This window comes from Trachurus japonicus, chromosome 6 (assembly GCF_045865225.1).
Source record: "Trachurus japonicus isolate A0001 chromosome 6, Traja_1.0".
NCBI lineage: Eukaryota > Metazoa > Chordata > Actinopteri > Carangiformes > Carangidae > Trachurus > Trachurus japonicus.
This window is the reverse complement of record NC_140912.1, coordinates 15,288,324-15,360,412: the sequence shown is the minus strand read 5'-3', so window position 1 is coordinate 15,360,412 and position 72,089 is coordinate 15,288,324. Positions and strand designations below refer to the sequence as shown.

Below are 72,089 nucleotides of genomic sequence, written 5' to 3'. Positions count from 1 at the left end.
GCTATTATTATTATTGTTATTATTATTATTAGTTACTTTTTTATGAGGAAAAACCTTGTGATATAAATGAATAGTGATACTTTAGGGGAAAAGTAAGCAAAATGCTCTCCTGACATATGTGACCACATTCACCGCTAAAGTTGTTCAAGTGAAACTGTATGAAATTACAAAAAAAAACCTACATGGGGGTTGTGAATGAGGGTGACAAGTTCACTAACCTTGCAATAACATGTATTCATTGCTGTGATTTTTTTCCCACATAAACAAGAACATAGGATAATAATCATTAGGTACATGATGTGAGGGGACTGGTCATAAACTTGTTTTAATGTAATAGTCACTTTCTGAGACTTCATATTGAATGCAGTGGTCTATATTTACCTTTGAGCAGCATATGCAGAGAAGCTTGTAGCCTTTGCATCTATCACAGCAAATTTGGATATGAAAGGCAACAATTCAAATGGCTGAATAAGCATAAAATATGTCCAAACCTGAGGCTTTGAGTATACCTAATAACACAAACATGACATGTAATATATCATATCACCCATTACCAGTTAGCCGTATAAAACAAGATGAAAATATGCAGGCTGTTGACAGATCAGAAAAGGTATTTGCATTACCCTGTGGTATTTTCTATTCTGTACCTCTTGCAGCATTTCTAACAGTGATATTCAATCCTAGTTTATTTCTGTGTATTTTAGTATATACCTCAGAGAACAGTTGTCTATGTGGAAATCTTCTGCCATAAAACTATATATTTTTTTGCTTTAAAAGTGGAGAATTTCTTTTCCTCAGGAATATTCATATTTGTCAATTTATTGCAACAAATTCCAAACGTGACATTTTTAAAAGCACGGCTTTAACAACTATATTTAAAGCTTGTACCTTTAAGTTCAAAGAGTAAACCCTGGGGGGCGAATGCTATAAATTATTTGCAAGGAAAAGGCATGATGCATCTTTTAACATGTGCAGTCATTTCAGAGTGCAAAACCTACAAATGTCATGTCCTCTTAAGATCAGAAGTAATTGGTCAGGCTGCACAACAAGGCACAGGGGTAACGAGGCAGTTTGCCACTGTAACAGACTCAAATGACATACTGCGTAGCATGTCGGTGAGCTAATAGACCCCATCGCACAAGGAGAGACCACAGTTTCATTCTGTCTTATCAAATTAAGCTAAAGAGGTGCACTGCTTTTTTCACCCAGAAGCAACGTTATTCCCCTGTTCATGATTCCTCATAATGACCTGAGTAGGTATTTAAAACAGTAAACACTACATTATATCACCAAATACTAACATTTGTGCAGATTTGTGAATAAATGTTACATACTCGTGTCCCATTTTCATCTCCTAACATGCTATTAAATGAATACTTAAACCCTTATGCATTATGTTCGAAAAGTAAGGAGATGTGAACATGCCATGGGACAATTCATGGACCTAAGGAGACAAGTCACTGTCTTCTAGTGTTGTAGGTGAGCCCAGGAGTGACACTGAAGTGTAAAGCCATTAAGAGGGCAAAGAGGGGGATGGTGTGCATTAGGGTTGACTCATGGAGCCATGACCAGACCCTGTGGTGCCTCACAGCTGCAAGGAAGAGGATGACGACAAGGGAAGCAGGTGATGTGCTCCAAGTGGCTCTCCACCACTTTGCAGCCTGCAGTGTGCTTCTTCATACCCGTAAGAGATCGGTTGTCAGATCTGATGAATATGGCTCAGATCACAATGCAAATGTTATTCCAGTTTAAATTCAGGTCCATATCAATTTTAGTAGGAGAGATGAAAAATATAATCCAAACCTACAGCAGTCACGTGACTTTTTGTACATGTTGTGGAACTACTTAAAAAACGCAAAAGCTGAAATATTACAACAGCTAGAAATTGATACAAGAGAGCTCTAGGTTGGGGTTACACTTTTTTTCTTTTACTTCTGTGAACCCGAAGTGGACACTATGTAGCTGGATTAGCAGAAGTTAAATATCCACAACCACCATTTACAGATTAATTAACAAGTAGTCGTAATTAGAATACATGTGCTTTTTATGACGTGTTCTCAAACTTGAAGAGTTGAAAACTTTTATTGTACTGCACTTCTCATGTTTAAGATAACTACAACTAGTTAAAACTGCCTAGAAGAAAGGGATGCCAAGTGTTTCCTTAGTCTCACCAGAGGAGAAAAAAGTAGATATTTTTGACCAGCCTGGGGAGAGGAACACTTTTGACAATGTGGGTCAAGCTTATAGTGAAATATAAAAAAAACACATCTAATACAACTATAATTTACCTCGGGATGAGCAAATCCAAGAGTGACTCACATAGTAAACGAATGAATTTGAAGCCATGTTTTCCATTTTTAGCACAAGAGAAAATGTGCAGACAACTTAAATGACATCCCTGTGTCAAACACATCATAAGAATTCACTTGATCTGATGGGACTAGAATTAACATTGCACACAGTGGAACTGTTGTTTGAAGGTGAAGTTGATGCTGCTTCATAAGAACATGACTGTCACACTCCCATCAGTTTGTAAGTGGGTCACAGGACTGTACATGACCCAGACATGGGTCTCACCCCTCAGGGTCATGGGCCAGTCAGGCATGAGGTGCCAACTGAGCGCCTCTGATTTGACTCCCAGTTAGGTGGCCTGAGCTGAGCCCCTGAGTTCAGCCCCTAGCTCGTTCTCCTGACACAAGGCACGGTCTGTAAGGAACCCCAGGGTTCACACAGTCACAGTCACATGTCTTCAGCAGGACACTGCTATAGTGTGCTGGGACTGAGACCACTACTCTCAGTTCCTCTCTCCCCCTCCGTCTTACATACAGTACATCTGATTTATGTGCATGTTTTAATAAACTTTCCACTCCATGTCCCTGACTTTCACTATCAAGTGTCCCATGCAATCAAAAAAAATGTTTTCTTGCCTTTTAAGACTTGTTAGAAAGATCATTGAGAGATCAGTAATCGTGTACTCTACATTCTGAGGAGAGAGGACAAATGTGGCATGTTGTCACTGAACAAAAACAGTTCTGTTTTGTAATATTTTGTGTATATGCGTGGGTTAAGTTTAACATGCCATGTCCCTGCATCCATCAAAACTAAGGCACCTTCTTTCTTGTGTACGTCTTCAATCTTTTCTGATATTTGTTGAGAGAAATACTGTTTTCCCAGCCTTTGTAGACTGACTTTATAAGGAGAAGACGAGAGAGGGAAAAGGGAGCATCCAACTTCATAGGCCTCCTCTCAGCCCATGTATGAAGCTGGCAACTAAGAACAGGATTTTATTTAGTATTGAGCACTATTGTGTTGCTCCAGAAATGGTCTTTTAGCCAAGAAAAGGAAAAAAAAAAAAGCAATTCAGTTTTACCTGCCCGTGGTCTGCTGATTGAAATCACAGTATTACAAAAAGGGCAGACATCAGTCTGTCACTGGGGACCCCTGCAGTGACGGAAAAGCTTTTTCCAGAACTGGATGATGGACATGATTTATAAAGCTGTTCCAAGAAAAGAAAGCAAGTGGGTCAAAATGGACAAGAGGACATAAATACCACCCACAATTCAATAGTAAACCCCTTAAAAATACAGAACAATATGAATGATTTTTGCAGTACCTGGATACACTGTATGTGGAGAAACACGTGACTGACAGATTAATTTCTGTAACGAAGCTCCTCAACAGCAAATACAATGAGAGTCATAGGCTAGATGTATCGAGTAACCAGCAAAGGCTGACTGGTCACAAAGTTTGAGTGGGGGATATCAGAATGCAATACTAATTAATGCAACTGGCCTGTGTGACCCTCAGACAATTCCTACTCCAGACTGTAATATCTTTATTGATCTCAGGAATGCTTCAGTGGACTCCCTGCGCTTATCTCACCATTTAAAGCATTGCTTGTGATGAACCACGATTTAATTAGATGACAATCACTGTTAACAGTGCACAGCTACCATCACAAAATTTGCACATTAAGGCTGGCAGTGATAAATTTCAGTATTCCAGCAGAGACAATTCACATCGTTTACTAATGCAATCTTAGAAGGAAGAGTTGTTTTATACCTTCATGACAAAAGTACTGATATGGGAAGTTAAGAACAACAACAATGGCAAACTGTCTGTACACGTTTTTTATTTTTGCCGCAAAACTGAAACTGACTTCACAGTGAAATGACCCTGTCAATGGTAATGGGAATGGAAAATGCAAAACAAACAGTGAGGAGTTTGTCCTAGGTTACCCCCTATACTAGCACACCATACTCAGCCATGCAGTCTAACACTGAGCAATGTATGTAAACAACCACTGGAGGGCAGCATACAATTTCAACACCATGAACATGTGTTTTACACTCTTTGATATTATACAAAGAGGAAATGTGGATTTAAGAAGTTTCTAGTGTTTAATGACACTCTAAAAAGAGAAGTGTAACAAAAACATACATCCATGTCAGGTATATTATGTCTCTGGGAAATGAATGACACTGGCACCAACTCCATTACACTGAATCTTAGAGACAAAACTATAAAACTTATGTAATTCGGAGCACACACACACACAACTACTGCTACACCAATGTTTATTATTCTATGTTCTCAAACGTATGATTTGTGTCACTTCACAATCAAGAAGAAAGAATATTTGACCTACAGAGCTGACACTTCATAGAAAGGGTCATTAAGATAACAATAAGACGACACAGTATTTTTGGCAAGGGGCATAAGGTGGAGGCCAGGGGCTAATAGCAATGAGGGATTTGTCAGTCATCCCAGTATTTAATAATCCCTAGCTCTCCATTTTCTGCTGTTTGTTTATATTAACCTTTGGTTGAACCCTCTTTAGTGGCAGCCTCTTTTGCCAGAAAGTTCAGTGAACATTCAGCACGGAAGCGGAGAGCATGTCATCTCGAATCTATTAGCCCACAGGGGAGATTGCAGCATCCAGCAGTCTATGTGCCTCTCTCGCTCTCTCTCTCTCTCTCTCAACCTCTCTCTCTCTCCCACACACTCATTCTTTGGCTCTTAAACATACACAGTCCCACACTCTTGCAAACACACACACACACACACACACAATCACACATGCGAGGTGAGCTTCTAACCCACATATTTTCCATACTGATGGTGCATGTAACTGAGATTATTGCATACAGTGCCCTGGTTCTGACCTCGCCTTTTCACTCATGCCTAATAATCTCATCATACCATGCACTATATCACTCTGCTACAGAGCTCATCCAAGCTAGGAGAGTAAAGCTTAGGAAACACAACATAGCTGATCGAGTTATAATTATTGATTTTGTTAATGTGGATTTTATTTGGGAGATGGAATTTAAAAATGCAAAATATACTGTTGCAAAAATAAGTATCACCAGCTATATGGACTTTTTATTGATCTTTTTGGTACAAGTTGAACTATAGTGTACTGTTGAAGTTGACTACAACCAACTATACTTTTCACTATATAACAACACACCATATTATATGTACATAACTGTCACACAGAATATGTAAAATATACTTCATTTTGCTTTGAAATAGAAAACATTGTATACATTTCTACAATAGCAGAAAATAGATAAGAAACAGATCAAAATACTCAAAATCACAAGTAAATGGGTACTGTACTTGCATTAATATACTTCAGATATAATTGATATATGATGTAATTTATCAAAGTTTTGTAGCTTTTTATTTTCTCCAGCACCTGCTCTGTATTTAGGGTTATTGGTAAATAATTATGTGGCAATTAGATAGAAACCGTCAGTTTGGCCAATTCACATGAGATTGACAATCATGTCATGGCAGTCAGTATTGGTTTCAGTCTGAACACAAAGTTTTATATTAAACACATCTGGTTGGAAAGCACTGAGTTTATCAGCCTGTTGCCCAGTCCACCTCTGCCACATCACAGGGCCAGCAGCTTGTGGGTACATCAGATGTTGGCCTGCACAGTATGAGGAAAATTTGCAATGTGCACAAACGCTGTTCAATATTGTCATGACGATATGACCTGCGATAAATAAATTTATGTTGAAGTATGATTATACAGTTTTGCTGAATAAAGCTAAGTGAAAAGTCCAACACCAAACCATGGTACTTTTTATTTCCAGATTCATTTGACTTGCACTGAAAACCCGATGTGACTGCATTTTGTGTTAATAAAGATATTTTTTTCTAATTCATCACATGGTTAACCATTACAACTTGACTAGTGGTATGGTTTTGACTGTATAGTCAGCTTGTATTAAACTTCTTGTGCCCTCTAGTAGTTTAAAGTGAAAATATTAAGCACTCAACATTGTTCTGCTCTTTCTGTAACCTTTTTCCTTTAAGCAACACCCCTGGAAATCACACATACCTTTTTACCTGAAGATGCGAAAGAAGTTCTTATAATTACTTTCTTTAGCCTTGGAGGCTATATCTCAATCCATGTTAAACTACTGTAGCCTGCTCCACCCTCATGAATCTTAATGCTGTTCTTATAAAAGGTTCTGTATTAAATCTCTTCTGTCCCAGAGTGTGACTCTCTAAGCAGTTGGTGGGATAGTAATCTGAACATGCCTCTGGAAATTAAGAGAGAGAACCGACTATTTAAATATGATCAAGAATGGTGATGCTGTGGGTATATGCTGGAGGTTATCTCATGTTGAGAAGCTGGTCCAGGTTAAGCAGAATGTTTTTGAGGAAATGGGCCAGCAAGATAAATGGGGACACTGAAATGTATTTAATGAGGATGAAACCAACTTCTCCCATAAGGATGTACTCATGCTTAATGAGTTTTACCCCCAACCCTAAAAGGAGATGTGCAGAAATCATCTTGCCAAGTTGTGAATTTATAAGAAATGGATTGTCAGGTGTTTCTGTTTAGTGTTTACTATGCAATGATTGTGGGGCATAATAGGAGTCAGTATTTCAACAGTAATATTGATGCAGGGAAAGGGAAATATACAATATTAAACTAATGACTGTGAAACCAAATCTATTTAAAGTCCTATTACTATCAAAATTATGACATACCACAGACTTAGGTAGCCATTTTTCAATGGATATGCCAGATGCCACACATATCCTACCATTGTGAAATAAAATAAGTATTAAATGTATCATGTCTTGAAAATACTTTTTCTGTGTTTAAAAAAAGAAGCCACTCTGCTGTTTTTTAACCTCTTGTGGGGTTTGAAACCAGTTTTAGGCAGGTTAAGTGTGTTTATTTTCTACCATAATTTGTTAAGAAATGTCTCACCATTTCTTTCTCTGTGTAACAAGTGTGGCCAGAAATGGGCTGCTCACGATCAGTTTTGGGTCTCAGTTTCCAACTGAGTTTACTGAGGTTAAGTCTTAATGGGGGTATTCCATTGTATTGTACGCCAATAGCATTGCAGTTCAATTAAATTTGATCCAGCAGAAACAGGGAGGGCATTATTGTGTTTCATGCATTCCTCAAAAAATGGTGTTCATATTACCTATAATGCAAACACCACCAAGTTTGGTTTGAACCAGCAGTTGGTTCGGTTGCTAATTGTTAAACAAAATGTCAAATGAAGTTTGCAGACAACCTTGTGTAACCTGTTCAAGAGTCACCGTCTCATGTCTGTAGAAATTTTATTAGAAATATTTTGGGATGAGTTACCTGGGTAAAGCCCAAGGGTGATGTGACATATTTTGATGCCAGTATTTCCCCTGCACTTATGAGAGGTTAAGTGAAGGTAGTAAAGGTTTGTTTGCTTCCATATTGCTCTCTGTCGTCACCAATAAGCAGCTACAATGTGTCTTGAAAGTCAACTTATAAAAGTTTTATGGAACTCAGAGAGCTTAAGTGATCTTCCCCAGCTCTGCAGTAGCCTGCAGCGTGCAGGATGTCTGCTTATATTAATTTCATGGAGTTTAAGAGGTCACCAAACTCATTTGGAGATTCTAACTCATTTATGAACTCTGCAACCCTTCTATTCTGCAGTGCTCTAAGCTACTGGTCTTGAGATGCTTAAATTTACATGGAATATTATATGGCTAGGTGGCAAAAAGTATAGTGCATCTGGAGTTTAAAGAATATAGGGCTGAATGAAATGCACTTTGAAGTGACATTTACCTGTGTTTTAATGAAAAGTAAGGTGAGCAAGATGGTGTTTTATCTGCCTTGTGTGTTGGGAATTGGGCGTCTGGAACGGGAAGGCTGGGTTAGGGATGGGGGCTTTGGGGAAATTGGTTTATCCAATATTCTGAAGATTTCCAATAAGACAATGGAACTCTCAAAAAGCAGCTTAGCTACCGAGCAGTGAAGCCCTGAGAGTGAAACTGAGTAAATGAGCCCACAAGCTGGTCTTAACTCTCAGAGAGGCCACAGTGACCATACAACAGAAAATGCAGAGCATCCCTTTCAATTAAAAATGTTAAGATACTAAAGCAGTACTATAAGAGGGAAGTAGTTAAGGCTCAGCTTAAAGGTTAATCTGATGGTGCTCTGTCACACTGACCTTCCCCCTGAGCAGCTCTATAGCTCTCTATTTGTGGGGACAGCTTCACTGTCCACAGAAGTCCTTTGATAAAGCCAGTTTGTGGCAGTCTTACGTCTGCAGCAGATCTCCCAGTGAGAGTGTTTAAAACCAATGAGGCCTCACATCTGTGCGGGGACTGAGCTTGGTCAGGGGGGTAGCGGGTGATTAATTGATGGTCACATCTCACTGACTGCTGCCCACACCGCTTTGATGAAGAGGGATTAGGTTGTGCACCACAGGCTCAGCTGATAATAGGAGAACGGAGAGGAAATGCTCATGTCACGCTCCATGGCAAGGATTTCAATCAAAGAACCACTTCATTCAGAGAGCCAAGACTTTTTAAAACAAGTAAAACCCTTAGCTTCCTGCTGATTTTTTATATATATAAAGCAATTGAGTCACAATGAAAAGGTGGGTTCTCTCTAATTGGCTGAATGATTTAGAGGAACTCATAAGAAAAGAAAACATGCTGCACATGCACAGAAGTAAATGTGAGCAACTAATACACTCTTTGAAATATTTATATAAAACCTATGTGAGCCTCTCTGCTCTCTTCAGGTTACTGTATTCTTCTCAAATGGCACTGAATTTTTCTCACTACAAATAAAAGTATACAGTAGTAATAATAAAAACTGCAATAAAATGGAACAATGTTAATGCATTAGCAGATTAATCTATCAGACATAAGTTTTCCAAGCTTTGATAAGTAGATATATTTATGAGTTGGGGCAGACAGACAAAGAGTATCCCTGAGTGTTTAATTTAACATTCAATTTAACATCCCCCTGTCTTCAGATATCATGATAAGACCAAAAACATAGTTAATCTCACCTAGAAAAATGGGAATTATAGAAAATTTAAGCATCCCAACGAGATGCTTAAATAACCTGCTTGGACATTAGGATGAAAAAATAAATAAATTGACCACATTAAATGAATAAAAACATCCACACTCATGCAAAAGGACTATTTTTCTGCAACAATATTGTACGTATGATGAACATGGACGTCATCGAAGGTGGAGGGAAATGATGGCCTTGGTGTTGTAAGGTTTAGGTATGGTTTCATCTATCTGAGCCTTTATTTAGCCCCCTATCCTGTCTCTGTACAAGCTGAACTGAGATCAGTCTGCAGTTTTCCCTAGAGACAACACTAATGTCACATACTCACTTGGCACACCAATATTTCACATCCAAACCAAACCTATTAGGGATGACTACTTACCATAGACAAGATATGTCCTTCACAGCAGCAACCTTCACATTCAGTGTATTTTCAATCTGCACACGCCCACACAGACAAACATGTGCACACAGACACACATAAATTGCTGTGCATATTTCTTTATGTTATATTTCATCCAGTGGCACATGTGATGGTGTTGTCCTTCCTACAAACACCCTTACCTTACCCTTGAAATCTCTAAAAACCATGCACTGTACTTGGATCAGTTTTTTTACAACAATGAAAATGTAGTCAGTGTGAATGTAAGTTACAGGAGCTAAAATGATGCTGACATAAGATTTTTCTTGTGTAAAACTCCAACTACAGTACCAGAGGAAATATGCAACATTGCAGCAACTGGTTGAGTTCTTCTAAATAAATTAATTCATTAATCCATTCATTTTCCAAAATTAATAACAGTTATGACGGACAAATTATTACTTATGCACTCACTTAATCTATTCATGCTATATTGATAATCTGCTATACCTGGTACTGGTGGCAAACAACATTTCTCTCTGACTTAGGTGATGATATCAAAACAGAGATCAGCATCTTGTAATCTGTTACCAATCGATATAAATACTGTACAGTAATAGCTATAGTGGTTTTAAAAGGTGGAGTTGCAGCTAAGCAATGACTAAGTACAATTTTATAATATGTTATAATGACTGAAGTTAGAAAATAATATGTTTAAGTCCATATTTGCCCTTTGAGGAGGTTACAGCGAGAAGAGTTTTAGGAGCCATTTCATACCAAAATCTACCAATATGGTGTAAATGCATTCACTCAACTAGGTAATAACAAAAGAAAGTATAAGACCAGAAAAAGAGATTATCACTTCAATACCAATACTGCATTGTGAAAAGTTACATTAGTTCAAATGTAAAAATTAAATCCACTCTTCGAGTTCATAACTGATTGTTTTTCTCTTTTTGACTGCTTAAGCGAGTGGTGTAGCTTCCTAACGTTAACCAAACCCTAAGTCACCTAACCTTACACATGCAATAATTGTAAACAACACTGACATATTACCACTTAGCCAATTTACACAGCTGAGGAGTCTGTCACTTTGGAGCATTAGCATTACTTTGGACTGGAGCTCTGACAACTGTCCACTTGGTGAAGTTAAGTGTCACTTTCTTTTTAGCTCCCCTCATCACCAGCTAGTAACTTCATCATCAGTCTGTGGCATAGTAGTGGTAATGTACAGAAGCTTTTCAGAGTATTAGCAGTTGAAACAGCTGTGATGCTGCAGGCAAAAAAAAACTAACACGTGCAAACATGAGTATTATCATAAAAATATCAATAGACGGACAATTAGGGATTCTTGTTATTTTATGATTGAGATATTAAAGACTACAGGACATCTGCTTCCTGTGGCAAAGAACACAAGAGTTTGATTTATGTTCTCTCCGATTCTATTGAACTATACAAAGGAACTCTCCACCTTGACCGCTCTATTAAAGAAAGGAGCCAATGTTATCAATCGAGGTGGTGAGAGGAAGGCAAGTCTTCTCAACAAGCCATGCTTCTACAGCCTAATGGATCATGCTCTGCTGCAGAGAGCAAAAGAGAGAGAGGGGGGGGAGAGAGAGAGGGACAGAGAGCGAGTGAGTGAGACAGGGGGAGCAAGATGTTGCTTCTACTGTACGGTTTTGACTGATTATGCATTTTTTTCTTAAGCTATTCATAGAAGATAGATTCATCATTCCAATTTGTCAAGCTAGCAAAGATTTCAATTAATTATGTGCAGCGAAAGACTGGGTGTATTAGGCCTCTCTGTCAGCACTAGTCTGAGTCCCCATTTACCGGACTCAAAATAAAGAGGTATCAGAGAGGTGCTTGGATCCAGCAGTAATTAATTTGATGAATGCCTTAGCAGCAAAAATAGTGGCAGCCGTGCATCTTTTCATCAGACACCAGCAGCAGTCTCTGTGCTCGGTGCTAATTTGAAGGGGGCAGCTCATCTGTATAGTGGATGTGTTTGTGGCTGGGTCTATTCTTCAACCCATGTGCTCACGGCCTCCCGCTGTCCAAACAGTGTGTGGGGGCCTTATGTTTTCTGTCAACTTTGTCCTTGTGCCAAGCAACTTGCTCCACTTAGTGCCCAGTTTTTTGACTTTGTGGCCTGAACTTGATAATCGGAGGCATACTGGATTAATGGACAGTCCAGTCATGTTGTCTCCCGGCTGCTGCTCTTGTGGTTTCCCAGACACAGCATTGTAGCAATGCCCATCATATCATGTATGGTACTATGGCAGGTGTGAAACTGATAAACGTTGTGATGAAAACTCCAGTCCACCCGATGAACTACCAATAATCCATTAGAGAAAAATGTCTGATAACAATCTTTAGGGATAAGGGTGCATCTACACAATGATAGATGAAGTAGGCAACATGGTGGGAGGTGTGATTGGGCCAATCTAAAATGATGGATCATATTATTGTTATTAGGTGAAAGCTTCAATGGCAGCTATTTGTGATGCACACTGTCAAAGTTGACAGGAGCCTCAGCCGAACAAAGAAATAATTGGACCAGTGCCACATAATTCAGGTTCATATTTTCACAAGTGGGGGAAACTCATTATAAATCAGGTCAGCCACTGATACAAGACCATAAATCAAAGATAGACATAGCTTGAACAATTAGATAATTACTAGACCACGGTGTCAGTGCTGCTGAGATGTTTTGCTCTGCCACTGAGAGGGAGTGGAGAAAGTAACAAACAAGAACCTACAATCAGTTTGAGCATCAAGTGAGACAGCAGAGTAGTCCATTTAAGAGACAAAAGGCAGAAACTGAAAATAGTGAAATATTAGTAATGCTCTGAATGATTGACCTTTTGCAGCAGTTGCCTTTGTGGTTAAAAAAAGAAAAGAAAAAAGTCATTACAAGACCACAAATAAAATTGAGACAAATTCCTGATTGCTCCAGAAGTGTTGTTTGAATGCATCAAATATCACCTCTGGCCAGTGACTACAACTTCTGTCCTCTGATCAAAGCTAAAAGTGATGATGTACATGGTGAGAAGTGGTCCCCGGCCTCACTACATGATTGCATGGACTGCCACTGACCCCTAGTGTTGCTCAAATGTTCAGCTGCACTGCTTGAACTACAGTATGAAAGCCTGTTACTCTAATTATATCTACGGCTCTTGATTACCCCTAGGCAGAGGAGCTGCCTCAAATCCAGAGGCAGGCGTCCAATTGACCCCAATTGAAAGTGTCATTTCACAGGATTGCCAAGTTGGAGATGCTCTTGCAGCCCAGGATACACGGATGTTAATTCAATGTTCCTCCTCAGCTTCATTGTTTGATATTCGAGCAGCTCTTCCACTCTGCCCCCCCTCTGCTCGGCTGGGCGGGTGTAGTGCTGCCTGTACTGTTCTTGTGTCAAACCGGAGTGCAAGGAAGCTCCAACAGCAGTCAAAAATTGAGGTCACAGCACAAGAGTGAACCAACTGGAACAGATTGTTGTGGAACCTCCAGGCTTCTGCAGACACGTGTTGATCCCAGCACAGCATGTCCTCACTTTTACCTTCACTACGCAGTCTTCACAACTCTCTTGACAGTAGCTTATGGATAGGGAGAATGTCCAGGCTTCCATCCTCACATCCACCAGTTGACTACATGTAAGCTATATGCCAGCCATCCTAGTGATCATGTACTAGAATTTGAATGCTGGGTAGATGATTTTTTTATGTTCTGAAATTGTATTTGGTACTTGGTTATTATAACATTATTAATAGAACTATTGCAAAAATGTGATTCCAAAACTTCCACTTGGCGCTACGCTAACTAATAATATGGCACATAATCAGAAATATTCAGCATTTTCTTCCAATTTTCTCTTAACGTAGACACTTATTGAGCACATATGCATATGTGTATTATAGAAACCAAGGTCATCTTTTACCAGGAAAAAGTATGATTTCTGGGCATGTAGGACCTAGTATCCTGGTGAGCATCATTATAGCCTTGGGTATTTTCCTTTGGAAATTGGAAAAACACAGGGGGAAAAAATATCCTCACTCTTATCTAAATGTTACCTCATACCATACATGAGTATCAGTTAAATTTAAGGACATCTATGCTAGCAATATCAGATGTTGACAGTTGCTTTGGTATAAGCTTTTTCAACCCAGCTGAACAAAATGTAAATGTCTCATTAGATCATTGTCTCCAAAGCACTTTAAATAGATATTAAAGCCGCTCTGCATAAGCCCCATCTGCTCTACTACATATCCCCATGGACAAGAGGCAGTGTTTTAAGGCACAATTGATCCCTTAATAATGTCATGACCATTGTATGACCCATAGCAGGGGGTGTGTTTGTTCTAGAGGTGGTGGTGGGGGGGGGGTGTTTGTTTGTTTTAGTGTTGGGGAGGGCTTGAATCCACATACACACGCATCGTGTTGAGAGGAGAGTAAAGTCTGTTCAAGTCCGGTGTTGGATGATGAAAGGGAGACAGGTACGACGTCTCTGTTCAACTACACTGAGATTCAAAGTGTCGTCTTGTGTTAACTGACTACATTTGGTAACATTTCTGACATTGTGTCATTATTGTCACTTTACATGAGGGCTGGGACAGCAAAGAGGGAGCACTGACAGCAGATTGACCCCAGATGCTGTTCATTTGATTGATATCTCTACAGACAATGATCTTTTTCTGCACTGCAGTGGCGGTTACATGGGGAGGCGTTGGGAGGGGGCAAATACAGGAGAAATGTCACACCAGGGAAGTCAGCGAGGCGTAAAACCCTGCCTGACGAGCACAGGGTCAGTGGCTCCTCTCTGCCCCCTTTGTGCCCCGGGTAAAATGATCTAAGTGATTCTGGACCTCTGCCACCGATCTGCTGGAGTGCAGGAGTCAACCGCGTAGGCATGGCAGAGTGAAGGCTGGCAATGGATTTGCTGGTAAAACTGCATGTAGTGTGTTATCGCCTTGAGGACCTCCTCCTTCCTTTTGGTGCTTTCATTACACATTTTTCCAAAACTAGGACATATTTCAAGCGTACACAAACTATTTACATGCCTGTGACAAAAGGTTACACCCAAAAGAAACAGGTTAAACATAATAATGGGTTTCACTAAATGATAAAACTGACATTTCTTTTTTTTTTCCAGATTGAACCGTGTTGGCTTTTAATGCTCCATTTCACACCTTACACAGAAATCCTTCTGTGGCTGACGGTATTTCTTTATTTATAGCTGGATAGTTGAGCCTCCCAGATGATGAATAAAGGTGAGAGGTTAAGATTGCATTGTTCTGGTAAATTACTTGCACAGAATGGCTGCAAGGCATACGCCATATCAGCAGAGACATCCTTACAGACCACAGCAGAGAACGTACAATACATCTGAGCAATAGCTGCTGGTTGTAAAATGTTTGTGTTTGATGATTGTGATCAAGCTTAATTAAATGTGCTAATACTGTCTTTGTCTCAGTTCATTCATGGAGCTGGTGACTGCAGCAAGCACACACACACACACACACACACACACACAGCTTGTCTTTTTCAGTCCACACAGACATATTTGAAAAATATACAAACATTTGCTTCCCCAGGATTTAAATCAACACAGTTATTATATAATATATAATTCTATTACTGGAGGCCATTACTTGCGCCTAGAATTAATTTTGAAGGTACAATCAACACAAAATTCACAAATGTCTAAAGAGTTTTATGGACGTTAACAATTAACAAGTAAAGTATCTGTATCTGGATGTGTTTGTGTGTTAAAGAGTCACAGGGAGCAAGTTATGTGGCAAGCTCGTCACTGTGCAGGGTAATAAGGTCAGTGCAAAAAATAACCCAGGGGCACATTTCCCAGCAAATGTGCAGAAACACACACACACACACACACACACACACACACACACAACCACACACACACAAATAAACACACACACACAGACACTACTGTCCCGGCCTTATGTTGCAGAATCCAAACCAATCGAGTCAATTGCCAGAAAACATGACATGACCTTTCAGATTCACTGAGCATCAACCATGAGTGGGACTGGCGTGCTTTCCGTTTCAGCGCACCCTCTGCCCCTCCCGCCAACTCCGTCACCCTCAGGGCCCTAAACCCTCCACAAATAATTACTCTCGGTGGAGTCTGCACTCCACAAGACAGAGCCAAAAAAACTTGACTCTGATCTTGACCCATACTTAGGGTACTCTCGCTATTAAATCATCCCTCACAGGGGTTTTAATATTTGAACAATTCAGTCACCATAAATTGAAAATGAACAAGGTCAAGTTCATGTTTAGACATATTCTATTCAAAATATATGGTATGGGCAATAGCATCCACAGAAAAAATAAAACGATTCTCCCTCTGAAAGATAAAATTTAGAAATTTCCCTCTGAACACAATGTTCCAACTAAAGGTGAAATGCTGTATGGGCCACCTGCTCCTCTGTTGGCCTAATGCACACCCTCCAGTTATTACAAAAGAGAAAGACACTGATCTCCTAGAGAGCTCAAAATAATCTGCAACAACAATGCACTCATAGTTTTAGTTGTAAGTTGTTGTTTTCAAGACTAGGTTTATGTTATTATGCTTTTTTACAGAAACCCACAAATGTATCAGTATTTTTTAAAAAGCCAGAAAGGAAAAAGTGACAGGTGGCATTTTGTCAGATATGAATTTCCCTAGTTAACAGTGGCTAATGTTAGCTAATTTAGGTAAACACTGTTAGTTTGATTCACTTCACTGACAATATCTCTTTACCACTTGTTGTACTTGATTCTGTCATGTACACTTTGCAGCAGTAGCCCCCGCTGTAGAATTATTGGAGCTGCCTAATTCAATGTTGGTTTACATCTAAGTGGGGATTTCTGTCAAATGTTTTGGTGTCTGAATTTTTAAGGACAATGTCGAAATGTCAGGGCCAGGGGTCAAGCAGCCAGGTTGAGGCAGTGAGTGGATTAATTCCTGGTTTGTACCACTGTTCTGCATGGTAGCACCTGGTGAAGTTATGGATCACTGAGGATTGCAGCAACTGACGCTCAACAGTGAACTTAAAAAATGTCATCAGCAACCTTAATGGCTGGTGGCCACTGAGCTGTAACCGAGAGACTGTTACTCACTATGGCACGAAATGATCTCTTCATAATTCAACAGAGCAAAATTGATTTTCTTTGTGATATTTGTTTTACAAAGAGTGCTGGTAAAGAAACCTTCTCCTGTTTCCTCTGAAGAGCTTGGTTTAGTTGTCATCTTTTGCCATTGCATGCATTAAAAGACAGGCCAGTTAATCAGGTTGCAGTTGCAGTGTTTTGGATTATTATTTACTTTGGATGACGGATAGTGGGGCTTGTATGTTACTGATGAAAAATACATCACACACACACAACTTGCCATTAATTTTGACAATTTTACCATAGAGTTTGTTATCCACCCACTACTCAATTTTTGTTTTCAATTTCAATTTAGAAACAGAATGAAAATCAAGTTTTAAAGACATCAGGCTGGCTTGAGAAATGTAATAATCAGCTTATTCAAGTGATTTTTGAGGTAAGTATGCCATAGCAAACAGAGATAACCTAAGTCTATTGGATGTTAATTGCAAAGCAATACTTCAGGTGATGAACTAAGCTTGTGGCATTTCTTGTGGTTGTTGGCACAAAAAAAAAAATGTCTTGAACATGGCTATATTTTGAAAATACACAACTGAAAAGTCCAAGTCCCTTTCTACAGGTTACTCTCCAAAGCCACGTCTCCAAAGCACAGGAATGCGCAATGCTTGTTCTTTTCTGCCATAAGTAAAGCTGCTGCAACTGTCTGGTTGAATTTAACAAGATAGCATAAGCTATGGGTCTGGTGTCGTCTTTTCCCAATTGTAAACTGTTGAAGACTCTTAGCATGCGCTCGATTAGTGCACGCAGAAGGGTACACAGAGGGGGAGGGAGAGGCAGATGGCAGTTTGATAGACGCATCACGATCCAATGAATTCATTTGCAGCGTTCAAAATGATTGGATTGTGTTTTTACAGGATTGTCTGTTCCACAGGTGACTGACATTTTTCATTTTTGTGAAAAAGCATTTAATGGTAATTGGTTTGCAATCAAGGTGTGAAGATGACACCCTGGTGGTCACCCTAATTGATTTGAATTGTCTTCTATTGCTGAATGCACATCCTTGGTAAACTTGGTTATTAATTTTATTCTAGGTGAGGGTGTCCAAGTGAGGACATGGATGATCCTGAGGTAGAGGCAGTAGTGGTGCAATGGATCAGTGTTGATCCGTGATCGCTCTCCACGGATCGACATGCAAGTGTTCTGTGGATCGTTGGAAAAAAAGTGCGTGTAGTGTGGTAACACTAGCGCATCGCTTTTCATTGAAAAAAAAAAAAACATCGCAGCCGAATAAGCAGGCAATAAAACAAAAACAAAAAAACTCCACTCCTATAGGCAGCTTCACGTCGCGCACAACAACAACCAACCAACCAGGATCGAAAAAAAAAAACTGGACAATAGACGACAGTATTTTCTTTTGCACTTAGGAGTGTATGTTACCAAAAAAAAAAAAAAACAGATTTACAGCTTGTTGTTTATATACCTGCTGTTCTGTGCACTAATTTCTGTGCATGAGCTGTCTGTCAGAGAATACAGATTTCAGCATTTAGGAGGAGCATTTCGCTCCTCCTATGATTTTATTTATGATGGGAAAAATATGAATGGCGTCATCAGCGACTAGTCGACGTCGACTCGACTTTCATAACATTAGAGTCGACTATAAAAAAATCTGAGGTCATGCAACCCCTAGCATACACCAGGTAGGCGCTGGTGTGAGTTGATCTATTCACCTACAGCTTGAGATACAGACAAAACATATAAATCAAAAACATGTTGCAAAACAAGACGATCAGATGTCAGGATTTTGATCACTGATTCTTATTTTGACTTTGATTGTGACTGGTCCCTCTATTATCCTCTTTGTTGCTAAAATAGAGTAGAATAAGCCTGTTACAAAGCAGGGTCACACACATTTAACCCTAAACATTTAGCCTATTCCACTGTCACATCTGCATCGCCAAATTAATGTCAAGCTACAACACATTTCTTCCTCTGAGGGAGTAAACCTTTGTGACACACAGCGGGGAGGATCCAACAAGCCTCTTTTCATTTGACTCAAAATGAGGAAGGCAGAATGATATGGGGCCAAGAGTCTTATTACGACAATCTTATTTCATGGAGGATACTGCCCTTTCCTCCTTTTTGCCTGTGAAGTTGATTTGAAGTCATGGTTTGTTCTTTTGATATGAGGTTGGGTCAGAGCAATTTGCCACCTGGTGAGGAGGGGGAAGAAGGGAGGTACATTTTTTAATTGTCAGGTCACTTGGTGCAGGGACGAAGATCCTTTGGGCACATTGTCTGTCTTTGTGTGAAGGACCAGCCATCTGAAATCCCCCACCTCATTACGGAAGAGGGAAGATTAATTGACCAGTTCACTAACTGGCAGCCTGAAGACTAGATCAACTTAGCAAGGGAACTCACCAATTAAGACTGGACTACAGCACCTTTTCATACACCAAGGGTAATCCTTTTTATTATCATTAGTCTCTATAGTCCTGTGAGGAAGATCAAGGCTAAGCTGCCCTTTGTCAGAGACACAAAAAAAGACTATAGGGTGTGACAGCATGATTTAATATTAGTGATAGCGCTGGGTTACTCAAAGTGCTGCAGCACTGGAGTCACCTCAATAAGGTTGCAATAAGTATGCACTTGCATGAGCTAATCAATTTAATTAACACTGTTATGGATATGGTCCAAATCATTTTTAATGTCAGTGCAGTTGCCATGTCTCCCTTGTGATATTTCAAAATTTTACAACAAATACGCCTAAATTATTTAAACAATAAGGAGGTTTCATATTTTATAGCGTTATAATTCACTAAGCAGAGACCAGATACACCATGACTATCATTACATCTTTCAGGGACTACAGTGTACATCTTTCCAGGTCACAGAAAATATGAAGCCATTACAAATCTAACAACTTGCGTTGTGTAAAAAGCCAATGTGGCAATTCTTTTCATTTTTCAACTGAAGTCCAGGCCAATTTCCTCCATAAACTGCTGCACATTTGGGCTTCGATTTACTTTAAAATAGCACATTCGTTATTTCCTTTCCTTTTAATGTTTCTTATCAATCTTTTTTTTGCGATTTCAATTCCAGTGAGAGATGGTGTAACAATCATAAACACACACATGGAGTTGAATTCACACCTTAAAAAAAACTACCATTATAAAAGCTTTTCAAAGCAGCTTTAAAGCCTTGAGAAGTATGCTTTGTTTTCACTATTTGCCATATTGATTATATGTGGTACATCAGGCAGCTTATATTCCTCAGCAAAAACGTTGTTGTCAAACCATTATGTGTTATGGTAAAAACTCACTGGAGAGAATGGACATGTCATGACCACAGAGGTGTCAGAGATCTGGTGCCAACACCTGTCGGTTCCCAGGGAGCTTGCATCTCCAATAACATTGACTTTGACATAAAGCATATAACACATCCATACATAGCTGAATACACACGCACACACACACAACACTTCTTTTGCACAGAAATGCTTTGAGGGAGAACAGAGTGCTGAAAAATATGTCATCATCACTCTCTTCAGGAGGGCATTATGGATAGGGAGCTAATATACTCTACAGATATTCCAGCATCTTTTTCACCAAGGGTTGCATATCCCTCGTGGGTGATCGGTAAAATTGGTTGACATTTTCCTGGCTGCAATTAACCTTCGATTTGACTCTCAGTTTTGCCTGTCTTCTTTTATTGTCTTCTTGAAAAAGTGGTGTAGGGATGGCTCGGTCAGAAACAGAAGCATTGTTTCCTGATGTTGACCATTTCCTTTTGTGGCCTAATTGTTCTCTTTCCCTGTGGATGACCACAAATAGAGAGAAGATGTACTTCATCAGTAGGTCATAGCATTCTCTACAGAAGGTTAATATAGTACTGCTCTTTATTGTGTTGTGTAAAATACCTTTTGAAATTAAAGATGAGTGCCATCATGTTTTGTTCCCATCACAACTGGCAGATCCAGTGCTTTCATAAAGTATTCAGGCGGCTTCACCTTTTTCGCATTCTGTTATGATGAAGCCTTGTGCTAAAATTGGTCAAATTCATTTTTTCCCCTCATCAATCTTCACTCACTACGCTATCATGGCCAAGTGAAAACCATGATTTTAGACATTTTGTTAGTTCAAAGAGTATGTCAATCACACTGGCATAAGAATTCAGACAGATACACATGATTTGGAAAAGCACGCACAGGTCTATATAAAGTCTCACAGAAAAAAAACCAAGAGCCAAGTAGCCTCAAATGGAAGAAGTTTGAAACAACTAGGACTCTACCTAGAGGTGCCCCAGCCAAACTGAGCTATCAGAGAAGAATGGCTTCAGTTCAGTGTGGCAAAGAGCCAAGTGGCCACTCTGGCTGAGCTCCTGTGTGGAGATGAGAGAAACTTCATTGTAGTTTTCCACTAATCTGGGCTTCAGTGATCATTAAGGCCTCTTGTTGAGTCATTTTGTGTTTTTCCACAGTTACATATTTGTGTCTACTGTTATCTCTATAGATCAGTAGGAATTTCATTTTAATCTTGTGCTATATTAGTTTTGGTTGCAGGGGTCAGGCACTTGTGTTCATGTGGATTACTGCAATTACAATCATGTATTCTGCTCTGTAGCACCATCCCCCATTTTCCTTTTTCAATGGTTCATTCAGAGGTCAATGACTGCTTGTGTTATGTAGGATATCCTCTTGTAAAAAAAACAGTCTGACAATTTGCACGTGCCTCAATCATCTACTCCATCTCCTCTGTCAGTCATGAATTGCAGTTTTTATCTCCTCAAATTATATAAATGTGCTTAAAATTCCTCGTAGCGCCTAGTTTCCTAGAACGATAAGAGATCTGCACTGGTTTATAGGATTATACTAAATATCTAACATTAACAGAAATGGCCTGAGTCCTAGTTGACCGCGTTATAACACAGATAAAAGTAATACTGAATGTAAATAAAGATAACATTGCGGTGATAACCAGCATGATTCAAAGTTGTCTTGAGGCATGGGCCGGTTCCGGAGCTCAAAGTACCACGGTATGAAAAAGTCACAGTTTCAAAATCAATACAATATTTCGCCATAGAGAGAAAGGTCAGAAATCCCTCAGGTTGTGTGCAGCTGCAGCATAGACTACCACGTGTGGCGCTGTAACGCCGCTAGGGCTGCACAAGTGACATATTTTACTATCCGAATGTTCAGGGTCACTACTCGAATAGTACTCGAGTTTGTCGATGGGGGAGGGGTGGATTGGTGGATGGATTGGTGCATGCCGTTTTTCTATCTGTCAGTGTATTTTCAAAAACTGGTACAATTATTAACCACAGGGGGGCGCACAACAACAATTTCACACCGGGCGGCCATAGCCTTAATGTTTGGGATATCCGAGTAGTGAAAGGACACTTGGATGCTGCCCAAGCTGAGCAAGTACTCGAGTACTTGGCAGGGGTAGACAATAAGGGAAATTTGCCACAGGCCCTCTGGGCCAGTGGCTTTTGAAGATCACTGGCCCCACCATTCTAACCACTGGCCCAGGACAGTAGGTATCGATCCCCATATTAACGAAAAACAACATATCCCAGCCAATTCCTGCGGTCTCGCCATCGAGGCTGAAACTTTCTGATACCATTACTAGTCAATTTCCAACCAGGGTTTCCGCTACATGTAATTGATCGTGGCGCACCGCCACGGCAAAATAAAAGCCGCCACACCTTCAGAATGATGATTTTTTTTTTTTTTTTTTAATGTTAAAACAATGTAAAGCAGGTTTTCCACTAGGGGTTGCACAGACTAGTCCCCTGCTCCACAATGACGTTTTGAGCTTGACGTCGACTAGTCGCAAATCATGTGGTAGTAGGCTACAAGAGTAGCGGCTTGAAACAACAGCTGAGTGCGCTGAATGAAAAAAATACGAGCGCCGTCAAGCTGGATAGAACGAGATCGTACCAGACAGGAAGTCGGGCACAGAAAAGGCGAGAGAATCCGGTCAATTTTCAAAATAAAATAAATAATGATTAAGTTTGCTTGTCCGTCTATAAATATTTGTCAGTTGCGTCTGCACACAAGACACATCCATAGGCTACATACAGCGCTAGAGACAGACCTGTGTGTGTGGAAAACCGAGTAGCTACAGACAGGTCGATGTTTGACCGGCGTGGAGAGAGAGAGCAGGAGAAGCTTCCGCGGGCAGTGTGTCCGGGCTGCCGGCAATTAAAAAAACGTCGCGCACAACAACAACAGCAGCAACCAACCAGGAAAAACAAAAACTGTGAGTAAAACTGTGACTGAGCAGGACTGTGATGGTGACGAGGCCTGTGTGTCGTTTTGTTTAATGAACAGTAGCTACAGTATTTTCTTTTGCACCTGTATGTTACAAAAAAACAAACTGATTTACAGTTTGTTGTTTATAAAGCTGCTGTTCTGTGGACTAATTTCTGTGCGTGAGCTGTCAGTCAGTGAATCCAGATTGTTGCAGAGCATTTCCCTCCTCCTGTGATTTTAGTTATGATGGGAAAAATATGAATGATGTCATCAGCGACTAGTCGACGATCCGGTCTTGCGCGCGCACCCCCCCCCCCCCCGTCGATCTGACCACCCTCGCCGCCACTCTTTTAAAAAATCCTGGAGGAAACACTGTCCAACATTCTTGATACTTATTCAATACCACGATCTTGTAGTTTCTTGAGATTTTGGGGGATTATTTTGTTAGGGTAAGTGTACCTATTAAGCCCATGTACCATATAAGCCCACTTGTGACTTCTGAGTCAAATAAAAAAAAAACTACATCACCATTTTTGCTGGTTCATGGTTCTTCCAATGAAGCAGCTTGTTACATAAAGTACACTTTTTATTCTAAGCAAATCAGATTTGTCAATCTTGAGTTATCGAAGCATATGTGTGACATGTGCCTGCTGTTCCCGAAGAAGTTGCAAAAAAACTTCAGTGATTTTGATGCCCTGAAAAAACAATATTTATTCCATATTTCTACTCCGACTTTAGCTAAGTACTCATTTGTTACCAAAATTTAAGAGATTAGTGCTTTAAATAAAACAGGTGTTAGAATTTTACTAGAATTAGAAATAGTTTTTCTTTTGAATTCAAAATATGCATTTTAGCATGCTAGCAAACAGCCCACATGCTGCATCTATGCAGCCACTGCATAGCATTGTTCATTGCCATGACATAAAGCATGATAAACATGGATAGTTTACATTTTTGTATGCAGAATATCCTATTATATTGTTAAATTGATAATACATATGAATATTTATCTTTATTTATGTTTTAATTAACATTTTTACCAAGTGGGCTTAAAGGGGACAGTAGCAAAAAAATCACACCATTTAGGGCAGATGTAAATGAGTATAGCTTATTACTTAAATACATGATCAATTAATACTTTTCATGTTATGTTAGTGCAGCTTATATAGATTCATGTCATGTAGTTGTTTTTAAATGTCATGTGTGTAGAATAAAAATATTCTGATTTTTAACCAATAATTCACTGATGTTCCCTTTAAGCCCACCTGCTCCCATTAAGCCCACTGGCTGTGTTTCAATGGAGAGTTTCTTCCTTTCGACTTTTGAACAATTTTCCTGCCTAAGTTTGACCTTACCTGATCAATCAGCTTCATAATTCAGATAATTAAATACCCAAATTTAAATATTAGTGATATTGCATCGGCCAATTCATTCATTTTATTAATTGTTTCTATTTAAGCTGTGGTTTTATGTTTAAAAAGTTATTTGTTTAGTTGTAAATACTGAAATTGATTCATTTATTATCCTTAAAATAGAATTGAACCAGGAAACTGTCTTTCTCTCAGTCATTGGGTCTTCAGAAATCTAGATAAAAACACTTTCAACCAGCTGGCTGGACCAGAAAATTTGGCCAAATGTAAATGCCAATTGTATAATGTAGGATAGAGATACAGACAAAATGACAACAGATATTGAAAGCATAAGTACTGAAGAGTAATTTCCATTCTAATTTTGATTTTGTTCATGAATAGTTTTTTGGCTACATTCCAAAGAAGACATGTTGTAAGTTTAGCTTTTTCTGTGTTGACAACACAGCAAATAGGCCGATCATGCCTATTTCAAATGCCATTTACAGGGCCAAGGAGAGGAGTGGAGACAAAATGAAAATAGCTATTGAGAGCTAAGAGATTACATATTTTAATAGAATAACTTTGGATTTTTAAGATTTTTAAATATATATATGTATTTATCAACAAATCATGAAGTGGGCTTATTTGGAACACCCATGGGCTTAAAGGGTACATTAAGTACCCATTAAGCCCATGCCAGATTTTTGCTATATTTTGACAAATTAAACAATAAAAACATTAAAAATTGGTATAAATGAATGATTGACACTTCAAATTAGACATTAGACTATCATTTGAACTAAAATGTTTTCACTTAAATTGGGGTGGTATATATAAAAAATGGCTGAAAAGCAGATTTGGTGGGCTTAATAGGTACACTTACCCTATATGTATTTTAGTGATTATGTATGAGTTGGTATATTTGTGTTTAATTTTTGTATGTTGTTATTTATTTGAGTCTGAGGATTTATATCCTGTATCAGATATTTTTCATTCAATTTCATTAAAGAAGGTCAAAAAAAGTGCTTTTAAATTCATCAGGCTACTTTATTTAATAAATAAATAACTGTTTCACATATTTAGCCTCCACTGTGGTTTAACAATGAAGTAAAAACAGAGTTAAAATGGTAAATATGCCTCAACACAAACATGAAGTTATGTAGTCATTACTTTTATCCTCCAAGTAGTTCAGTGATATAACTGTTGTTCTCATTCATTCACGTTTAGGCTGTTTCCACAGATTGGTGCAAAAGTGACTCATTGTTTCATTTTCAGCTCAGTTTTGCGTTTACACACGTTTTTTTGTTGTTGTTATTATGGTCTAAATGTCACGTGACGTGCCACCGCTGTGGCGCACACCGAACAGCTGGCGCCCCAGCGCGAGCTCTGGCCCGTGTGTAACGTTCGCGTCGGTCCCGACAGGACTCGACCCGACGCGCTGAGGAGGAGGGAAGTTTCATGGTTAAGAAAAAGGTTTTTATCGGTTCTTGTGACGACCTTCTATCAGCAGCAGTGAGTGAGCTGGAGCTGCAGCTGCAGCTGCTTGCAGGTGGTGCTGACGTGCCAGGGCACAGCGCTGGCTGCGCACAGAAAGTAGATGTCTCTGTCGTTGATCGGGTCGGGATCTCTTAGCACTAATTACCGAGACGATTTGACAGTTATCATTTCAAACCACAGGGATTTAATGTGAAATTAGATTTATTTATTTACTTGTTATATTTTTTTCAAGGCATTATTTTCACTGGCCCCACCGGGCCAGTGTTTGGAGCGTTCTGGTGGCCCTGACGGTTTGAAAAGTACGTCCGGGCCACCGGGCCATTTATATTGTCGACCCCTGCTTGGATAACGGCTACAGCCCTAAATGTCGCCACAAACAACCCAAAAACAGAAAAGACGTGGAAAGTTTGCACACTGTATTCAAACTCCAAGAATTATCGACTATATGTTGACTAGGAGTCGTGCCAGTCCAAATATGCTGATTGATGCCTGTCTGCGTTTCAGGTGCAGTATCTGTAGTTGCCTCACAAATCATTTCTACAGGCATCTTTGTAAATCAGATTAACTTGAATGTATCATGTTCATTGTCAAAATCTAAGCTTCTTGATGAATAATTGGCACCTACTGTGACACTGTGCTGTGGTTGCAAACACTAAAAGCAAAATTCAATACCATTCCAGTATGACTGGGCTACTGTCAGTAGAGTTAGCTACAAGTGTTAGCATTACTCCCTTTGCACCAACTGCTTTTGCTAGTAACAAAGCTGCAGGGGCAAACAAACACACACACAAAGACTAGGCCATGGTTCCACTGGTTCTCAATACTTAGATAGCACCATTCTGAAAAAAGTTACACCTCCCTGTTTATTCTTTATTTTAATTTAACTAAATTGGATATCAGAATGTGGTTATATATATATATATTTGAACATGTCAAAATATTATTCAGGGACAGATAGTTTGTAGAAAATAGAATTAAATACTTAGAATTTCACTACATTGGAGTGATAAATTCAGTCCTGCTACAGCCTGACACATGGTGTGGTGGGGTGCCAGGCTATTTTGCCCAGAGGGCAGTCATTATTGTTCCAGTTACTTGCTCTGATAACCAGCAGGCTGCCAGCTCAAACATAAACCAGCAGGCATGGATGCCAGTACAGGAAGCCATCTACTCAGTAGAGGTTTCTGTAATGCGCTGTATGGCATTGCATACATACTGTAGACAAGTGACCACAACTCTTGTCAGTCCATTGTCAACAAGCAAACTTTTGCTGAAGTAACAGTGCTCACCCCAGCAATGGCCGACATCTTTTGAGATAACTTGGACTTGGCTGTTTATTTTGTTAGTGATCACCATCTGGCATTTTTAGATCATTTCTTAGAGATTTATCTTTAATTCGTTTTGTTCTGCTTGTGGTTTTTAGGCAATACATTTCTTTATGGATTTTGTAATAAAGATTTTCAGAATATAGCACAGTACTATAAACATATATTAGCTGGTCTTTTTTCCCATTGTATCACTGTCATTCCTTACTCTCTGGAGTCTGCATCATGCACATGGAGGCATTTTTACAGGTCCTATGCACTGTATGAAGTTGCCACAGCAGTGCATAAGAGCAGTCTTCTGCACAATAATCAATATTTCAATGCATCTTATTCTCCCTACGGTCAGCGATGAGTTAATGGCAGGAAAGCTGAGGTCATGTAGTGGCTCAGCGCAGTGCCTGAACATAGCTGACATACATTATTAAAATCCTACAGTCAGAAGGAAGCTCACGTTCTATGAAACAACGTAGCAGAGGTGGTGACGCTTGTGACTGCAGTTTGAACTCGCACTGGGGACACCGAGCTCTACAAAGCAGACCCCTCTCAGAGCCTCGTCTTTTAGATGTGTTGTAAAAACTGACTGACAGGCATGATCAAAGCAAAAGTACAAGCAACAGTCTACCAAATTAATTTAGCACAACAAGCTTTTTGTACTGCAAGTTTTAAAATCATTTCTTGGAGCTTATGTCTTATGTGGTTAAATATCTTACCTCTCCACTGTGAGACTGTTGTATTCACTGTTCATCTGTTGTTAGGTAGACACACTAAATCTGGTTCCATGCTTCTGCTTGTGCACAACCACTTTATTACATATGCCTTGAATGTATTTAATTTATAACCATCACATTTAAGATGTGGAATGTCATGGCACCATCACATCACTGGATGGATGTGTCATATGTAATTAGGTTGTGCTCTGACAATACACCCAAAGTGATTACATTTTCATTCTTTCACTGTCTAGCAATCAGAGAAACGGTGTGTGTGTTGCCTTAGCTACTAACTATGAAGGAGTTAAAGTGCCAGAAACAGAATAAAGAGAGTTTGATCGGGCAATATCAATTTCGAAGTCATTGATGTAATCACTCAGAAGCCAGAGCCCAGCAGAGCTAAATGAAAAGCCAGCCGGCCTTGGATGGTAACTCAAATGCCTCGTTTAGCAAGTCACCGGATATGTAAGACTGCCTTGCCTTGATAACAGTTCCTGGGCTAGTAAAAAAAAAACAGATGGACATTTTAGCAAAGGTATAAATAACTTGGTTTCAACTTGGTTTCAACATGGTTTTGTCAATGTGACATGAATGCTTGATTCCTTAATTATGGCACAACGTTAAACATGACACTTTCATGTAAAAGCAGTTTTTCTTAAGAAATCTGTCTGCAACAGAGTCATACATTCAGATAAGTACTGTGAAAAGGCTCAGATTTTAACAAGGTTACAAAGGCTTGCCCTTGTTTAACAGAGGTACAGGCTACAAACACAGATGGCATCATGATCCAGTACCATGCCCCAAATGTCCTAGCCCTGGTACACAGCTAGGGCGAGGTTATACAGAGCCTCGGATCTCATAGGGCTGGAGTGCTGGCTCAACGTCAATCACAGTAATGTTAGCTGACACACTGGTGAGGGTGGTGACAGGGCAAGGTTATGTGTCACTGTACGCTCATGGCCTGCATGAAGACCAGGACTGCCAGAGCTCTGTCTCATGCGAGGGGTCACCCTTAGGGTTGGAGAACCAAATTAATACACCCCACTATGGTTGTTCTGCACCTATCAACAAACTGCTCTGCCAGTCCCCTGGCTGAAGGCCTTCCTTGCCTCAAATCATACCCACAGCCTGAAATACACCATCATTGACACGGCATGATAATATGTAATGATGCTTGGTTTTCAGTAACTGCGTTTGCCCTCGAATTTGACCCACGATCACTCTGTATTATTTTGGGTATCCAAAACACAGAAATGAACTAGTTGAGGACCTTGCTTACAGATACAGTTTTCACAGGAAGTGCACACAGTGCAACTTTGACTTGGACCAGCCAACACAGTCAATAATCAAATGTCCGAACTGCTGATTGCCTGCAGGTATGGGATACAAAGGTTGTGACATGTTTTTATTTACATGTCACATGTTTTCATTTAGAATATATATCACATTTCAAACATAAAAACAAACATTCTTTCAAACCAGAAAAGAAATGCTGGACGTAGAGTTGTATGTAGTATTTTTGGTTTGTTTTTTGTTTTTCCTTACCTTATGTCCTACATTATCATAAGCTGTCTGACTTAGTGATATCCTTAACTTTAAGGGCAATTTCACCAGTGCAGTGTTCTGACAATTTTCATCAGCTCCAGTACGTCAGACGGAGACTGAACGAAATCTTCAACCATGACCATTAACCAAGTCTACCAACCTTGATACTTAAAGCAGATAACAGCGGCACGGCCATTTCGGCTAATGCTGTGTTCAAGGCAGGCTTTTGAAACCGTAAGTTACAGCTTCAAGTCACAACTACGACTTGGTAGCGTTCCAGGTAACCCGTAGCTCGTGTTTTTACCGTCCTGTTGTCTGTGAAAGTTCCCTATAACGGCCACTCGTAACTTCCGACCCGTGAACTCGTACCAGATCGAACTGGTATGACTTCACAGGAAGGAAAAACACAAAGTACGAGTTTCCTTGAACGCACCATGAGTTAGCAGCCCCCGCCCTTGTCAGGCATCAATTGGTCCTCGTGCTACGTCACCACATTCACGCGCATCCCTTGGCTGCACACACAGCCCTTCATGCCGTTCTCTCCCCTCATTGGATAACACTTGTATCCCACAAGGAAAATTTTCTCCTCGGGTTACAGCAGAGCAGAGTGACGGAGAGACTCGTGTTTAGGCTGAAATACTTCATGTAAGTGATTGCTGACGGAAAATAGGACTATTTAGGACTTATATTAACAAAAACATTCCACTGATATCTGCTTTAAATTGCCGTACCCGCTATAAAACCTTTGCACTTAATCCAAAATAGTGGCCGAAAGAACTAGCGTTATCCCTTCCTAAACTATCTAGCAAACTTAAAGGTAGAGTCAGTAGGTTTATTCTTTGCAGTTTGTAAACAGTGACACAACATTCAAATTGGGCCCCTAGCCCCTGACAGCAGCTGTGAGGACTGACCCATGTTCCACCGCTGTTCACATTGAACCCTTCTCCACTTCGACCTTCAAAATTCTCATTTGAATATTTGCAACTAAAATCAAGATCTGCAATCACAGCAGCTCTACCCAGGCCTGCACCCTAGGCTTCCATGCTTACCACAGCGGCCCTCATACTCACTGCGGGATAGCCCTCATGGTTCCAGTTGCCGGCGATGGCCAGGTATGGGCCCAACGCCCTAGTGCCTCACTCTGACTGTATCCGCCATTTCTCCAGGCTTGACAGCATCCAGTCACTATCTTTTATGCAAGACCATGGCGCAGCACACCCAACTTCACCTGCACTCTGCCATTGGCTGGGGAAAACACACAGGCTACAGACCAAGAAACATCCCAATTTACCAAAACATAAAAATACAGGCAGAGAGGGGGAGCTCTGCAGATACAGTCACCACCACTCATGAGCAGAAGCCCATAGGTGATGATTAAGCAGGATTTCTTTTGTACAGACTCTACCTTTAACTAAACTGACCATAGTCTTGGTGCAGATATTTGTGGTAGGTAATTAGTCAGTGTAACCCAGTACCACTGGAGGGCAACCACCACATAACTATAGCAACCCACCCCAAGAGCCAGTCGCTCTAACCACTTTCTCCATCACTCACAATGAAACTGTACATACTCCAGTAGAGTCTGCTGCTACACCTCAGACAGAGCACCAGTCAGAAAATGCAACACCAAACATATGAACACTGCCTGTCAACCACAAAACAAATGAACCAAATATGGATTAAAATTATGCAACCCCAACAAACAAAAATTATATGGCACCTCACTTCAAGAAAAACTAATTCTACTAAAATGTAGAGACAACAAGTCTTGTAGTGTAGTGTGTGGAAATAAGAACATGAACATGCATAAGAAAGAACTCATCTAAAACCAGGATATTGGTCAGAAGCCCAAGTGGCCATTACACATTTAACAATGCTAAAAATCACAAATCAATGTAGTGTTTATTGTTTTTTTTCCCCAAATTGTAACAAAACAATTGACTAATCACTGCAACTTTAATCAATGACAATTGAGCTAAAGAAGACTTCAAAAAACTAAATGGGCAACAAATCCACATTTGTCAAATCCAAGCTGTTTCTATCTTCATTAAACAAACACTCAAATTAAGAAAATGTATTGCACTTGCTCGTTAGATCGATGCAGAACTTCGAGAACAATAAGTCGCCAACATTTGCAGTAGCCCAGCTAAAGCTGTCACCACTGAAACAAAGTTTTAAACAGAGTTACCATATATCACAACATGAGATCCGAACATGCAGCGATGATGTGTTGGTTTCAGTGTTCCTCTACTGGTGATGGATTGGTGAATTAGGCCCCTCGGATTTATGAATCACGTTCACCTGGGCAGTTGACATTTAATCAATAAACATCTGAACTGTTGCCATGACCCTGAGCCATAAGGATTCAATTTTGTTTCCCCATACCAACTACTGCAGGACCCCCACGGATTTCCGAGGCAGACCTCCAGTCACCTGTGGTTCGTGTCAACATCCCCCCAGCAGATGAAAACAAAAATCTTATGCTCTAGTTTTTGCAAGACAAATAATCAAATGTTTCTTGCAGTGAATGTCAAAAGGGTGTAATCAGGCCTGTGTCAACACTTACTAATGTTGACATCAGAGATTTACCCTTGTTGATTTTAAATTCACCTGCCTTCAATACCACCTTTAAAAAAATCAAGTCTTCCTGTGAGGACTGCAGAACTTTAAAAGTTTTATCAAAGAAACTGTGAATGGAGCGTATTTGAAGCCAGCTGTTGTGCATACATAATGTAACATCGGCATATGTGCGTTTTGTTTTTTGAACAACAGCTCCTATAAGCTCCTCAGCTTTAGTAATATCCCTAAATGGGAAAATGCCTCACAAATGGATCAAATGGTAACAGAATAAACACTTTTTCTATCTAAAACAAGGTAGTGGAACATGATATACTATAATGTGGCCACACAGCAATGAGTTCATGTCGCATACATGAATCTTTCACCTCAATAAATATTTAATCTTTGTTCTGAATCATTTAAAGCAAAGCCCTTTCTGTTGTTCTTCGGGCAACATGTGCATGCGGTGTACACGGTTTTATCCCCCACTTCTCCATCCCTCCCTTTTTTTCCCTCTCTCTTTTCCTCCCTCTCTCTCCAACTCCCTTCTATCTCCCTCTCTCCTTCCCTCCATCTTTCTCGCTCTCTCTCTCTCCCCGTCAGTTGGACAAGCTGCTCAGTGGCCCTGAAATACGGCAAATTATCCCGCTCTGTTGATCATCGCTCAGTGTTACACCCTGAATCTGAATGCAATGTAAATGATATGATTCCCTCTAAGGCAACATTAACTTTACTATCATTCAGCTTTTTCAAGTGCAAAGGTTGACTCCATGAGACAATGAAGTCAACAGTAAGATTCACTTTAACTTAATGCAGTGTCTGTGCTGGCAGATGAACGCTCACTAACAAAAACAATTTCTGAGCAATCATGGCCTTAAAGGGCAACAGTAAAAGCACATGAGATCAATGACTGTGAAACTTTTAATTAAGAGTTTGGTTTATATTCCTAAACAGTCACTGTGTGTTGACTATGCTGTCGAGTTAAGGGAGTCAACTGGAGGTCATTTGTGGTTTCTGGCTGAGTGGGTATGCATATGTGGAAAGAAACACTAGAATATGCATGACTGCTATTAACTTCATGTTTAACCAGTCTTGCTTGAAGCTTAGCCCTGTACACACACATTTTATATATATATATGTGTGTGTGTGTGTGTGTGTGTGTGTGTGTGTGTGTGTGTGTGTGTGTGTGTGTGTGTGTGTGTGTGTACAGTATGTACATATACTGTATATATACACAGTATTTCAGGCAAGGCCACAGCCACTGACAATAAGTAACATGCCGTATCCTTGATAAATTGTTCTAACCACAACCCAAATGAGAGCTTATTTACACAAGTTTGTTCACTCCAAACATTTGCCTACTGCATTGGAAAATACTGTGGATGATTTGAAAGATACACTGCAAATATTTGCACACACAAACTTTTGTATTGATTGAAAATGCAGAATTCTATTGAAAATAACCAGAACCCTGGTTTTTCAAGAATTCACTGTGAACCTTATAATTTGTCAAGTATTTCTTCAATCTTCAACTTCTGCTTCCAAAACAGAAAATAGCACTATTTTTATTATGTATCTGTAGTAGACTGCTATTATATCTTTCCATTTAGCAGCACACTATGCTAATATCTCCATTAATCATCCATTTCACAAAAAACTGCATGTGTTAACCAAACTGCTGTTTGTACAAAATTTGTTCTAGTGTAGAGAAATGGTAGCTGTACACTCCTGCCCTAACAAAAAATACAAATAACTAAGAAGAATGCTTTGAATTTGAATGTGAATTTGGTCAACTTATCTTTCTCCCTACCCACTTCAAGGCTGTTTTCCACCACATTTAAAGCCTCATAATCAGGTTACGATGTTTAACCTGAGATTGCGTTCATGTTAGACATAATCTCACCCTAAAAACTCTGATTGGTCAATTGTTTGTATGAAACAGAGACAGCCTTCACTGAGCACCACACAACCAGCACACACAGAACAAATGACTACACTATTGAAGAGGAAACTGCAGATAGAGAAATGCTGAAGTAAAACACATTACCTTTTCTGAGACAAACTATATCTGAAGCTTCGGCTGAGTGGGTAGTGCAATTTGAAATTCTAAGAAGATGCAGAATTTAAAGAAAGGATGGTTTGGGAAATCATGCAGCCAAAATAACCATGTCTACATTCTTTCATTGACTGAAACAGAGAACAACCATGACAATGAGCAGCATGTCTGTTAATCAAAAGCAGAAGATTACCGAGACTCACATCATGTTGTCTTTACTCTGAGTCTCAACCACCACTACCAGCATTAGAAACACAGAGAAAACGAATTTAACCCATGATAACCAATCACAGTTCTTGGTATCACCATGTTATCAGAAACTCCATACACACACACACAACTCTAAACAACACAAACAGAAAGAACAAAAACCAAGAGACAAATCTCCTACAGTATGGATAATTACAATTTAAACGCATTTTGACTCATTCCTGACTCTATAATACCAACAACTAGAATAGCTTGAAGAGCTGCCGTTGGAAAGATGCTTTCTTGACTCTTTGTGTACTGGTTATGGCTCAGTTCAATGAGCCATGTGAGAAATGTTCAACAACACCACCAACCACTAAACCAAGGATGACAGGAATACAACTTACCTTATCACCTCTGTCTTTGTGCCCCGGGCTCTCTCTCTTTCTCCACCTGAAAGTCTGGTGCCTGTTTTGACAACAATGATACAACACACTTTTACATTCTGTTCTTGCAATCAACAATGCACTGACAAGACAAATCACACATAATTGTCGTATTTACAGATGTAATATTAAGTCTAAATTCTCACCTGTTCAGTCTTCTCTCCCTGTTTGGCTTTTAATATTTTTCCTTCTGGAACTGCCCCTGTTTAGATCACAGGAGAGCATCAATATTAATGTCATAGACATTAGTATACCATGCATATAATTTATTTACAATTAGGTCAAATTTATTTTGAACTGTAGCACATTTTGGCACAGCACTACTACTATGAAGTTCAACTGATCATCACCATACATTTGTATGGCTAGCTAAGTCCACAACAAGACCAAACAACAACAACATGACAAGAAAATGAAACTCCGTTTTTAAACATCAATGTGCTGAAGATGAAGAGTACTAATACATAAGCTAATAAGCTTAAAATAAAATTGAGTGGTTTTCAAACTGGCCAATGGATGGGACGAGAGCCATTGCACTGACCATACATAATTTACATACAAAATGTGACTGGGATCCAGTCTTATTCAGGCACATTTTGATGAATCAGTATTTTTTATGTGTTCCAACCCCATATACCAAGTTGCAACTGCTCCATAGCAGAAGAAACCAAAAGCATCGGCAGTTTCAATCCTGTGTATCATAACACCAAACTGAACCACTGCAAGTCAAAATACACGATATGATATAGACATCAAGCAACTCCACTCCACACTACATTTCAGCTAACCAGCACGTTTTCTTTTAGCCAAAGCTAAACCAAACACACTTGCTAAACTAAGGTAGACTGGCCTCATCTTCAAAAACTAAGCTAGCATGGTTAGAAGAATAAAGCTAGCTTAGCTCCACAAACTGCTCAGAAAATATTTATTACCTTTATATTTTCGCCGATAATTAGGCTTAAAATTTCTACATAAGAAACACTTCTGTTTATGGTAACTATGTCTGACTGTAACCATGACTTACTAGTCTACCTCTTGTCCTCTGGCCCACCGCGCTGCGCCAGGTGTTTCCACCTGGTTTCCACGGACTAATTACCAAGGCGGAAGAGACTCGTTCAGGGAACTCACCAACTCAAACCCTTTTATCAGATACATTTCAAACTGCTGGCTATTTTCATGTCCATCTCATGTCACCAGTAACTTTTCTGTAAACTAAAGTTACGTTATGTCATGAACTCATAGATATGCCCTACACATGGATGTATTATATTAACGGCCCTACAGGATATGGTTCAACTTCCTACCACACTTCTCCCGCTAGTTCAGGATTGGCCAATCAGGTGAGACGTTCGTTACGCCTCAAAAAACGCGCTGACGCACGAATTTAAAACAATTATGTTTTTTTTTTTTTGTTAATTTGTTTTTATCTTTATGGATATAAATGTTTGTTTGTTTGTTTGTTTGTTTGTTTGTTTGTTTGTTTGTTTGTTTGTTTGTTTTTTGACAGTTTATTCTGTCTAATTATAATAATTGGACGTTATATTTGTGTATTTTTTAAGATGGTGTTTATTAATTTGTTGTGATTTACAATCACTGCTGAATGTTAACTCAAATTATTTTTTATCTTAAACTGTTGATTTACATGTGTTAAAAACAGCTTGAGTGTGTGTGTGTGTGTGTGTGTGTGTGTGTGTGTGTGTGTGTGTGTGTGTGTGTGTGTGTGTGTGTGTGTGTGTGTGTGTGTGTGTGTGTGTGTGTGTGTGTGTGTGTGTGTGTGTGTTTTCATTCAACCTTCAACTTAGCAATACATTGAGGAAGAAGCTTTATTTAAAATTTAGCTAAGCAAAAGAGAAATGAAAAGGTCCTTGGAAAGAAAATTGCAGGCTAACTCAAAAGTGGCAACAAACAAAAACATGATAAAGACAAAACAGTGTAGCCTTGACATAAAAGGTTTTCTGCGTGTTGGCTGTATGCTGGACAGCCATGGACGTACCAGGATAACATGTTGGTCTGTTATGTGTAGTTTGTTGTAATACACTGAAATGAGTATCGAATAACACAGTTTTGGTTTTTGTTTTTTTAAACAAGAAGTTTTACTCCTGATGACATTCAATCTAAATAATCCTTAAACTATAGAGAAGGAAATTGCCATGGTCAAAGTTCATAAGGTAAAATTGTTTGCCTGTTGGCCAGGATAACCACATCACATTGCCAGTGGTTCCAGCTCACCCTGGGGTATAGCGTGGTAATTGGGCTTGTTAAATGATTTTTCTTTTTTTTTTGGACTGGGTATATGCTTTGGGGCTCATAGCCTACCTTTCTTCCTGATAGTGCTCACTGTGCTGGATGTGCAACAGATTGTAGACAAGGGTGTTCATATACGTAGGATATATTTTTTGTGGTGGCACCCTCTAGGTGACTCTGCTGTCATTTACCAAACTGATAATGCAATACCTGTTAACAATAACATCAAATGACAAAGAGGGTTGAAAATAATGCTTTGCCCCTTGCCAAGAATGGTTCAGCATCAGTTTCTCTGATCAGCAATGCAACTCTGATGAAGTGATATGAAAGATCAATAGCCCCATCTAGTGGTTCAAGAATGCCCCACCACTACACACACACCCTCCTTGCACCCAATTTGCTCTTCCTACCAACAGACATCAGAAGAAAAGTAGCTTCAGTTGATTGGTGATTAAATGCTCATTTTAGCATAGAGCTTGTTTGATTTCACTTTTAGCATTAAGAGTGCTCATCTCTTATTTTCTGTGACACTGAGTTTGTTTCAGTAGCCTACTGCTTTGTAGGCATGATGAATAATGAAAGCAAAATATCTGTAAATTTGTTTACACCAATGTTAAACATAGTTTCCAATGCTTTGAATTGGCATTAGGCACATATGTGGTAAAACATCGGCCTGCAGTGTGTGTCAATAATATATACCCTACTCAGGTGTCAGTTTATTAGGTAGGTACACCTGGCTAAACCTATGCAACCTAACCAACAGCTCTACAATACATCCTGCTTCACAAAGGTTATATTATGATGCTGTTGGAATTGTTGAGCTGCTGATTCAACATAATGATCACTTTTGGAGGATGTTGTTCATGGTGCTGTTGAATTTTAATGCATTATATAAAGAGGTGCTTCTGGTATATAGAAGGGTATAGTCTACACTTGGTGATGAATAAGGGTGTGAAAAATAATATGCCTGTTGGTAGCCTATAGGCTGGAGGTAGGACGTAGACCACGTGGTCCAGTCTTCTAGTATCTATATGTATATATATATATATAGTATATGTCCCATACAGCTGAATTAACACAGTTTTATACTATAGCTTACATGAAACAATTTCAATTCCAAACATTAGTGTCCAGTCTAGTAGATAGGTATAATCTGGCCACTGAGATAATAGCCTACATCTCACACTGCTAATGACAAGTGAACACCACAACAATTTTATGCCACATAGGGCCTACAACCCACAACAGCCTATATAATATATTATTATATAGGCTATATAATTTTCCACCGTGGTGGAAAATTGCCTTTGGCACACCATATAAAAAGTATAATGTGTATAAAAGATATAAATTTCATCAAGCATAAGAACACAATTAAAACTCAATTAAACAAATAAAATAAACAAATGAATAGCCTGAAGCACGCACACACACTCTTGTCTTTGAGAGCAGTAGTAGGGATGAGAGACTTTTTAAAAGCTTAGCCAATGGGACTCTCCTAGACTTGGAGCTCAAATTGTTTGGTGAGGGCGTGGGAGCTGTCTGCGAGCATATTAGGCCTATTTCCTAGCCTTTCTCTTTGTCCTCTCAGTGCAAATCTTCGTTAGAGGCTTTTGGGGTCGCCCTACTATTTTGCTTGCCTTCGACACAATCTTGCAACATAATTTATTAAGCTTTTATTGAAATAAAATATATCTATATTATTATTGTAGGGTCACATGCAGAGCAGTGGGTGGCGGTAGTGTGATTCATGGTCATGCTTAGTTTTTTTTAAAGACGGTAGAAGAAGCAGCAGTAAGCTGACCAGTAGCCACACTGCCACCGCACGTTGTTGTAATGTCAGAAAGCCCAGCTGGGACGGACTGCTGCCGTGGGACGGCGGTGGCTTGAGTTACTGTTGCTAAAGCATTTGGACAAGGTAACTGGATGGAAACATCGCAGAGTTTTAAAAGTCTGTGAAGCTGTTCTTTCGTGTTTGTAGTGTTTATCTGTGGTCTCAAAACACACGAAGGAAGCGGGGCTGACGCTGGAGAGAGACAGTTTGCTGACTGGAACACATGCAAGAGCTAAAGCTAACCTGCTAGCGTTAGCTACATTAGCCTGTCTGCTAACGTTGATGCTGCCTTCAAGTACTCCTTTTTATGCTCCGTCCTCCGACACCTTTGTAAACATATAATTCACTGATAATCTTAAATTAACTCACAATAAATGTTATAGTTCGGATTTAAAAGCTTGTGATAAACCACATAAAGGTGAAGCCAACATTTACTTTGGTTCGTTACGATCGTTTAAAAGTTAACGTTACTTGAGGGCTTTCGATTTGTTTATGATGCAAAAGAGGACCAACAAGTGTCACAACAGATTATGTTTTCCATCGGTAACTAGCTACTGTCAGTTTCATTCCGTGGCGACACTTCTTTCTTTTCTTTTCTTGTTATCTATCGGTATATAGAAAAATAGAAAAGGTGGCGACGTAAAGTGTAGTTGAAAAGATGTTTGTTTTCCTCTGTTAGGAGTCACTGAAATCCTCCCGTGAAAGCATCACTGTTCACCAAGTAAACATCAGCAGTGGCTTGATGCGACAAATGACTTTTGTAAATCTCTTATAAAACGTAATAAGATATAGGTGGAAACACAGTCATTCTCTGATTTTACTTTTAACTTTTCTTTGGTTTATATTATTGTGTAAACCAGAAACCTCAGAATTCTGTCATGTGAAACATAAAAAATTTAGTCATGCCCTGTACCCTGTGAGATTGTGAATAATTAGCCATTTGCAGGCCCAATTCAGACTTGGGCTGACTCAATTGAAAACTTAAACTTAGATGCAATGTTAATTTAAAGTCTCAAGTCCTTATTTTACTATGCATTACAAAAACTTTGTACAGATAAAACCATACGTTAATTATAAGACATACCCTTAGTTTGTATAAACACTGCACTGTTTGAGTAATTTTGACAGTTAGTACATATTACTGGGGTGGTTGTTAAATGTATATTTTTTTAAATATAATGAAAAAATGAATTGTTTTGAATTTGGGATATTCCTTACAGGCTTGGGCGTCATCATGCGGCGGGGTGAGCACGCTCCACAGGCTTTCCAGGCCCCGGTGGATGTCCATGCCAGTGCGGATGGCCAGGTGTACATGTTTAAGAGGAAGCCAAATGAGTCCTCAGACGATGAGGAACTCAGTGTCATGGAGATGAGGCCACGGATTTACCGAGAGCAGGAGCTGAGAAACATTCAGCTGCTGGAGCGGAAGGTGTTAGAGGGTGACAATCTCAACAAACTTGCACTACAATATGGGTGTAAGGTAAAAATTTTTAATAGTATTTAAAATAATTTCTGGTATTCACAATCTACTCAATAGTCTAGTAATTGCACTGTAGTGACATCAATATACCTTCATTCCCAATTCTCCCCACAGGTGGCAGACATAAAGCGGCTGAACAACCTTATACAGGAGCAAGACTTATTTGCACTGACATCTATCAAAATACCAGTTCAGAAACACAGCTTTTTAACTGAGACTTACACAAACTTAAATGATGCTCGAGAAGAGATGCCACATTCATCCGCTCCACCAGCGAGCCCTCAGGACAGAGCAAGACCCCAACCACATCTGCAGGAGGTCACGGACTTTCTAATGGAGGTGGATAATGACATCGAGAAACTGATCCAGACAACGAATGATCAAGATGAGGATTTCTTGGATGACCTGGGAAAAGAACGAAGGTTTGGTTTCAGGCGACGGGGCCTGACCAGTCATGGTGCAGACTGGGGAATCCAGTGGTGGAACGCCGTAGTTGCCATGCTCCTGATAGGCATAGTCCTGCCAATATTTTATGTTATTTATTTCAAAACAAAGGATAATGGAGCAGTTTCACCAACAGATGGTAGTGGTGCTTTACAGTCATCCATCAAATCTTCAAACGACTCGGGGATGGGCCTCAGTCTAGTGAGGCCCGAGGGTTCTCAGGAACCGGGATAGTGGAGGCTTGAGTCATTTTAAGATTGTTGGGTTAGATCTCAGAACAATGTGACAATCAATATAAAGGTCAGTGTAATAACACTGTGTCTGATTTATACTAGTGAATTTTACATTTAATCTTTCTGTAACTGATGCAGATACCTCAGTGGTTGCACTGAAGTAGCTACACGCTGCTCTCATTTTTGTGACTATGCAGTTCATCGACAGGCTCTCAGCAGACAGTTGTTTGACGTATTACTCTTGGAGCTGTTTTCTCTCTGATCCTTTGGTTTGAAAAACTCTTATTTGTTGGGATCACGGCTCCTCAAGTGCTTTCCTAAATCTGCGATTACATGGTTGTGTCATGTGAAATCCTCACGTGAATCAAGCTAAAAAATTTGTCCAAATAGAAAATTTTTGGCTAGAAAAACAACTCCACACATGTAGATGTTTCTGTTTAGGTCTATAACCGTAGATAAGAAGGCTAGATTATTCACCCGACGCTGCTGCATGGTGGCCATCTTGGGTCAGGCAACTCGCTCCCTCAGAGCGTTAAGCCTATGGTGCATGTTCTACTAGATTAACCAGATGTTGCTCAGTTTTTGTCAGATTTTCAAACGTTTTGGTTTGTTATGAACATCAGAAATGCAGTTATGATGCAGTATACTCAAAGTCACGAATATTTTAATCATGTACTTTTCTATGAAAGTAACATTATAGTAACATTATGCAAATAGTTAAATAGCTACATACGGAAAACAAATTCACAGATGAATAGTTTTTTAAGTGAAGATGACTGGACCACCCATCTACTGCAGCCAGAGTCAGAGCAAGTTGCCTGACCCAATATGGCCGCCGACCTGTGCGGAGTCCAATCCACCCCCTTGTCTATAACAGCCTGCTTCTCCGCCGCTGCCTGCTGACAATATCAACACTTAAAGTGCCATAAAATCAGTGTCTGGTATCAGGTGTAAATTTGATATCTGTCATGGTACGACAATGGATTTTTAAATTATTTGCCAAAACCAATAGAGATAGATTGTGTTTCACTGTGTGAAGTTACACTGTATTGGACATGGGTTTGAGCATTATCTGTGTGCCTTTGATCTAACTTATTTTTTGCGTCTTTGTGTTCAGTGTTTAGTTATGTCCATGTAGCTTGTGCTTTGTCTCCAGGTCAGACTATGCCAAAACCGTGAGTTGTGTTTACAGTAACAATGTGGTGCAATATGCTTTATCGTGTCAGGTTGCATTTTGAATATGACATTTACTCATCTCCAAGGACCCTGAAGTGTGCAATTTAGAAAAGTGCCTTAAACCTTTATAGTCAAGTTTGTATAGTATTGCACACTCCCATCTTGCATTGTATGATGGGTAGTTGAGTCCACCCTGAAGAGGTGGTGAATTTGTCATGGCTTGTCCAATGCACTTTTTAAAATTCTGAAGTACTTCAATTTTATTGACGCATTTCTAACATGTTTAAGCTCTATTCTAGATGAACAGTGGACATGACAGACGTCTGAGTCTTTTTATCCAGCATGTTTCTATTTAATACAAACTTACACAGTTTAAAGCAGCAGCGGCACCACAAGCTGCGGCCTCCAAAGTGAACATACAATAACATATATTGTAATTGTCATGAATGAGGATTTATGGCAGGACTGTTGTACTGGATTGCATATTTTTAGCTCAGTTCCTAATAAACTGTCAAGTGAGTGTATGTGGTATAAGTTTTAAAGTGTCTCACTGTGTCTTGTTTTTTTATGAAATACTGTACTTTTGCCATTACAGAGTATATTAGAACAACTATCAATAATGCAATTATACACATAAAAGGGTCACTACAGCAAAAACAGAACAAGATAAACATACAGATATGTAATTTGTGATAACTTGCAGAGTATCTAAATATAACAACAAATGATCACTGAAGCCTGTTTGGCAGCTGTACATCAGAGTCCTCCAAATACAACCACATCTGGATGTCCAGTCCAGTGCAACTTTACTTATCAGTAGCTGAATAGGACACTTAATGGAGAACCTGAACCTCTGCCCTGTCAGTCATCAGTTTACTAAACAATCTCTCCAGTGGAAGTACACACAGATGTGAGTTGTACAGTAGGTCAGTTTGGACAGTTGTATTTACAGATAGATTTAATATATAATTAGGTGAGAAACAAGAGTTCAGTGTTCCCTTAACACCATACAAAGATCAGTTTGATACCATCCTCTAAGATGCCAATACATTCGGTCTAAAGCAAGTGAGAGGTCCCAACTTTGCTTTGTGCATTATGTATTCACTCAATTAGAGGAGCAACTTACCCACAGCTCGTCCTTGGTGCACTCTTGGACGCCAGTGCTTCAAATGTGAACACTTAATACATAAACATTAAAAACATCTATACCACACAACATACAGTACATATAAAACTGGAATTCACTCAAAAAACAACCTGCAGGTTTTCATACATTTAAACCAAAATGAATTGTTTTTCACTCACTCAGTCCAAGGTCAAGGTCAGCAGCAGAGCAGCGCTGCTAATAGGAAATCCAGTGTCTGTCCTACGGATGTTCGCAGTACGTGGTCTGAACCTGGATATTCTGTTTGAAAAACAGTGTAACCAAATGCTACTGTCCAAGCACTCTTACCAGATACTGAAGAGATGCTTTTAAGTGCTGTATAAATTCAAAGCATGGGCACAGGATAAATTAGGACCTATCGGAATTTGTAAATACATTTCTTATTACCTGTGTGCAAGTCATGTGTGTGAGGACAGCAGTCAAATCCATACAGTGAAAACAAGATTCACGAACATTTTCTGAGAACAAAAGTTGTAGTTTAGCTCTATTGCCACTGAGGCTCTATGCCTTTTATTAATCCATGACCTGAGACCCTCGTCTCATAACTACAGCTCACGAACCCTGCTCTGATCTAGCTCCAGGCCGCAGAGCTCTGGCATGCTGCCACCTCCCAGTCTGAGCCTTATCCTACTGTTAATATACAGCCCCCCACCACCCACCACCCACCCCCACCTCCAACCTGGACACTTCTACTCCGTGCTTTTCTTTATTTGATGAAATCCATATCAAGTCTGCTCCTGTAGAGGAGAGATTTACTTAATATGATCTGATTCTTACTTTCAACAAGCCAAGTGCCGTATGGTGGGCCTGATTAGTATTAAACAGTACATGCCAATGCGCAGGAGACGAGTTTGGCCTACGCATAGCTGTCAGATTATGCTGAAACATCACTAAAACCTACAAGAAATACATATTCCTCTCATAATATGTAGTATTTATGCACACTCTGGGTATGGGTGTGTTTTTAGGGGTGGTGTAGCAGAAGAGCTGGTTTTGAATCTAGCACATTTTTTGGAGTAGAGTGAACGTCTATGGAGGTGGGGGCTGAAGCCGAAGGGGCTTTCCCCCTGAACAAAGCACAGCCATCCATACAGTCTGGGTGGAGGGTAAATAGAGTGAAAAGATTCATGAGCAAACCGAAGCTCTGCAGCTTTAAGAAGTTTGCACACTTGAGCAGCTGGCAGTGGGCCACTTGGCCAACATAAACAGCCCTAATCCTTTTTCCAAGGAGCTTTCAACACTCATCTCTCTGGCACATCGGCCACTGACTCACTCTCCCTCTGACATTCCTGTCTGTTTGGACCTGTGCAGAGCCGACACCAGGAGGCACTGTGGCCCTTACAATGTAAACGCTGTTGTGTTAGTGCTGTTGATCATTATTCACTCCTAAGGTATGTGCCTTCCTTTGATTTTCCCCTGAAGCGAAACAGGTCTCAGTTTTCACTCTTTCTTAGTGGGGATGGAAGCTTAGTTTCACGATGTCATGTTGACCTGAAGCCCACAGAAGTATATGTTGTTCATGAAATTGGTGATGACAAAGGAAAACAGGCAACTTTCACATGGTTGCTTGTCTTCACCTTCACATGTTTTTCACATAAAAAAAAAAAAAAAATTCAAATCAGGTTAACAGTAGTTTTTTTTTTTTTTTTGACGCGTCTTTCACTTTTAATGCCAAATGAACTCTGTTACCACTCTCAGAAACTGAAACCTTACAATTAGTATATGAAAACAACGATAACAAAACAACTTTAATGACTTTCAGATATGAAAAAAAAAACATGATTATTAGTTTTATAAACCAAAATACAGTCTGGCTATTTTCTGTGTGAGGGAGGCTCATGTCTGTTTCTGTGGGGGCAGGGAGATCCAAGGTTTTGATTTCCTCCGCTCCCGGGGGGATTTGGCAGACACAGGGTAATTTGTAGTGAAATTTCCAGCACAGTTTGTTTTGCAGGTGGCTGAGAACGAAGGCAGGGCGTGGTGGGGAATGAGAGAAGCAATTTGCTGTCTGTGGGCTGTGAATGTGTGTATTGTTGCACAGCAGTAGGTTTAGTGTTGTGCCGGTATGTGCTATGGTCGGGGCTGGAAGGGTGGAAGGAAGGGAGCAAGTCAGACTTTCATGGACAAAAACCAAAACCACAGCTAGTGTAACTGTTCAAATGGTTTCAATGAAAATACACGTTTCACTCACATTGTTTGGTGACTTTTTAAGATTTTTTTTTTTGACATCAAGGCCAAGACTTTGCATAGCCTCAAAAATACGTTACCTTTAACTTTTCATGTATCAGCAGACCGACATCAGCTTGACACAAAGAACATGGAAAAACTCTTTGAATCGGTGAAGGAGGTCACATGACAAAGCAACATGAGTATGTATTTGAAGGCTTTTGCCAGGAGACATTTCAGTCTCACAGGCTTCAGAGTGGTTTCAATTAAAAATTCCTTTCTTTGAATCCCCAGCCAGAATTTCATTGTATGAATCCATGCCAGATGTTACACTTGAAGAACACACAAGGTGTCAAGAAGGACAAAGCAGCACATATTTAGTCTTATGAGAAACATATATCTGTACCATTAAAACTAATCCGCCAGAGAAACCAGAAAATATGCTATCAAGGAATATTTAACTAAAGTGCTGTCTTTTTTTCTTAATGCAGTGGATCATGCATTCGAATGAGAACAGATAATATATTGTATGCATGCTGTATGTTATCCCTTAAGTCTGTCTGTGTAAGTAAGGGATCATCTGGAGGCGCAGCTGGCTGGAGAATGTGATGTTCTGTCAGTCATGTTCCTGCAGGGGCGGCTGTTTTTCTTTCGCCCCCGCTGTGGGGGAACCAATTGTGCAGCACCTGTTTTACATTCCACCCGAGGCTTGAGGGGTCTTCACCCGAGGGACGCTTCCAGTCTAACTACACAGAGAGAGTATATGAAGAATGCAAAGTTATAGAGTCCTTCATTGCTATTGTCTCTTCATTCTTTGTAAGAGCTGTACTGATACACTCCACATTTAGAGATAGAAAGGAAACTTAAATAAGAGTCTGAACGTGTTCCTTTGAAAAGAGTCTGAGCTAATTTGCTGAAGTTAGAACATTATTGAAGACAGTCAATGTGAATCCAGAAATAAAATATGGCCCAGTGGTCACATTATTACCTACACCTGTAAAATGTACCATAATGCACTACAAAACCTCTGACATTAATTCTACCTGTTGGATTATTTGTAATGCTGGGTTTTTTCTGTTTTTTGTTTTCAAAAAGTGCAAAAATCAACATATATTTAAGCACAAGGTCACATTTAAAGGTGACATTGTGGTAGATTTACCCACTTAACAGTTATATTGGTTTGGTATAGGTGTCCACTGAATGCAGACGTGTGTAGAAATGCCACACAGCGTTATTATCACAATGATATCAGAGGGAGCAGTAGATTCAGGATGAACATGCTGTATTATTTGTGACCGAATAACTGAATCCTTATTTAATTTAAATGTACTTCATCAGGATGAAGTTTTCACGTGACTCTAGGACTATTTCTAAAGATAATTTATAAAACACTCTCAATCTTATCTTTAATAATGATTCTCAGATTATATACTTGTTTGTGTAAATGTGCACTCTATTGTGTCCTTGTTAGCTGCAAAGGACAATGCTGGCAGGATGAAAAAATCCACTGAGACAGGCATGGATGAGGAGGAGATAATGGGTTGGACATGCTTCTCTAAATCACTGGATGCATCTCAACTGAGCACCTGCTTGGCCTGGAGGAGCACATCCAGTCATAAACAGGAGGCTCGATATGGGCTCTCTACCCTGTTTGTATATTACACCTGCAGTGATCATCAAATTAAACCCATTAGGCAAACAATACAAAGACAACCACCACTTTAAAGTTTGTTGTGAACCATTAAAACCATCCAAATGCCTTCAGATGCCAAATTATGCAGCTTGAACAAACTGGTCTTTAAATAACTTACATAATAAAAATAACTAATAATAATAATAATCCAAGGAGACCAGTGCTGTTTTCTATTTTCTGCTTGACATTTTCGAGACTGTAACACAAAATCAGGCCTCTTGATCTAAGCAGCAGAGCTGAGTATGAAACAGCTGTGTCAGACCAGGTGCAGTCTGTTCAGCTCCCCAGTCTCAAGTACAATTTATACCGTAATTCCTGGCAGACAGTTTGTGGCTTGCCACTGCCAGATGAAGACTATTCAAACTGGATGGCTTTTAAACTGGAATTGTAATGTCCCCCTCACACTGCTGGGGGATTCCTGTTATTAACAGACATTTCTCAGTCTGTGGGTTTACTCCACACGAGGACCCTTGGGGTTTTTGTGAAATAAAAGGGAGACTAATGCGAGTGTGAGCGCTGTAGTGAGTGTTAATGACATGAAAATCCTCCTTCATCGCCTGCATTCAAATCTCATTGCCCCAAACAGCAAATGAAACAATGTTGTGGACATGTTGTGAAAACACAATATAACAGTAATTATACCAGGATGCTAAAAAAAAAAATCACCCCTGCACTCCAGCTTTAAGCCAAATACAGCAATTTGTTTGGAAGATGACACGTAATGAGAACCACTTGCCGTTGGACTCCATAAATTCTGTCAGGGTTTGGAGGTTGCAGGACTCGGTGCTCTGCTCATCCCTCTGAAGTACTTGAAAAACATCCATTGCACGTCACGCTGAGAGATGCCGAATTTCCTGCCATTCCCAGATGTTCCCGTGCAGATGTTCTCAGAGGAGTCTTTCAAAGGAAAATTTATTTGCTTGAGAAAGCTGTGCTTATGTTTGCCATTGCTCACACGTCGGTGCAGAAATTTGCAGACTAATTCAACATAAAGAGAGGTTCAAAACACCAAAGATTAGACCATATGAAAAAAAAGAGCTCATATAATAGTATAGTAATAGTAAACATTTGTCAGTGTTCCTTTTTTATAGATGAAATGATAAAGGATGTATTGTTAAGTAAATTGTAATGTGTGACATTGTGACGTATTTTACAAAAAAAAGAAAAATAGATCAATAATAGATAATAATAGATAGAAAGCATAGATTTAAGTGAATTTAGGATTCATCCAAAGTTAATTATTAAACACTGTCATGATTATTATTTCATTGTGCTGATTTATCGGTATCTTGGCCACTCAACGACTTCATCTCATCCTGCAGCTGCTTTTTACACTTTACTGACACAACCCAGCAGCAGATAGTGACTGTCAAGTGAAGCACCATTGAATGGTAAAGTAAAACAACGGTGGTCAAAACAAGATAGAGGACTTTATCGACAATGTGAATGGACACAGTGAACAAACATCTATCTCTTATCCACACCAGCACTCACAAAGCTGGGGGAAAGCACTTGTCAGCCCGTTCCCTTTGGCGAGCGGCTCCCGATCATCAGACAGATAAAGACACAGTGGCAGAGCTGTTGTACAGGAAGACTGAGTTGTAACCTTGAAGATTACTTATTGGGGAGACTGGCAGGGAAGGACTGATGTGAAACCCTTTCAAATGAAGCTTGTGATGAGCCACTGTTTTTGTTCTCAAAATGCTTTATGGAGGCCAGAATATGCAGACTTGAGAGATGTAAACTGATCTCTGTGTTTGTGTGTGTACACAGTTGGGTTGATTGCTCATTAATTGTGCTTGCAATCGCCAGATGCAAGCAGATCTTCCAGCAGATTTCAACAGTCAAAGCAGGCGAATAAACTCAGGGCAGTGGGTGCGAGCTTGTGCGTTATGTTGCATGTGAAATAAAAAAAAAACGAATATTGTGGGACAGCTCCAGGAAAACCAGGGGTCAAGTAAGGTTCAACGAGGATGTGCAGCCTGTTTGCTAATCTCAAATTACGGCTCCTCAAATAACTCCGCCCCTTTTATGGTCAGTGCCCTGTCAGTGTCAGTCAGAGCGATGCCTCATTGACTTCTGTTACTATTGGTCTCTGTACTGGTTGTTCCCACAGTTGATCTAGAAAGAGGTGGAGCAGGAGTATAATCTTCTTTTTCCTGACTGAGGATGCACAACTTTGGACAATTCTAGACATCCTTTTTAGTCAACAGCACTAGGATTAGCTCTGTGCGGCTGTTCTCAAGGACAGAGATGTATTGAGACAGATGTTAACATCCGCATACTAAAATTGTTTATAGTTCAGTGCCACTGCAATCTTAGCTTAGCTTATTAGCATGCAGGCGTTTGGTAATTTGCTGGAGGAAGACAGAGGATCATCAAAGTCTCTTGGATACATCCTTTAGAGACCACGAATGTTGCACGAAATTTCCTCCCGTCGTTGTCGAGATAATTCAGTCCATGTGAAAACACATCACAAGGTTGTAGAAAACGCGAAGACCCTGATCATTAAAACTTGGAGAACCATCATCAGTCTACCAAGAGAATCTGAGTGAACTATTTGCCTAAGATACAAAAATATTTTAAGTAGGTCATGAACGTGCAGCCTGTCAAACATGTCTCGAGCGAGTTATTATGGGATGGAAAAAATCCCTTCCTTTTGTAATCACTGGAACAAGGACACACAGCGACAACATTCGAGAATTTTATCAGCTCCGGGCACATACTGTAGATACTTCACCATCAGTAAATTCACTTAGAAACTGAGCTAATCAACAGTTCTCAACTACACGCATGGACGCTCATCACTTAAACAGTACAAAGATAGCAATCAGGATTAGTGGAATATGCCCCTTGAGTAATGTAAGCACACTCCTCTCCCTGTGCCTCTAAGCTCTGTGATAAACATACAAGCTGCCCCAGACTTGTGTACTGAGAAAGATCATAGAGTACTGAGCTTCAGGCTCGCTGCTGTGGTCTGTTCTAATACTGTAGATGCTGCTAAATATTCATGCACATTCAAGCATGCACAGGCTTCTTAGTGCAAATATTATTAAAAAAAGATTAACAAAGTTGCAAAAATATTTCACACTGGAGAATATAGTATTTTCTGACATTCCCCACAAGTCTTATAATGCTGGGTGAAAAGAAAATAAATTATAAATTGAGACATGTAATTTGTATAAAGGAATAATCTTATTTTTGCTGAAAGGAATTAGTTTCTCATGGTTGCACATGTACTTCTCATATGTCATGTGAAAGACATGTGACAAGCACATATACGTGAACATATGTACATCCCTACATTCATTTACATGAGCCTATTGATACCTACGTTTATGAATACAGTGATCAATAACAAATCTATATATAGCAGATTGGACCATAAATAGTCGGGAACACATTATATGTGAGCAAAACAATCTAAACCTGATGAAATATTAACTGGTTTAATTAATTCTGCATGCTTGTACCAACATCTATTTATAGTCATTACTTTCATGACTCCAGATTTGATACATGGAGAAACACTTGACTTGCCCAAGTCTTGTCCCAACTATTTAATTTGATTGCAATATGATGGCTTGCTTTATGAATGCACTATAAAATCACACTTACTCATTTTCTCCTCACTCTGAAAGTGATATGAAATCATTTTCCCCGTGTTGATGTGTTTTTCTGACCTGATTTGTGCTCCCATGGATACAGCTGCAGCGGAGGAACAGTGGGGGAATGGAAAACATGATTCCATTCTATGCTTGGAGGTACAGTGTACACCAACTATATGTGTGTCATGTGTGATGACAATGAAGCCTCCCAACTTGCTGTAACCTGACGCCAAAGGTCAGACTTTGTTCTGCTCTTTAAAATTCAGTAAGCCACTCAGATTAGCGGGGAGGTGTGTTTTTAGCGTTTAGCTCCATGTACTGTAACTGCCACTCTGTGGTACTTTTTTATTTCTGTGTCAGTCAGGGAGTCATTGAATCTGTCAGTCAGCATTACCCTGACTGACCAAACACAAGTTGAATAGTTGTTATGTTGCCAAAAGCAAGACAGGCCAGCTGCTAACACTCAGTCCAGTCACCTCAGTGATCAGACAACAGTGTTTCATATGACAATTTCTCTATCACTATATGAACCGTTCCAGGGAGTCTTGACTTCTTTCTTCTTAGTTGGACTTGACAGAGGTTTGGCCCTCTTCTCTGGTCCCTTATGATTTTAAAAATAATTGCCTGGGACTAGTGCTGGGACTTTAAATTCACAATGTCATTGACCTGGAAATTAAGCAGCGTTTAGCAGCACTATCAGTGTTACTCTTGGGATGTAAATATGAGTTGGTCAATCCACCACTTTGGCCAGGAATAAACTAATATTGAAGTATCTCAGCAACAGTTAGATGGATTTTCGTTTCAGACCTCAGATATTCATGGCCCCAAGGGAATGAATCCTTGGGACTGGTGACCTCTTGACTTTTCTATCACCTGTGAGATTCACTTTTATAGTTTTTAGTATGCCTCAATGGCAACTGGATGTGGTTGAATTAGCCTACCATGAAATTGAATAGTCATTATGTTCCACTTTTCATTTTGCTCTAAATGATTCTGTGTAATAGCTTTGTTTGTGATGACCTGAAAAAATAAATGACATTCTCACCAGCCTCTGTTGCTCTCTGTTTTGTCCCATTTAGCAGATGTTAGCTGGCCAACACATTAAACTAAGATGGTGAGCATATGATGAATATCAACATGTTAGCATTGTCACTGTGAAAGGATACAGCCTCACTAGACTCTCAGTGTGATAATAAGATAATATGATGCTATATACAAAATGTGTTCGTAGTTATTGCTTATAATATTTGAATTTGATTTACTTTTTGATCTTATGCTGCAATTTGTCTTTCACATTACTTCAAAATCGGTGACATTGAGCTATGATGGTTAGCACTGTTGCCTTTCAGCAAGGAAGTTCTGGGCTTGATTCCCGGACCTGGGACCTTTTGCATGTTCTCTCTGAGCCTGCATCATTTCTCTCCAGCCTCCTCCCACAATCCCAAAGACATGCATACTAGGTTAACTTGTAACTCTGAGGTGCCTGTAAGTGTGAATGTGTTTATCTGAATGTGTGGGTGTTTTGGGTGTGTTGCTTGTCTCTAAATATCAGCCCTGTGATAGACTGGCAACCTGTCCAGGATGTACCCTGCCCTTGCACCGTGGCAGCTGGAACTGGCTCCAGCCCTCCTGCGACCCTGAATGGACATATAGCCAATAGATGGATTCCTTCAAACAGCGAAGATGTTTCAGTTAATAATTTGCTCAAAGTCAACAGTGTGTACATCAGATCTGAAGGACTGACACTGAAACTTGAAAAACCATCAATCTCAGTAAAAGTAGCAGTAAAGCATACAGAAAAATGTTCTAAAGGGAATTTGTCCTCCAGATTTCATAGGTGCTGGTGACCGAAAATAAATCTCAACACTCATCCCAGTTTCAAGAGTAAACAGAGCTTTGTGTGAGCAGTGGACAGAGGAGGAGGTGCTGAGCTTCTCCGGCTCTCAGATCCTCTTCATTGTCGGGTTCTCCTTGACACCTGAGAGGTTTCTGAGGTGTTCTGTAAGCCTCATCATGTCAGACCATCGACGCTCCTCTCAGCACTGCAATGAGTGAGCGACAACAGCCTCCCAAAGATAAGAGCAGAGCCAGAGAAAGACCTCTGGACGGCAGTGGTCCCTCAGTCTATGTATGTGTGTGTGTGTGTGTGTGTGTGTGTGTGTGTGTGTGTGTGTGTGTGTGTGTGTGTGTGTGCATTGCGTATGTGCATGTGTGTATGCACATGTCACTGTATCTCTCAGTGGAGGTGATGAGTGAGAACCATGCCCAAGGGGGATCACGTCACCACAGAGATAGCCACCATTGCCTAGCAACCTCAGCCCTCAGGCCCACTGAAGGAAGTGCAAAGTGAAAGCTGATCCTCTTTTTTTTTCTTTTCTTTTTTGAAATGTGCTAATAATGGATCTTTTCAAGCTGAAACAAACCTGAAATGTAGCAAACATTTTCCCTTTGTTTGAAGTCTTTATTCTGGTGATATTCTGTTTTTGGCAAAATCCCATTAAAAGACAAAGACAACAAAGCCTGGTATACGGTAGTTCATTTCTCTGCACCACCGACTCTTTTGTTATTCTAAAACTAGAAACACAACAACAAGCCACTCAAGACATGTGTCTTCAAGGACATGGACATTATTGTTTCTACCGAGTCAACCACATACTGTTACTGTACCGTTTACTCTAGCTTGAGTAGCACTGGCTAATAATGACAGCGCCCAGTCGATTTAGGAAATTACTGAGCCTTGAAAAGTAGATTTGGAATGTTTCTAAAAGATTGTGATCTTCAGTAGAAATAAATCAGCTCAGGACTGACAGCAAGGCTGGGGATGGCGGAAAGTATTGAGCGACTGACGCATATTGGCTTCAGTCTTGTTGACAATAACACAAATATAGAATCACCAGCCTCAGCCTTTAATAATCACAAATCCAAGTTTTTACAACCCAGTTTATTATTGATTTATATAACTGATAACAGTTTCTGGTTGCTGATAAAAAGGCCAATCTCAAAATGACAAAAGCATTAATCAATAATTATCAATAAATACAGATTAATGGACTTTCGAGATTAATTTTTGTGTGCTAATTCGACTGTGTCTAATGTGAGATGTCCTTTACAAAGTGAGCCTGTTACTTGCCGTCACTCTGCCTCTCAGCATCCAGACTCTGAGCTCATTTCATTCGTGTTACTAGACAAATTATTGTCTTCCTGTGAGACACCCCTGGCGAGGCATGTCAATACTGCAGGTGCAGTTGGGCCTGAAATTGCTTTGTTTAAACTTGTCAGGTTGGAATGGAGATTTTGTTGGGTTTTTTTTTTTAGAGGGATCTGTCCTCATTTGCACGGCTAAAGCGCTGTGTAAACCTACCTAGATTTGAAAAAGGAACACTTCTAGAGTGTAAAGAGTCTGTGATTTGATGAGATAATTTAGCTTCATTTTGCAGGCAAAAATTTATGTTGTTCAGTTCTCTTTCTTTGAACTCTTGGTTTTTGTTAGTATCAGACACCACATGTTACAGAGATCAAAAGGAGCTGTAAAAATGTGATTAATGTTAAAGGATTTTTAAAGTGTAAAAAAAAAAAATTCAAAATTGAACATAGGTCTCAATATTTGGTGTATTCATTGAATATCTCTTTACCATACATTTTTTGTGGGTGGGTGGGGGGTATTTTCGCTTTGAATTGACAGGATAGTGGAGAGAGATACTGGGCAATTGACACGTAGTACATCATATTTTCGGTTTTAGATATTAACATTTCAAATTCAAACAGTACAGTACACGCTGCAGCGCCTCTGCTACAACTGACATTTGAAATACTTTCACCACTTCACATGATGTGACATTTCAACCGAATTCAGTGGTTGACACTTCAACCCCTTTCAGGTCTCAAGACTTGACGTACAAAAGAAAAAGAGACTTCTTCCCCTTTTCTAGCTCGCACAGCTTCCACCACTGATACACAATTTATTCCAAATTCACCCAGTGCTTACAGTTCATCTGACAGTTTAATGGACAATGCGATTCATTTCATACACTTGCACTGTCTGGCACTAATTTCTTTCAGGTCTTCCACTTGTATCAGTAACGCTTTGGCTTGACACTTCTGCTCCTTTCAATGCTTCAACTGTCAGTGACCTACTTGTAATTCAGTTGAAACTCTCAACTTACATTTACAAATAACACCTACATTTTTTTTACCCCAATCTTAACTGCAATTTCAACTTTCCCTTCATATTTACTGTGGCTTCTTCAACTTTTTCAGTAATTTTTTACATTTCATATCAAAATGCTGCCTTTTTTTAGTTTAATCTTATCTTATGCTAGCACAAACTTTAATAACGCTTTGCTTTCGCACCTGAACCGAATAATCTGATCTGTTTGGCATTTTCACAGGTGTCAAGACTGGTTTTATGTTAAAGAAATGCAAAGTATGACCGCTCTCAAACGCTTTTAATGTACGGATCACTCTAGCTTCAATAGTCTTTCCCCCCAATTTGTTGAGAGGACAAAGGGCAATGATGCACATTCCTGAGAGCAGCGGCTGAGAAACATTCCATCCACTGTTTGTAATTGTTCACAGCTGTACAGAGAGTCTGCTTCCTATTTGTCACATTCACGGGTCAAGCGCTACCATATTCTTCATAATCACTGGCAAAATAGAAGTAAAGCTCTAGAAAGAAAAGGGTGTTTACTTACTGCAGAAGGTGAAGCGGTACAGCTGTTAGCCTTCCTCTGACTCCGCTACTTGTTCATCTTCTGCGCTTTGTTATTGTGAGGATGTACCCGTCATCTATCTGTTCGAGCACAGGACTGTAAATAAGCCCTTGTCATGTGTTTCTGTAGGATTTTGACATATGTGGCCAAACATAAGTATGCCATTGTGCAAAAGGTGTCTCACTTTTTACCTCCAGCTTATTTCAGATGGGAGCATCTGAGGATGGAACAACATCTCTGAGAGCTACTGCTGATTCGGCTCTTTAAAATGAAGCACATACCATGTAGTATGTCTAACCAAGCCCCTGAGCACTATTCTCTCTCTTTCTGTTTTTAAATCAAATGTCAAGGCTGTCAGCAAAGTTGGTATTAGTCTTTGTTAAAGGAGAATTATCATTGTTGGGGTTTTTTTTTTGGTCGCAGTGCTCTCACTCCCTGAGCCACTCCAGAGCCACAATATTAAAAATAGATGTTATGATTGTGCATGTGTGTATACAAGTGTGTGCGTACGTACGTGTGTGTGTGTTTGCACAGGTGCCAAAAAAATCCAGCTCTGTGCACAATATGTGCTTGTGCTGAGAGTCGATACAAAGTGGTCGTCAGAGAGCGGCACCACAGTCGGCTTTGTTGTTTAGAAACACATCTGAGCAGAAGCTTCTACCTCCAGGTCAAGGTTTTCTAATCAGCTCGGCTCAAACTCCCCTAAATAAGGGCAAATGGGATTAAAAACATATATATGTATTGGCTTTGTTCAGCACGTGCAGCTCATAATGATATTTTTACTGTCCCTTCTTTCAAAGGGCAACAACAAATGCGACCGATTCATGCTAAGGAACTGAGATCAGCTGGAGCAGAAAACCTCAGTCATCGTGTCCAAGTAAAATCGCTTTGCTCAAGCCACGAAATTATAGTTTCTAAGCTTGTGGGTGAGGGAATGAGAGTGACGGTTTTTCTTGTGGACCTTGGGTATGTTTTCAGGAACCACAGACCTAAACCAGGGCATCTGCTGCCAGGAGAGGGAGCTCTAGCTCCTGAAGTATTCTGGGTTCATGCGCTGTCGAAGACTGTTTCCTATCACCAGCTTGTATATTAGAAACTGCAGTAAAAGAAATCTGTAATCAGACACATGCTGTGTGATGTTGCATTTTTCATTTTTTTTTATTTTAGCAATACTTCCTCTGCCATGTGTCTCATTATCAGTAACGAGTGACAATGGTTTCTCAAAGCTCGAGCTCCAAACAACATCATAGTCTGATTGCAAAAGTTCATGGTGTTTTCTTGGTTTGACAGTGTGGTAAAACATTGTCTTCTTGTGTGTCTGTACCTCTGCTTAGCCCCCTGAATTAAACACAGGTTGACATCTTGGACTGTCTTGTCTTGGCTCTGATTTTTAATAGCTGTAGTTTTACTACCTTAGTGAGTGTGAGGTTTGGCTGCATAAACGCATGTGTGTGTGCGCACGGAACTGTGTGTGTGTGCGTGTGCTTGCACTGTGAGGTTGTATACCAATGCAGTGTTGTGGTTTGCAGTCCCTCCTTCCCTCCCCCCTGCACCTCCCCTGCTGGTCTGAAGTGAAACAGCTGCCTCGGCTGCTTTGCCTCCAGCTGCTTCCAAATTGTCCCGCCATTAAGCTATTATATGTTTACAACCACAGCAATGAGCACGAGGTGCTAGAAGTCCTGAAGATCTTCCTCTATTGTAATGGATCATTATCCTGCTTTCTTATTACACAGCTTTTGCCCATGCTGTTAAATAACTCTGATGCAATTTGGCACACTGTGTTAACTGAGCTGCAACAGTACCAGGTACAAATACTTTGTAATACCTGGATTTGAGTTTTTGATAATCATGCATATCCCCATGACAAACAGTTTTACATGCAGCACACTGCAACAGGAAATGGAAAGTGCTTAACCTAATGTTGGGATTATATATGTTAAAGTGATGCACAGATGTATCTGAATTAAGTGTGAAGGTGTGATTTCACATAAACAGGATTTTTTTTTTCTTGCTCTCTAACACGAGCTCCATCTGTGCTCGTTTCGTCTGCTCAGCTCCGGAGCTGCAGGAGAGTGCCCACTCAGAGCAGAGAAGCACGAACACATTGATCTTATTTGGACAGGCTTTTGTCTGGGACACATCCAAACCCAAACAGCCAGGGGAAGCACCACAACAGGGTGTAAGTAATTCTCTTGCAATCCAGACACACTCTGCATAGGTTACAGACAGAGCAAAACCGCTTGTATCATTCAAAACAGTGCTATTTCTTTATTCGCCGTATAATGATTGAGTTAACTGATGCAGTCGCCCTTGTTTTTCTATCCTGTTCAGTTTTGAAGAGTGGTTATGCTGCAGTATTTTAACATACTCCATCTACACTACTTCAGACTGAGCTTAAATGTTGCATGCCAAAGAGGTGTTCCTATGTCAAAAAATGCTGCCCAAAAAGACATCTGGTTCATGTTATGACAACACTCCTCTAAGATGCAGCTTGTATACAACTGAACCAGTTAGCAGCTTTCAGAAATTGGAACCATTCACTATATGCATGTTTCTCATTAACTATGAACACAGAATAATACACTACTCCAGTATATTCCACATTTTCAAAACATACTGTACCTATTTCACAATAACTACAGTTTGTTTACTGAAGCAAGTCTAGAAAAAAAACATGTGTGCTGGTTTTTCTTTTTCTCTGTGTAAAATACAGTCAAGTATGTAGTACATACAGTCCTAATACAGCAGAAATGTTATTCTAATATGTTGTCTTTGTGTTTATCACAGCATTTTTGAGAGAGTTTCCCATTTGTTTGCAGTTTACGGAGAAAACAAAAAAGGCTGGATGCTGCTGAACCAAAACGGAGAATGTAGGACGGCTGTCTATTAACTCAGAGGAAAACACGGATGAAGCTGTTGGGACCTAGTAAGGCGAGGCGATGGACGGGTAGAGGACTAGACAATCTATTGTTCAGACTGAAAAAAAATGATTTGATGAGGTTGAATTCTTGGTGAATAAAAAGTCAGGAAATACTGGAATTGCTCAGTGTCTGTCATTGTGTCCAATCAACAAACCTCAGCCCAAAGATATAGATACATTAGAAGAAGATGAGCAAATCTTAGCATTTAGGGATTGAGAGTTGGAGTGATTCTTTTTTAAAAATTTTTATTTATTATTATTATTATTATTATTATTTAAACTGCTGACTAATTGTTAAATGGACTCATTTCAGCTTGAAATGTCAGTTTTGATGGAGGACATTCAAATGTACAAGACAGGATCGCTACAAAGCAATCAACATGCACTATAACCATAATATAACCAAATCCCATAGTTAGTAGGCCTGTGTGAAAGGTGTAATTATTAAATATCTAAATACAGTTAAGGATCTCTGTGGAATATTTCAATTCCTGTGTCAAAATGTTAGAGAATCAACCAACTTTCAATTCAAAGATTTGGGAAGACTGAAAAATGGGGGAATTGTCTGTCTGTTGTGTTTCTATCACGCAGTCTATATAAATATTTCAAAGCAACAGGTTCCTGGCTTTATCTGCCATCTGTTTAGAATAAGGCAGCAGAAAATAGTAATTCAAACCAGAGCCAAGTTTACGCTCTGCTGGTTGCACAGGGATAACATCAGATCTGTAGCAGTGCAGCTTTACGGCTTATTGGCTGATTTGGTTTTGACTGGATCCATATCTGTATCAGCATCAAATAAGTTCCTACTGAGATCAAAGGAAGCGTCTTACACCTCAGAAAAGTCAACTGAGGCTTTGAAAGTTAAAAATTAAAAAGTAATTAGTAGTCATGTCTTATCAGCCTCTTGTTTTCATTGTAAAAGGCACAGCATCCTACAGAGAGTTTGAACTTTTGCTACGACCACAGCACATGTACAGTAGATGATCTGTGTCGATCCTTTTCCATTTAAAAAAGAATTATGGGACCAAGCTAGTGGTTTGCTGTAATAGCAACCATCTAGCCTCAAATTAGACTCCATTTCTTGATGCATTCTGTAATTACGGCAAGTGATGACTGTATTTACAACACCTAGACTGTTACTCAGTCCAGAGGAGTAAAAACACACACACAAAACATACTGCACAGAAACACTAAAGCAAGATTAATGTCTCTTACAAATAGAAATGTAATGGTAATTTTTTTTTGTGTTAATGATGTTCAGGAAAGAAAACCAATGTTTTGTGGGTATTGTTGACTCAGTTTACTGACTTTATGACTCTCTCCACTACACAACGTTTTAGCATTTTACATGACCCTATAATTAAACAGAAGGTCACTTTTCAGAAAAACATTGAGCCAGCTTTAGATGGATATGATGCTGTGGCATTAAGCCGAGCAGCAGTGTTGTACCATCCTCATCAGTGGATGCAGCTGCAAAGAAAAATATCTACTTCTCAGGGGTAGTATAAGCTGTCACGTTAAGCTACATAATACATACAACATTTAATGCACTCTTTAAGTAGGGTTTAGTAACACACCTGTGTTTATTCCTGAATATGTGCTCAGTTGATAACATGAAGCACTGGCAGTAGAAAATAAAATACTGCATCATTATCACAGGTTCATAAACGGGTACATGAAGTCACATAAAATGTGAATATATTTCATTTTCTTAAACACTCTCGGTGGTAAACTCATAAAGTTACTTCATCAGTATGACTCACTGTTTGCAGGACTCCACCCTTTATTATTGTCTCCTTCTTTTCCCAGGTGTCTTATTGAGAGAAGATCGACATGCTTGGGGAAAATCGCATTTAGTGCTCTGCTGTTGAATGTGATTGGTGATAGATCAGACTGGATTAGGTAACAAAGGACTTGAATTAACTGGCTGTCAAATCAATAACAGTCTCTCTCCCCCGCCCTCATACCATCTTACTCATTCTGTGTGTGTGTGTGTGTGTGTGTGTGTGTGTGTGTGTGTGTGTGTATTATAGGTGTATATTATGTAGCCTTTGTATATACTTTCAAACTGAATTCTACTCTACTCTATGTATAAAACACAGGCACGGTTCTTGGCTTGCTATTTAACATAGTAAGTTATTAGTTATTAGTACATATTTATTTTTATATTAGGAATATCAATAATATTAGGTCAGATTAGATAGTAGAGTGGTGATAGTACATCAGGATAGGTCACAGTCTGAGACATGTAACTAACAGGATATAAATTCTTCAACACCACACAATATTATAATATTTTTTGTTGTTGACCTAGCTTTAAGCCATACACACATATAACTGGTGATACACAGGCGTCACTTCATTTCAAGGGATCACAAGCCAAAATGTTTGGGAGCTATAATTCAGAGGATACATTTGGCAATTTAAGATAACAAGCTGAAAAGCAAAAAACTACAGAGCAGCATGTCTTCTTCTCTGGAGGATTCCCCTGCACACTAATGACCAAATATAAACATTTTCCTTTTTCACATCACAGTGTGTATACAGATTTTTTTCTGCAGACATTATTTAGCTCATTGTTGGGGGATTCATGCAGCACAACACACTTGACGATGCTCTCTATGTGTGCCTTCTTTCCTTGTTCTTTATGCGGCTGACTCATGGATAACGTGTGTGTTTGTGTGTTGTGTATTCCCTTTACGTATTCAGTGTTTTTCTATGTGCCTGCCTGTCATTGTGTCTCTGCTATGCTAGCCTGTTTGTCAGAACAGACTTAGCCTGCTTATTTTTGTCAGAGTGGATAGCCTGGTTAGTGGGAAGACTAATCTGTAGCTGTCAGTGTCTCGCTCTCAGAAATGTATACGACCTTGTTACTGAGGACATCTTGCTCTTCTTGATATGCAGGTCCATCTAGTTTATTTGTGAAAACTGTCCCATTTAGAGTTGATAGATTATATCTTATTTGGAGAAAGGGAATTTTGTTCTTTAAAATTGAATGTCTTACCCTTGTTTATCCCCTGAGATTAACAAAAGTACTCAAGGACACTCTGGGGATTTACCACAGACATCACAAGGAGCCATGAAACTGCACTTTACCAGTTTCGAGAAATACTCTCTACAGCATGGGAACATGCTGCCACTGGGCCAGTCAGACATTTCCACTGGCCAAAACACAAACTAATGACATTAGATGTGTAAATCTGACCACAGTCAAAACATTTTCGAGACTGGTTAAAGCCCTGATGCGTCAGGTCCAAGTAGTTTGCAGGAATGTGATGAGCTGGAGCCAATAACAACTGATTTGTGATGGTGTTGTACTGAGAAAAAATGAAAAAGATCAAGACAAATGTCTTTCATGTTAGCGATGTAACACAAAACATTAAAGGTCTGGGGTTTAGTGGTAATATCCATGTTGTACAAATGGTTTTATTGAACTGTAGTCTATAAGAATACATGTTGTGGGAGCCTGTCTTACTCACTGAGCTGCTGAATTAGATGGACAAAGATCTTGTGTTGAATATATGCATGAATGACCTGCAGTTATTTTACTTGGAGAATGCAATGATTATCATTCTGACATTTACAGTCTTGTTTATTGTGTAACAGCCTGCTGAGAACCAGCATGATACATTATTTTGGCTATGCTTAATACACCTTAAAAAAGGTCAAACTGTAACTCTAGCAACAGTAATTTCATTAACTTTGAAGGTTTTTTTCAGATTAGAATGTAATCATGTAAATCTATTAGTTTATCTTTGTATATCTGCTGTTTCTGGAGTTTCAGGAAAAACTACATACAGCCATTGTGCAGTTTGAAGAGCTGCAGTGCATTATGGGGCAGTTGGGTATGCCCAGGAAGCACAGTGCACATTCACAAACTTGCATATCAAGTACGTCTGGACAAACATGCACTACATGCTCATTTGATGTCAAACTTAGTAGGAGGAGTGTGTTAATGGGTGATTAGGGGATGTTAACAAAGAGAAATGTGATGTTCATTTTAAACTTAACTACAGTGATATGTTTCCTTCTTAAGGTAGGCTATATTCTAAATGATAAAGTCTTCATTTCACAGGGATATAATTTATTCATTAATTGGATGTTCTTCAAGCTCTCCTTGGAGGGTGGTATGACATTTTATCCTCATTTCTATGTGACAACCCCACCGCACGCTGATCCAACCTCGTACATGAGAAGAATATTAAGTTGTTAGAGAAGCAAGTACTGTACCATGTGCGGATATTTTCATTTTTCTCACAAACCCACTCAACTGAGATAAGTGAGAACGAAGGCAACGGTGGGCAAAAAAAAGATAGAAAGGGAAAGAAAGAAAATGTATCAATTTATCACTTTAGACTGTTGCGCAGCACAACATCAGCAGCTCCACACAGGAGTAGGACTGGAGGAGATTAAAGCAGAGGCCAGGAGACAGACAGCGCAGGCCATGTTTCCAAGGAAACAAGCTGTGCCGAGGACAAGGACTTTCTGATGCTGCCCGTGTCAATATTCAGGCGAGTGTGGACCCAACAGATGTCCACTTGATTACTCACAAGGAAACACTCATAGTTCACAGTTAGATGAGACGATAGACACAACTCTACACAGCAGTAGGTTATCTTAGCTTAGCTTAGCATAAAACCTCATTTTCATACATCTAATTTTGTACAGATGATACCACGGGCTATAGCTTGTTAATTACTAATCTTTATTACATGTGGACAAAGCCAAGCTAGAGTTTCCCCCTGCTTACAAGTTGTTACGCTAAGCCAAGCTCACCATCTTTCTGGCTGTAGCTGGATTCAACCATTTCAGCTTCTTAAGATTAATGATAAATGACAAAAATGAACATGATGCCTTGAAACTGCTAAAAAAAAAAGAAAAAAAAGAGGGCAGTGTGTGTGGGTTGTAACACTGTCAACAGATCCAACACTGCTGTCTGCAGCTCAGATGTGGCACACACTACGAAGGTTTGACATGTGTGTGGTATTTATGACTCCTTTCAGGCTAGACAGTCTTCATTGAGTTGCACGATGCATTATTTAAAACTCTGACAGAGGGTGTTTTCAAGTATGTCCAACTTTTTTTTCCCTCTCTCTCACTCTTTTTCTCGCTCCAGCTTTCCTGCTTGTGTTAAACCGGCTGCCAAAATGTGGCTATGCTGCTGCAGCAGGGCTGGAATATATCGCGTATGGTGGGAAAGCAGAGGGGCTCTCTGTGTGTGGCAGAGGCCTGCACTTGGATTAATTTGCGCGATGTGAATTAATGGCTCACTGGAGTGCGGTTGACGCCCTTTTAGCATCACCCACAAACTACGGCGCGGCTGGAGATGAGATGCCCGCTGCATTAGATCACCCACCAAGCTGTGCAGAGACAGTAGAGGCTGAACAAAATTAAACGATCTTGTCACCTAAATCTGTTTTTGTCTGTCTGGCACGATCGTCTCCAGGGTAAAAACTTGAGTTACAAACGTCTGCTTTTTCTCTGATTGGACCGGAGAGGGTCTCATCCTTCATGATTAACCTGAGTTCAACTCGTGAAAAAGAGCCAGAAGTATCAGGCACTCATCAACACGATTCCTCTCATCTGGCCAATAATATTCTATTCTGGGAGCTCGCTATCTTTCTTTGTCACAGACTGTTCTCTACTCGCTTTTTCTTCCAGAGCAAAAAAAAAGAAAAGAAAGTCTTTTATGAGAAGCCTGTCATTGTACCTGGGGAGTAGAGACAGAGGAGTAGTGATACTTTTTGTGTGTGTGTTTTAACTGGAGATGTCATCTACTTCTTGCATGTGATTAATATATTCTATACGTCCCAGGCTTGCAGTGAGATTACAGCCACACTTTGCCTTGAACAGAGATGCAGGCTTCATTCAGGTGGGGCCACTCTGGTCAAGTAGCACATCTTATATTGCCTGTGTCCCTCGGTGCTGAGTGAGGAATCAATTGCGTTTTTTATTTCGCTAACTCCAGGTTTAGTCCACTTAAGGAAACAACTCTGTATGAGCACCAGATAACAATTGGCAGTGTAACCGTTCTATGCACAGGTATTGATTTTCTGCTTCGTATTGCAGTCTGTGGTATTTCCAAACCTGCTTTGTCTAAGGCCAAATCACTGTTGTTTCGTTCTTCTGCTCCTGGCAGCTCGGTGTGAGCAATAGGCTGCGTTAACAGCGTGTCCTTAGAGGGGCTAGAAAGTGTAATGATTCTGGGGTACCATGTTAAAAATCAGCACACAGACTTGCAGTTTAACTTAATCTTGTTTTGAGAAGTCAAACCGTCAATGCAACAAATGCAGTAAAATGCCAAGTATCATTGCTTTTGTCAGTGTTTATATGTGCTACATGTAGCAATTTAGCAGCAATAAACAAGCACAGACATGGCTGACAGCCTCAGTGTGGTGTTTTACTCGAAGTGCCACCTGGTTGAATGTTGTAGGAAATCTGCTCGATGCTCTACAAGATAAAACAGAAGGATGTAGTTCTTCCAGCTCTAATGAAGCGTTCTGATTTTCTCACAAAGGCAGATGGACCGAGAGAGATGGTGGTGGAATAATCATGTTTATCCCTCTCAACTGAGGCAAAACAGAGGGATGAACAGGATTTACGAGGTGCTAAATGTTGACACTGGTGCCAACAATGGCAACAGCGAAGGGAAGTGATCATCTCAACTTAAGTCTGTAATTTCTCCGGTTGTAAGATTTTCAGGGGAACACAGGTACAAGAGCACACTGAGTTGAGTTGTTCATGATCTCCTGAGTCCTAATTTAGCAAGTTGATGTTCTGATACTATGAGGATGACGCTTCATCGCTTAAAAAGAGAATAAACCGAAAAGTTACACTCATGTAACAGGTTGGAAATAAAACCTGGATACAAACCACCGGCTTTTGGGAAACACTGACTCACTCACCGATACTGAGAAACTATTTTCAATGTGGAACACAGTTTTTCCAATGTTGATTTCAACCATGTCATCCAGGCCCATGTCTGCCATTTATAGTTTGTATCTGGTCTGCAGTCTTACATATAGCTTTGACCTGAGATTCACACAGAGAACATTGGTGCTATGTTGTACAGTACATGTTCTTTCTCTCATTACAGTAAAAAGGACGTTTTGGCAAATTATCAAGTAAGGTTGTGTCTGACAGCAATCATTTCACATCCACAATCTACAATGCAGTGACCTTGAAACAAGGTGGAGCTGTGTTTTCTGAGCTCTGGACAATTTATCTGTTCAATTTCACAGTGATTCCTGCAGTCCATCACTGTCATAAGCTCATTATTGATCAGAGACTGATGCGTCTCATGTTCACAGTTAGTTGTCTTCTACTGTATCCTCATCTCTCTTGTATGAGCTTTGTGTAATAGATGCAGCATCGCATCTTTTTCCCATGTGAACAACAACATTTGTACAGGCATATGGGAGCAAGGTACAGCTGTCTATTTATGAATATTTGTGAGAAGGCCCATATAAATTAAATCTGATTGGTCAACTAAATTTACCTACTGGGTGGAGGCTGAGGGTCGCCAGAACGGAGGCTCTGTTTCAAGTGACAGTTAGGATTTCTTGTTGGAAACGCAATACAGTGCTGCAGACAGACAAAAATAATGTCAACAACAACAACAACAACACCAAGGAAACAAAATGACAACAGCGAGCTTCACAGTGTTATAGGGATAGTTCAACATTTTGGCAAATTCGCTTATTGCCATGATCCCTATAGTTTAAGGAGTTGGTTCATTACCTTTAATTATCGGTGCATGTTGTTTAGAGATCCGCGGGGCAGAGACGCGAGATGCGGTAGAACTCATCAAATACACAATCCAACAACTCCAAAATGCTCTCATGGAGAAGCTGTAAACTGCACATTCACCACACTATAAAATAATAATGTAACATGACGAGACAGAGTTGTTTTCGAGGCGTAATGCGTAGCCTGAACTACATTCCAGGCACAGCTGCTAGGCGGAGGGATTTCAAAAGTGTAGTTCCGAGTATTTGCTTTATGTGTCATAATGTTACATAATACATGATTATTTCATAGTGTGGTGAATGTGCAGGTCACAACCTGTCCACAAGTGTGTTTTGAAGTTGTTGGAATGAGTTTGATGAGAGACAGAGAACCAGTACCATTCACCTCCATTGTGTTCTCTGAGCAGCTCGCGTCTCTGCCCCGCAGATCTCAAAACAACATGCACCAACAATCAAAGGCAATTAACCTACTCCTATAACTATAGGGATTATGGCAATGGGCAAATGTGCCAACATGTTGAACTATTCCATGGCAAGAAATAGATGAGGAACGACAAAGAATAACTATGAAACAGCTTGCAGCCTTGCAGGGCCTTTTACAGGAACTCATTGTTGCACAATCTGTCCATGACTAAAGTGAAGGTTGTCTAGGATGGATATGCAGATATACAGTGAGCCTTCTATATGCAGCCTGAAGCACCACCGTACAAACGGTGGCAGGAAATCACTCTAAATTGTAGCCGACGCAGTAATGTGAGCACATGAGCAAAATGCCCTGTGTCTCATTCCATTCTGCAAATGTCTGAGGACCATCTCTCTCATTTAAATAAGTCAACTGCAGTGTATTTAGATTTCGAGATCGGCAGAGGGTGGAGGAGGAGGCGGTGGGTGGGTGGGTGGGCGTTTGGCGGGGGGCCTCCACAGGAGACGCCCCCTGGCATGTTAGTTTTCTGCTGATTGAATCAGCAGGCTCTCATTATCACAAGGAGAATGAGCCGTAAATGTTCTCACTCATTCTCCTGTTTATTTTCAGGTTCCATTGTGGTTGGGGAATGTTGTCTAAATGCCAGTTTTGTTTTACACTCACACTGAGACGAGCACTTGCCACATTATTTATAGTATGACATGCTTTATTTAGTATTCCCACAACTATTATCCCCAAACCTCTTTGTTGGTACAGTGAATGAAACACTTGCAAACTCTTTAAGGCTGTGGCTGCACAGTGTGCACTGCCCTCTTACTGTTTTTATATGCAACACCTGACAGGATGTGGGAGTGTGTAGAGGTTTTATTGTGTCAGACTCTTCAGGCAACGATCTTTCCGTGAGATACCGTAACTCTCAATAATGTCAAACGGCCGGGAAGCTAAAGAGTTTTCGAAGCTAAAGAAAAGAAGATAAATGGCTCCGTGCATCGAAGAGCTTAGAGAAATGTTTTCTCATCTCAGCTCCAATAGGAATCGATTCAAGCTCTGCTCTCGCAACTCACAAGTAGTGTGAAGGTGGTGTTTTAACACTACAACCTCTCTGCCTCTGCTGAGGATTATCTGCTCGTCCAGGTTCACTTATTTATGTGACATTGTCTCCACAGTGATGAACAAATAAACTGCTAGCAGTCTCAAAATGTAGTGTTTGTCTTATGAAGGTGATCAGTTAGCTGTCGTATTGACGGATTGAAGAGGAGCTACAGAGAGTTGCAGGGTTCACATAATACACGTATCTGAACAGAAGCTTGTAACTCTCAGGGCTTGTCTTGGACAACAGACAACAAGCAATTTAATGTAGCATTGTACATTAAGAGCATGGTGATGAATATGAATGTTGTTAATGGGAGGTACATTAAATATTTCTCTACTCTGATGCACAGGACATTTATTCTAAACGGCACCAACAGTACATTAATCTTAAACGTCAACATGCTGCCCATATCTACAGTTTATTCTGCTGCCAGATCTTTTTGACAACTTTATCCTGAAGTTCAGACAGTTCAGATTTACATCGTTTTCAGGCCAGGCGAGAAACTGTCAACATGTTTTCAAAGGATAAAATCTTTCTCCAAAACAAGGAGAAAACACAAACTTGAAAAAACATCATTTCAACCCCTTGCGGTACGGTTTGTGCTTCCAGCAGTTTACATTAATTAACATGCCATACAGCCGGGCTCACTTCTTGAATGACAGTGTTTTCCTCATTTGCTTCAGAAGCTCTTATCAAAAGTGATCGACCTGGCAAGATCAAAGTGCAGCCTACTGGATTCCCCTCTGGCACTTTTCTGACTGGGAAAACGAGCTTTTAAAGGACTTGTGACAAGCACATTGCCTTTGAAGCGGATTAGTATTGTTACAGTCTCATGTTGCACAATGGTGTTCACAGCATACTGTCCCTAGAACTCAGTGGTTTTAACTATCTGGCCGACTGAGCCCCGCACAAATTTCCCAGTTGTGAAATATTTGTTCTCACAATTTCAAAGTGGCCCCTAGAGCCCTATAATGGTGCACTGTGATCATAATGAACAGGACACTATAGGCCCTCAAAAAAGCTGCTGCTGATAAAACTTATTAAGCGTCTTTTTCATGTCCCTGAGGAAAGATTGATTGCACTAAAGAGCCTTTTAATACAAATATATTATCTCCCAAAAGTGATATGAAATGTCAGTCTGAAAACTGCTGCTCCAACACTTTATCAATGGAAATGTGATCAGAGGAAATCTAAGACTGCTGCACATTTTTATGAATTCTGCAGTGTGCAGCTGAATAAACCCGCTCGATATTTTCTCTCCCCAAGAAAAGAAATGTAATTGTTTCTTTCACCTTGAATATTGTCATCCCATTATCTCTTGCTGTTCACTGAATTCCTTTCAGTTTCAAACAAGGGAGGCATTGATAGACATTTCATCCTTCACTGCTAGGAAACTACTGGCAGAAAATCACTGATAGAATATCTTCTTGCCATGCAGCCAATTTGTGCAGCCGCTGCTGTTCATCGCCAAAAAACAACAACAAAAAATAAAATAAAACTCGACCACAAGATGTCTGAATGACAAAACTATCTCACAATCTTCCCCAGACAGACAGTTAATCCAATGTGGTATTGAATTGTTGATGTTCTGGTTTGTACACTAGTAAAGACAAGGAAGTGTTAGGACTCAGACTTGTGTGGACTCTTACAGAGACAGATATCTATATACCACTCTCACATCTGTCCATTAAGAATGAACTGACAGCCAGCTAGCTTAGTTTAGCATTAGGACTAGAGAAAGACATACAGATTCATATGAAGCTTTCTGGACATTCTGTTAATCACTGAGCTTCAAATGTGCCATTTTGTTTCCTCTGGACAGAGACATGATCTAGCTGTTTCCTAGTTGTCTAGACTCTTTATGCTAAGCTTAGCTAATCATACCCTGACAGATAACAGACAGATATTAGAGTGGTATTGATTCTGGTCATGTTCATCCCTGACCTTCACCCTCACTATATGGGCCTTTTATTGAAGTAATACAAGCTAATACAAATTGAGTTTATTTTCTATAACGATAATTGGCCATATTTTGTATTGGAAAGACAGTTGGCAAATATTCACTGTCAGATATGACTTAATCAAAAACAATAATTGAAAGATAATTCAATCATATGCTCATTACAGTTTATTTAGCTACTGCCCACCCGGTAGCATTCATTTCCCATCAGTCTGATTGATTTCAAACTGCTTTCTCAAATAGAAAATGTTTAATTGACTACATTTCAGGGGCCGTATTCACAAAGAATCTTACGGTGCGTTCACACCAAACGCGATGGACGCGATGAACGCCACAACTTTCCATTAAAAGTCAATGTAAATGGCGCGATGACACGCGATGGCGCGTCGGGCGGCGCGTTTCGGGCGATACGAGCGACGCGATGAAGCGATGACGCGTCCATCGCGGCCATCGCATCATCGCATCCATCGCTTGAAGTTGAAAAATTTGAACTTTTCAAGCGACATCGCGTGACGCTGTGCCGCGACATCCAATCAGTGTTGATATTCAACCACATCACCGACACAGCTGCAGACACACATTTCAAAACATGGTGGAGAAGATCACTGTGGCTGTAGTCTCGCTCACCAGACCCTCCTCCAGAGAACCTGTGGCTGTGTAAAAAAAAAAAAAAACAACCCAGGGGCTGTGTGTGTTTTCCTCAGATCAATAATATACATCCATGGCCGTTTCCCGGAGTTTTATGACACGACGTCGTACTTTTACCGCGGTCGTAATAAAAAAAGATAATGCCTGCAGAGGGTCAGAGGACCTACAGCTTCCTCCTTGTGAATATTTCATATGTATTTATATTTATTATTATTTCTCAGCCATGGTTGAGGAGAGAAAGAAAATAGCGGGAGGTGGGTCGCATCATAGCGCGATGAAGCGATGAAGCGATGGTGAAAAATGTGACAAATATGTCAAGCGGCGCGATGCTCGCGTTACGGGCGATGGCATCGCTTCCATCGCGTTTGGTGTGAACGCACAGGTTAAAAGTAGCTCCTAAGGGCCGAATTTAGGAGCAACTCCTAAAAAAAGTGGGCGTGTCAGTCTTAAATTTAGGACTCCTAGTTTTTTAAAATAAGAGTAATTCACAAAGTATTTTATGCCTAAAAGTAGCTCCTAAGTCTGGGAGAGCTTAAAAGTCCTCGTGAGGACTCCTAACTCAGTAAGACCTATTCACAAAGAATCGCAAATGGCAGCCAGGCAAATGTATGGAGGACTGCGAATTGCTGCAGAGGGGGAAGCTGGAGCACCTGCCCCTTTGCTCGTTGATGCCCAAAGTGCCTTTTTGTCGGTGTTTATTTTTTATTTTTTTGTCATCACCAACATTTTCGCTATAAAACGGGAGGAGTGACGGTGACGAACTGTCCAATATAGGCGTCACAACGGTCGGACCGAGGTAACTGCGACTGCTGCGATGCAGTCGTGCTGATGTGAGCCAAAAATATTTTTAAAAGGTTGGTGGGTGCGCTAAACACATGTTAGTAGTAATAGCTCACGTGATAAGGCTGCTCCCCCAATAAACTAAACTTATTGTCAGTGTGGGTTCAAATCCTGCTATAGGCCACAAATGTGGGTAATGCATTTTCTTTTCTCATCATTATTATGATCACCATATAATATTAGGGCTGTCAACGAATGTAAAAAATAATATTAAAATGTGGGAAGAAAAAAACCAGCGGCTGCTTTGCGAGTGGACGCACTGACCCTCATAGAGTTGCATTTGCACAGCGTCAAACTGCAGAAAGTGAGACGCGACAAAAACTGTAGCAGAAAGATGCAGATGGCAGAGAGAAAGTCAGAAAGTTCAGAGCCCAACCTGGCAGCAGAGAGAGTGGTTTGGACTCGAAGCAATCTGAAAAGCCCCGTCGGACCTGACGGCAAAAAAAAAAAAAAAAAAAAAGTGTAGCGGAGCGGCGGCGGCGAGGAGGAGGAGGAGGAGGGAGGGGGGCGCCGCCGGCACTCAACAACCAATCACCGTGTTGAGCGCCTCGAATTCGTGCACGAGAATTGACGTAATCCATAGCAACGGGGCGTCACCAGGGGCGTCACTCTTAGTTTGCTCTTAGTGATTTATCCTTAGTAAGAGTAGGTCTCAGCTGCTTTGTGAATAGCTTTTAAGAAAAAACTCCTACGTAAAAACTTTTAGTGCGAGTTAGGAGCACTCCTAGCGGTAAGATAAAAGGCTTTGTGAATACGGCCCCTGATCTACTACCACTAGAGACTCTGAGCCTTGACACAAATGTGATTTCAATAGAGTTGAAATTGAATAAATAAACATTTGCTACATGTCTCGCCCCTTTTTGTTTTAAGTCATGTGAGTGAAGCAGGATCTAGGATTAACAAGGACAGGTTGAATTACAGCTTGAGTTTGGGGGCAATTCAATAGGAAGTGAATCAATCT

At 40.0% G+C, this 72,089-nt stretch overlaps 1 protein-coding gene across 2 annotated transcripts; it reads left to right on the top strand.

Moving 5' to 3' along the window:
• Window positions 1–38,817: 38,817 nt before the first annotated feature.
• On the top strand, window positions 38,818–49,129 carry lysmd4 (LysM, putative peptidoglycan-binding, domain containing 4). Of its 2 annotated transcripts, XM_085779209.1 has the most exons (4): window positions 38,818–38,905; window positions 40,042–40,301; window positions 40,416–40,990; window positions 49,114–49,129. In XM_085779209.1, exons 2-3 carry the CDS (start codon window positions 40,056–40,058, stop codon window positions 40,977–40,979), a joined length of 810 nt encoding a protein of 269 aa, XP_085635335.1. In that variant the 5' UTR covers window positions 38,818–38,905; window positions 40,042–40,055; the 3' UTR covers window positions 40,980–40,990; window positions 49,114–49,129. The 2 variants fall into 2 exon arrangements, with proteins under 2 accessions (XP_085635335.1, XP_085635334.1); XM_085779208.1 differs by lacking the exon at window positions 49,114–49,129 and having other exon boundaries at window positions 40,416–42,357.
• Window positions 49,130–72,089: the final 22,960 nt, after the last annotated feature.

Excerpts from the sequence above, each read along its gene's own strand:
- lysmd4 (XM_085779209.1), top strand. The coding sequence starts at position 40,056 with ATGCGGCGGGGTGAGCACGCTCCACAGGCTTTCCAGGCCCCGGTGGAT. Across the intron at positions 40,302-40,415 it reads CACTACAATATGGGTGTAAG|GTGGCAGACATAAAGCGGCT; the intron begins GTAAAAATTTTT and ends TTCTCCCCACAG.